The sequence below is a fragment of the Pseudopodoces humilis genome, chromosome 6 (assembly GCF_049639895.1).
Source record: "Pseudopodoces humilis isolate 2021_Gansu_Grassland_sample_001 chromosome 6, ASM4963989v1, whole genome shotgun sequence".
NCBI classification, from domain to species: domain Eukaryota; kingdom Metazoa; phylum Chordata; class Aves; order Passeriformes; family Paridae; genus Pseudopodoces; species Pseudopodoces humilis.
In genome coordinates, this window is record NC_142205.1 from 65,492,062 (window position 1) to 65,553,076 (window position 61,015).

The 61,015-nt window shown below is 41.5% G+C and overlaps 2 protein-coding genes across 4 annotated transcripts; one reads left to right on the forward strand and one right to left on the reverse strand.

The window, feature by feature from the left end:
• The first annotated feature begins 14,700 nt into the window (after positions 1–14,700).
• On the forward strand, positions 14,701–27,170 carry PGRMC2 (progesterone receptor membrane component 2). Its single transcript, XM_005525542.3, has 3 exons — positions 14,701–15,031; positions 24,758–24,913; positions 25,954–27,170. Exons 1-3 carry the CDS (start codon positions 14,704–14,706, stop codon positions 26,049–26,051), a joined length of 582 nt encoding a protein of 193 aa, XP_005525599.1. The 5' UTR covers positions 14,701–14,703; the 3' UTR covers positions 26,052–27,170.
• Positions 27,171–31,166: 3,996 nt separating this feature from the next.
• On the reverse strand, positions 31,167–58,048 carry LARP1B (La ribonucleoprotein 1B). Of its 3 annotated transcripts, none has more exons than XM_088056242.1 (19): positions 57,826–58,048; positions 50,573–50,634; positions 49,773–49,832; positions 47,812–47,980; positions 46,276–46,419; positions 43,609–43,752; positions 43,334–43,502; positions 39,364–39,508; positions 38,966–39,140; positions 37,992–38,164; positions 37,452–37,823; positions 36,471–36,591; positions 35,752–35,957; positions 35,257–35,363; positions 34,616–34,770; positions 34,161–34,305; positions 33,579–33,688; positions 33,241–33,368; positions 31,167–33,036 (listed from the first exon to the last, which is right to left on the reverse strand). In XM_088056242.1, the coding sequence occupies exons 1-19, from the start codon at positions 58,046–58,048 to the stop codon at positions 32,815–32,817; spliced, it is 3,030 nt and encodes a 1,009-aa protein (XP_087912368.1). In that variant the 3' UTR covers positions 31,167–32,814. The 3 variants fall into 3 exon arrangements, with proteins under 3 accessions (XP_087912368.1, XP_014110285.2, XP_087912369.1); XM_014254810.2 differs by having other exon boundaries at positions 34,616–34,773; XM_088056243.1 differs by lacking the exons at positions 43,334–43,502; positions 43,609–43,752; positions 46,276–46,419; ... (2 more) ...; positions 50,573–50,634; positions 57,826–58,048 and adding an exon at positions 42,315–42,558 and having other exon boundaries at positions 34,616–34,773.
• Between the last annotated feature and the right edge of the window lie 2,967 nt (positions 58,049–61,015).

The following is a 61,015-nucleotide window of genomic DNA, read 5'->3' on the forward strand; positions in this document are numbered from 1 at the left end:
TTCCCCTTCCCCATCCCATTTTGTACAGAGGGAGAAACAGATCATAGGTACCCCACGATGGTGTATCTCCAGCTGGGCTTCTTTAAATTCAAACTACATCTCATAGCACAATCAGAACTCCTGATTTTTCATTGGCAAGAATAATTTTGAAATGTTCCTGCACTGAACAATGCTTTTACAAAAAAATATAATTTTTTTTTAATTAAATCAAAGAAGATTATGAAAGGCTGCCATAATGAAGCATTTAATCTAAGAACTCTAGTTGTGCTTCATTTTCCAAGATTAATTATCAAAATCTTCTAGGATCCCACTAGAAGAAACAGAACTTTTTTTTTTTTCTAATACTAGATCAATTTTTCTTTCTTAATAACTATTTTCCTTTAAAGAAGAGTGTTTTTTTCTCTTTTTCTCATATGTGCAGCCTTTAATTAGTCTGTTAGACAAAAGCAGTATTAGCTAGATTCTGTCACAATTACCCACATTTGGTAGCTAATTACTCCTTGAATAGTCTTAAGGCTACCAGCAATTTTAGTACAATTGGCAGCCTGGGGCCCCCAGGAGCTGTTCCAGCAGCCAAGAATAGCTGGAACAAGGGGGCGGGCCAGCCGTGACCCTTTCTCCTCAGCCACAACCTAACATATCTACTGTGCCAAAGGCAAGAGTAACACAGAAATGAAAATATTCCCAAGTGGATAAATGTGCTCTCTTCATAGCCTTTTTAAACTAATGGAGTGGCATAAAGGGACTACGGGGAAATAGAAAATAGGACCTTTTAAATGCTAAAGCATTGGCAGGACTACTAATGATTTTTCAATTTTGCAATGTTCCATTAAAACAACAGTACTAAACACTTATATGGGATCAAATTCTGACACCAGACTTTTATTCTAGTGCAATTTTATTCACTGATGCCTCATATTGCAACAATTTACATCACTGCAATATGGGTGTCAAGACAATAAAAAATGCTGACTTGATTTAGTAACATTTCATATGCATTTTCCACAGGTAGAAATTACTTCACAAGGGACACAGCAATGTCTGTGATTTCAGTAAAATTATTCCTGCTGTACACTTGTGTGACATCAGTGGAAGACTAAAATTAACATAAAAATTTAAATGAAGACCTCAGTTTTAAATACACTGTTAATTCAGATTCTATTCCACAACTGTGAAGAGCATTGCTCTGCAGATTCAGCAGCACTGTGCTTGTAAAGAGACAGGAATTCCTTTTTAAAACACTTCACAAATTCATGAGGCATCCCTTTCCACTACATTCTTCAAATTTAACCTTTAGCTTACCACTGTTGATGAGCAAATTGTTATGAGTAGATGGATGTGGCAGCATTGCAGAGGCTGACTGTAAGATGGACACAACAGCAATAGCTCAGCTGAGCTGTCAGCATCAAAATCATAAAGCTGTAGGTTTGGAGAGACATTGCCTTTGGCAGCAGGATTGACTTAAGGTACTTCCAACAAATTCTCCTTCCTTGCTGCCTGTCCTGTTTTCTCAAGGGCCATATGACTTTTAGCAGTACAACTGTCTGTAAGGCCACCCTGCGAATCAGGCCCAGGGAATTTCACAGGTATTAGAGAAAAATTCTAATAAAAAAAGCATTTTAACCTGAATCAGTCTCATGATTCAGTTCCCAAACATGAGCACATACAGCTGTGTTGGCACAGCTGAAAGGGTTTCAGGAATAAGCAGCTGGCAGTTGAGGTGGATCCTGGCAATGCCTGGAAAAGGGCTGCTGCTGGCAAAAGTGTTCATGGAACAATACATCCACTGTTGTCCATCTTGGCACCGCTTACCTGCATGTGCACTGGCTGGTTACAGGGCTACGGTCCATAACTTTAAGTACTGTCAATAATCTGAGGCAGCAGTAATCCTTTACCAGTGCTTGTGAGGGACTTTGCCTGCCTTTCAGGGACCAGAGCAGGGGTTGGAGAAGCAGCAGTGCTCTTAGTACCTGACTATAAATCATCAGCCTAAGGCAAAACAAAAGTAAGACATATCAAATTCAGGTTCCACCAAAGTGCAAATCTTGACCCTCCTGAATACCCTTAGCAAAAGGTGCTCCTCAGCTCAGCTGCTCAGTTGGAGTTATACTAAGACCTTGTCCAAATCACTGCACAAAATCCTCTCTGTTTTAAAACCCAGAAGGATTCTCCAGCAAATCCTATTGTGTCCTGACTGGAGATTTCCTGCCAGTTGTGTTCCATGAACATCAAAGTCCAAGACCAGAAGAACAGACAAGTGCAGCAGATTCTGAAGAGATAAAATTACTTCCTGAAATGGTCTTATTCATAGATTGGATAGTAGGACAGATGGATTGTAGGACAGACAGAACAGCTACTGTGGAAAAAAAGTATCAAAATAAAGACAGTCCAAAACTGGAAGAGGTTGTCCAAAGGTGTCTTTTGACTCTCCATCCTTCAGAACTCTGCAGGACAAAGCACCAATTAATCTGTCTCAAATGGCCCTGCTCTGGTCTGAGATTGACCAAGTGACCTCCAGAATCCCTTCAAATTAAATTATTCTGCAATTCTGTCACCAAGGAGTGCCATATGAATGACTGATGAGGCTCTAAGGACTTTCGCTCAGGAACAATCCCAAAAAGCAGTCAAAAAAAGCAAAACCTCAGTCTATCCTTTTTATCATTTATCCATTTCCTCAAGCTCTTAAGGTCACCAAAAAAAAACCAACTTATCTTTAATTCCCCGCTAAACTATGACAGCTAAGCACTTGATAACACAGGTGATTTGGAGAAGCTCAGTGTTTAGAAGCAATACCAGAAAGGTTAAGAGTTCTGTTCAATTTCAGTTTTAGTAGTAGCAAAGGTTTTGATCTTGGGTCTTGAGCCTCTTTCCTGGTAGTGGAGATGACATGTCTTTTCCCACCTCTTTGTCCTGGGGTGACTTTATGATACTGGTATCCCCAATCGTCTGGTTTATGTTATATATTAAGTTCTGCACCTTTAAGACTGGCTTTGAGAGCAAGAGAGGGGGAAGAAGAAGCGCGCAGTTTGTGTTAAAGGAAAACATCACTCCCACACATCCCGCTCCTGGACTGTGGTGTCTGCAGCATGGACAGACAGAGGGACAAAGCTTCTCTCTGGCTTTTAGTTAGTTTTAGCTAGCTGAGGCAGAGGAGTTCCCTGGACCTTTGTTTTTTCCCTTTTTTCCTGGATCTGTACAAATCTGCTCTGGACTGAACACCCAGCCAAACCCCGGGAGCTCACGCCTGTGGCCCACCGGGGCCTGGGCCTCGGCACTTTCCAGTGCCGAAAGGACTGATAAGAACCTGAGCGAGCCGAGCTCCACCGCATGAAAAGGACTTTTCTTCCTAGATTTGCCATCCCATCGAACAGCAAGAGGTTTTATTATTTAATATTACTCAATTTCTGTTAAATAAACAGCTTTTTCCACTTGTCTCCAAGGAATTTTTTTTTCCTTTCCCGAACCAGTTGAGGGGGGGGAGAGGTCATTTGAATTTTTTTTTCCTTCCCTGGGGAAACCCCCATTTGGAGTTTTTCTCCCAAATTTGCCCTAAACTAGGACACTCTTATTTCAAATGCTTTGGAAATTAAGGGAATGCCCATAGCTCTGACACTGTTAGTAGTTGCATCAGGGCAGTGAGGGAAATATCAGCTTTTTTGTAGCACAGGAAATGTTCTCACTCTTTCTTAGTATCTAAGAGTACAGAGCTTATGGGGAGCCTTGACATCAGGGAAACTTAAGTGCAATTCAAGAAACACTGAGAAGGATAAGGATAGGTAAAAGGCCTTAACTTGTCTTTCCAAAACAAAAAATAAGTAAAATCGATACTTATTTATAATAACAATATTATTATTATTTTTTGTAAAGCTAGAAGACCTTAAGAGACCCACCCAGGAAATCAGAATGTGGTTTTGCCTTGCATTACAGCCTTTCCAAGCACTTTTCATTTGGGAGAATTTCTTTTCTATCATCTGAGAGCAAAGCCTAAGTTTGGTGTGTCATTATCGTTGCTGTGAAATGAGATCTAAGCACACTGGGAGTTTACAGCACAGCAATTATAATAATAGTATTTAATTATAAATTGTGTAAAATGCTTCTGTGCATTTTACTTCACTAGTGCAATGTGAGAGCTATGGGGTTTTTAGTGATTTGTAGCTAAAAAAAGGCTAATTAGACCTATACAAAACCTGTCCACATGACATATTAAGAGCACCAAACAAAGCAGGAATTAAAATAAATAAATACTATGTGTACACAACATCATATTTACACCACTATCTTACAATGGTAAGAGAAATGGCCCTTAATAAATTCTTCTACAATGCAGTTTACAGCCAGAGTGTTTCTTTGACAGAAGACCAGACAGCAACAGAGATGTTGGGAGGAAGGGAAACAGGAAGGTGGAGGAGCACAGGGTTACATCCATTCCTGAGAAATCAAGTTTCTGCATACCAAAAATCCCTTGGTATACTCCTCAGTCACATGCATCACTAACTATTCTCTCCCATATTGTCCATGTCCAAAATCGAAGACTAAACTGTCAGTGTCTTTTTAAAATATCCTGTATATTTTGAATTCTGATAAAGGTGTGAGTTTTCCTTTTGGATACCTTCACATCTTTTGGTCTAATGCAATTTTGCCCCAGGGCTTGTGACCAAGCTCAATGCACAAATGGCCTCAAAAAGTTTGAATTCTTGTCCTCCCTGTGCTTTTGCCTTTTCTATGCAAAGAGCAAGAAGACTTAGGAGTTCAGCATAGCATTTATGGGAAGGGCACAGAAGAGGCAGAGGAAAATTCTGACTCCTAGAGTGTGATGTTACACAAATTTGCCATTATTTTACAAGAAAATGCACCAGGAGAAATCACATGCATGGGTTTTGGTTTTTTTTCATGACTCTGAGTCCCACCTGGTTTACCCCAAATTAACAGGCCCTATCATTCAAGGAGATTGGATCCTCTTGGATTATCTGGGTGAGCCATACTCAATAATCTTCAGCAGTTCCTTTATTTTAGGATTTGTGGTGAGTCCTGAGACTGAGCATCCACAGCAACCTGTCTGTGTGCCTCTATAAGGCCTGCTGCTCAGCAGCTGGATCCATTCCATCCCAAGTGCACTGGAATCACAAACAGCACAGCAGGTGTTTCTCTTGCAGGTAGAAGTCAAATATATAAATCACTTTTTGGGTTAAGTATTCTCATATGCAGCAAACTGCTTTGTATCATCAGACCTTAATTTGGTGTATTTCATCAACTATCACCTGGAAGTGTTTTCTGTTGATGAGCTTTTTGTAAAATTCAACCCCAAAGGGTATTTTAAGTTCTTGTATATCTTTAGTACTTGCATATAATGTACAGTAATTGCAGGTAAAAGAGCACTGTTGGTGTAGATTACCTTGGAATGGTCTGGAGTCCAAGCCTGTGTCTGGAGTGAGTGATGTGAGCACTTTGTAGGAGTTAAATAGCAGTGCACTGCCAGGAGCCCAGGTTATTCCTCCACAGGAAACTGGGTTAAAAGTACCAATCTCCCAGTACAACCTGGTCCCATTTGGAGAATAAACACAAGAGGTAATAGCAATAGAAGTAGTAGTAATAGAAGAATGCTGAAGATGCTTCAGTTGCGCCAAGACTGATTTTGGAAAGTTCACCAAAATCTGTGCAGGGAGGTAAAATGGCTCTTCAACTTCTAAAAGGTAACTTCTGCACTCTCCCACAGTGCTATCTTAGTAGAACAACAACTCTACAAACTCAGACCTGCATAATAGGAATTCTTGTTTAATTGGCATGTGCAATGTTTGCATTAGATGGGTTTGATTACTGATTCAAATTTTTAGGGGTCTTGTACCTGTAAAAGTTTTATTAGCATCACTCTTTCAGTTAGGAAGGTATTTTTATTAACAGTTATACCAGCACCATTGGTATAGATGTGGTCATACCAGAAGAAATCTGACGTCCAGCCCCCAGTGCATGATTTCCAAGTGTTCTTGTGTGCAAGATGAGCACATCTACTTCAGGTAATCTTTTCCTACGGGGATGTACAGGTATTCTCTTACCTCAAGTTTGTCAGGGATAATACTCCTTTCAGTTTATTCCAAGCTGCCATCATATCCTTTTGCCAGGTCTGCTCCAAGTTCCCAGATCCATTTGTTTTAATAGACTGTGTAGTTTGGAGGAAAAAAAAAAAAAATCAGTGACAGTGCCAGCTGTGATAATCCCTGCTATTCTTCCGTTAAACCAGTTCCATAGGCTGGTCTAGCAAGCACCCAAAAAACTGCTGTTCCAGCCCAGTAAAAGCTGCAGTACAGATGCAGGCAGAAATAGGCAGCCAAGGGAGCCTGAACAGTGCTAAGCAGAGCTGTCATTTAATGTTGCATTGCAGTCAGTCACCATCCCTGACCAAAGACTGACACTGGTGCAGTGATAAAAGTAAGTTAATAACGGCTTAAGTAAATTAGTTAATAATCTAATGACATTTAAATGAAAATTAACAAAATGCCTACAAAAGTCTAACAGGACCTCAGTCAATTTTATATCCAAATTGGTAAAATCTGCATACACTTACTGATGGATTTGGCCCTCCAGCTTAGGAGATCTCAAAAATCATTGGGTTGACACTGTATGTTCTGGTTTACTATCTTCACTTCCCACAACTATTGTCATGACAGTTCTGCTTAAGGATGAAATGCCAAGGATCCATAATATGACACAGCAGCTACATATTTAAAAGACCAAACATGGTGAGACACACAAAATCAAATCCCTTTTCTTTGACAATATGGATCCAAACTCAACCAAATAATTTCCAGAATTATGTTTCTATCACTATGACTCTTTTTTTCCCACCCCATTATTTACATTTACACATGAGTACACTCAGGATTTCTATACAAATCATATTCTGGAACGTTTCTGTACTTGCCTAAGGTGTAAAATATCATGTGAATTTGTGATTTTCCCCTTCTTTCCCTCTGAGGAAAAAATCGTCAGTCTATTTACAGCTAATCAGGTATAGACATGCTTTGACTTGAAACAGATTTTTCTAAAGTCTGTGCAGTATTTACAGCATATTAGGGTGGTAGGCTATCATTCTGTGTTATTCTAAATAGTTTGAAGAAATAATTTTGTCCCAGGAGAGGTCCTATCAGATGAGATACTGTCTGTTTGTACCATTCTAACTTTGTGCTGGATCAGGCATAATTTATCTAGCTCAATTGACAGAAAGCTGGCATAAACACTGAATAAACAATGTAACATATGCTGGGGCTCATTTGGTAAAAATGCAGTCGTGTGCTCACACCAATACAGATCAAATTTCAATTGCCAGGAAATCCCACATTCACAAATTTTATATGGCTTACTGCAGAACCACAGCATTACATTGCATCATTTTATTCTATGTATTAATTGAGTTTTAATTACTTTATGATGGGCACAAACAAAGAATACAGATATTTGAAAAGATATTTGAACTCTCCCTGAAAAATACTTTGTGGAATGAGTCTACTATAGCATAATGATCCTTCAAGTAGGGAAAAACGATCTCCAGAGAGTGCCAATGTCCCTCTCATGGTGTACATTATTTTGTACCTTTATGGTCTGTAAAGAAATAACCTCACACAAGGCAAAGCAGGCTGTAACATCCCTCTGCAATGAAGAAGTTGGACTAGGAGTATATTTGCACCACTGGAGACAAACTCGTGTACTTTTGGGCTATGTTTCACCTCTCTGCAGCCATTAACAGCACTGGAATAGAGGAAACAGGTTACTCTGACTTCCAACAGCTCATAGTCCTTCACAGGCTTTATGCTGTCTGAGCTCTCCTATGCACCTCTGCAAACCTGAATCCCTTTTCAGCACAAATCACTACAAGTACCTGGTTGCTGCTACCACTACAGGAAAAGTTTAGGCTCTGAGATTACTTCTTCAAGTCTGCATCAAACACAGAATTTAACAGCAAAGTTCCCAAATCGTTACCTGTGTTAAAGACAACCTCTCTGACTCTCTCTAGGCTGTTTCTGGCTAATGTCCATCCAGCTTTCAAATCTAACAATCTGATTGTTAAATTATAATACTGCATTGCTTCTTTGGAACATGGATTTCTCACTCAGTTTCAGCATAGTCCTGGTCATTACTCAAAATCAAAAGGAAGACATAAGGGGTACAGGGATAACAGAAGGATATACACACACTAAGCCTGATTTTCCAAGGTCTTGTGTTTTATTTAGTCACCCACAGACCTGCTAGGTGAGTGCAGAACACAGGACAAGGCCTCCTATTTTAATTTCTTAGTATTATTTACTTACTTGCAAAAAGGTTTTAATAACCAATTATTTGCAAGGTCTCTAGTGTGCCTCAGTTGTGAATTAGAAACTCTGAATCTAGCCTCAGATATTCGCAGACTGATGCGTACAGTCAAGAAAATATAACAAAACACAAAAATTATGTTCTTCTTTCCAGTTGTCCTTCAAATCTTAAAATACTTAATGTATTCATTATATGCACAATAATTACACTCCTCTCATCACAGGACCTAGATAACTCCCAAAAGGATATGGTTGTCTCTTCTCAAATAAGGCTTGTCTACATCAACTACCATAGGGAGTACTCCCCGCTAGAAAGAGTTGGGCCTAACTTTTCCTCCCAAAAGTTTTAATACCAGAAGAAATGTAAGTCCCGTTCTGAATGCCTTGAGGAATTTGGTCACACCAATGTCAAAACCACTATTTTCCAGTGTCAAGCACTGAAAGGACAAACTGGAACCTTGTTCAGAACCAGTGGCATTGCTTGCAGTAGATTAGCAGTTGTTAACATACTTGGGTCAACCTCATCTGCTTTCTCCTGACATTATTTTAGAAGCAAGTCCCAGACAATGTGGGACCTGCAGAGAAAAATCAGCTATTGTTCTCAGCCACTGCTGAAACAGAACACGGGTTTGGCAGGCAGGACAACACTTCCTTTTATGCTATCAACAGTTTACACTCGTTTGTAGCCTGCTTCATTTTCCACCCTCATTGAGAAACTGAAAGTGAGGACTCTGGCAAGGTCTGGATCCTGAAAACTTTTTGCTAGGAGTAGGTTTGAGCTGACTCACATTTTGGGAAACATCCATGCTTTTGAAAATAAATCAGGAAGACTAAAATTAGAAAGACTATGTCTATTCAGATGAGGCCATTTTAGGGAGCAGTTTATTGCTGATAGATAGGGTGGTTTGGTGCTAGCAAACTGGTTTGGAACCACCATGCCTGTATGTTATGAGGCTTTTTAGAGGCCTGTGGTGGTCATTCTTTAACAAGCTTTAGGTTAGGCCATAAATTTCAGCTTTATAGTGCCAGAATCATTGTAAGGTTTCCATAGGGTTGATTGCTTTTTTAGATGACATGTCAAATTAAACATAAATCTTGGTGTGTGCTTTTCTGTGAGCACAGGATGCTTTTATAGCTGATCTTACAGGCTGGTTGCTTTACTCATCTTCAAAAATTCTGAAAATGGCATAATGGCCATTTCTTTATGATTAAGTGAACAAAAAATATCTAAAAAACTTCATTAATATTAAAAACATATAAAAGGACATGTTTAAGAGCAAGGCCATCAAGCCTTCTGTCAGCTAAAAACCCCCTGGTTTTAACTACCTCGTAGAGTTTGGCAGACCAAAGCTAAAGTGAAATCTGTGAAAATAAACTCTATAAATGCACTGTCATAACTTTTATGTTCTACACTATACAAGTTACTGCTCAGGGACCTTGTAATTAGTATTTACAGAATTTGTATCTGCACATAAACTTTAGATGCTAGAAACTCTTTGTTGCCCTTCTAGCAAGTGCCTTCTTCCCTCATTTTTCATCATGCCATTGTCAGTTTCTTTTCCTTTGTTCCTGTTGTACCTGCTGCAAGTTTGGATTTTGGTGTTCCTCTTGTGCATCTCCACAGCAATGTCACCAGGAATGAGATGCAGTTCCTTGCTACCTGTAGCAGTGGCTTAGCTCAGCCTCCTTACTGGCCCTTCCATTCTCTGAGTACCTTCAAAATTGAAGAAAAAGGATTGTTGATGTGAGATTACAAAGAAAAATGTTGTCAGGCTTCTCTCTGATAAAGGCCTCTGTTTTCAAACTGTAACACAAAGGCTGTGCAAAAAAATGAAAAGGTGTTGTGTTCCAGTACAGGAATGTCTTCAGCCAGTGAAAAGGTTCTGTTGACTCTGGTGACAGTATCATGTATCAGAGAATGTGAGTCTTAAAAACAGAAATTACCCAGCAAAATTCACCTTATTAATCGAACCAATCAAAATTCTGGCTGTGCAGTAAGTTCATAGGTAACATTTATTAGAAAGTGGCAAAGGTTACTGACGTGAATGATCCTACCTGATAAACAAAATCTGACTGTTATTCCTCAACTTCCTCCCTGTTCCTCATCAAAAATAGAAAAATACAAAGGGCAAACTCTGAAATAAACACGGACTTTGCCACAGAGGACTTCAGCAATTTACTCCTTGCTATGACTGGTTGCCAAAGAACAGGAGCTGCACGTGTGCAGTTTTCACACATACCTCTCCCCAAAAGGAGAAGGGAAAAAAAAAATTACTTACGAGGACAGGCTGACTTTTGGTGACTTTGAACCCTGACACCTTTGTCTAATTATCGTGACAACTCTATCTCAATCTGTTAGCCATTTTGTGTGAATGATGCAGTTCTAGACTATGACACCACACGAAAGAAAAGGCACCTCATTGTATGAATGGTGCCTATTTAAAGTATATAGGTCACTAGTATGACACATTTACACTTGGCTGTGTAATTACCATTCTCTCTTATCCAGGGGAACTTTGGGATGGAAGAGAGGCCATAAACTGTGTAAGCTGCTTAAACGGCTTTTGCCCTTTACGGAAGCCAATCTCTCCGGGAAAAACCAACACTGTAACACATAGGGCTAAAGAAAATGCTTGTTGGCTTGAGACACGGGCTCCTTCACTTTGATCCTACAAAACAGTAGGACATAAACACAATGGAATTTTACAAGGATTATCCCAAGAGAGCGTTAAAATTAAAAACACCATTTATAAAGACTAAGAAAAAGCAGTTGATTTTTTTACCCATGAAAAATTGAGCCCCAGACCAAAAAGTCTGAAGAATATTAGCTCTCTCCTAGCCTAAACCAGGACAGTGGGCCAATACAAATTTTGTTACGTGACTGCTTTTACTGCATTTTCAAAATTTTTAATGAAATTCCTGAATAATTCAGCAGTCCATCATTATAAGACATGATAGTAAACAATTTTTCATAGGTCTACATGTAGAACTTACTATGAAATAAATATGTGCAAAGAAATTCAGGCAGGTACTATTTTGAAATAAGACATCAAGCATTGCATTGACCTCATAAGTGTTTCCAAGCTGTATCAGCTTAAAACAAAATTGTCAGCGCATCCCATACATTAAGCCAGGTTTAAAAATACCCCAGATCAATGGAGCTGATTGATTGTTCTGTGACTCCAAATTTACTCAGAAATCCCTACATTCCTTCACACACAGCCCACCTCCTAATCTATCCTGAATGTAGCCTGTCCTTGCGTGATAAGAGATGTCTCCTCAGCTTCAAAATCAATTGAAAATAGGCCTCAGCCGTAAGAGTGGTTGGTGTCAGCGTTCAATTTCTGTTCGGAAAGCTGTGCTCTCCTTGTGCTTTTCCCTAGTTCTGTTCTTTCCAGAGGCTGTAATAAGCAGTGTTTGAAACTAAAAAGTGAACAGCATCGCTCTGAGTCAAGACATTCACCTCCGAATGGATAAGTTATCCAGAAGTTGAGGAAGCAGAACAAGGTGAGACTGCGTGTGAATAAAGCAATGAGTTATTCACTTTCTAGGTGTTCTTTCAATTTTCTCAGGGAAAAAAAAAACAACAAATCTATAAAATTAAGTAAATACTCAACAACAACCAAAGCTATAACACCTGTAATTAGAAACTTCTTTTATACATTTGTTCAGGGCTTTCTAAGCACTTTATGGGAATCTGTCATATGTATATATTATTACTATTTTGTTTGCTCTTCAGATCAAATCCACGTGATTGATCAAGCTGTGCACAGATTTCAGAATTTGAAACATTATGAGGGCTTTTTTCCCCACAGATAAGCCACAGTGCCCAACTTTCCTCTCACTCCTTTAATCATACTGCTGCAATTACTGCCCTGACACCTGCAATTATATACATTAACTGTACCTGGGCTTCCCAATCACAGATCACGATCTATGACAGCTGGTTGTCAATTAGATTGAAATAAGATTTGTTCACACCTAAATAACCACTGAGAAGCACAGGTAAAGAACAGCAGAAGCAGCACAGTAATGCTGAGAGACTTTTGGAGACCATTTATCAGTTGTGTAAGTCTTACACTGCGGAGAGACAGACTTTTTGTCTTGCCAAACCAGTCAGGCAAGCGAGAAATGCTGGAAAAAAATAGTGGAGAAACTGTGTTTTCTGGCATTTCTTTGGCAGGTGAAACTAATAGCACTGTAACAAAATTTGACATGTTTGGAAATGGTCCAGATTTATTTAGTATTTGTCTATTTTGTAGTGTTTAAATTCTTTCAACTACAAGTCTCCTAAACGTGGTCTTTTAAATTATTTCATGTCCTTAGGGTGGGTTCCTGAAACTCCTCTTGGTTTCCAGCTCTTATCTGGGGATCAAAATAGCCACCATGCCTCACAGAACTAAGCCAAGGTGCCCCAGCCAAGCCCAGGTAGCAATATAATCTCTTAAGAAGGAATCCAGAACAGAAGAAATTAAAAGGAACGGTTGGAGTCGCCACACCAATTTCTTAAAGTATTCCTGACAGGAATTTACCACACCACCACATTCATGCAGTGGGAAACCACAGGTTTTTCAAAAAAATATGTAGAATGATTTAGCCACTCTGGATGAACTTAGAGGCAGGACTTTTCTAGAAGGATGGGTAAAAGTACTTCATATCTCTTATCACTTATTTTTGTTTTCTGAACCCATCTTTTAAATACATAGATTCAAGATGATGTGGAAAAATCTGTATTAAACTTAAGAGGGATGGAAATCCAGAGATAAGACCGTGACTGTCTTTTTCTGATCTGCACCATAGCTGTGCCCAGACAATTTAAACATATTATAATTCTGTAATAAAAACTGTTGTTAACCACAATCAAGCTGTGACTTGTTCAGATAAAAGGACTTTCTTAATAGTGTTTACTTAGACATATATTAAATACAGACTGCTGGGTTAAGGAGAATAGTGATAAGTATTTAAATTGCAGGTCTTTAACTAGCAAGAACTTTATCCTGTTTCCTCACAGAGGTAGTCATTACTGAACCGGCTCAGAGGGCAGAAGATTAAACACCTAATCATTACATAGGGTGTTGAAAACTCAGGGCTTCATGAAAATGCCAAGTATCCTCAACGTTACTTCCCACTGGGTTTAGTCCCTCGCACTGTCCTCCCAGCTTTGTGAAAACATTTGAGTTTTCCAAGCGAGTTACATGGTTGTGAATTACTCCTCAAGCTGCCATTAGGCAGGGATGCTTCAGCATCGCGGAGTTACGTGGAGTAACAGGGTTTCTCAAGCCCGAAGTACTCCCTGTATCACATTCCAGCCGCAGGGAGAGTTGCTGAGCCAGGCTTACATTCCCTGAGCCCTGTTACACATTCATGGAGTGCCTCTTCTGTGTTACCCGATGAGATGGTCAGTGCTGCTTGGCAACACGTTCACAAAGTGAGAGATGCAGAAGGCCTTAATTCTGCTTCCAGGTCTTTGTCTTCTCTGCTCCTGCTGATACTATCCACACGCACCATCTCCCCCCTTGGAAACAATAAAACCTTTAAGTCTTTCTCCCCACGTAACTGAGCGAACTCACTCCGGAGGAGCACAGGTAGTACGTAACGAGGTATACGAGAGCCATCTACATGCTGCCAGTACATTTCACAGCAGCGGGGATGATCCTAGTGCATCAGCCCTTTTGTTAGCAAGCACCCCATTTTCTGACAGCCAGAAATGGAAGCGCGGGTCCACCCTAAGCAGCGAGGTGCACCAAGCAACCCCCTGAACCGCCTCCGCCTCACAGACCGGCCCTGGGTCACCCGAACGGGCAGCGCCGCCGCCTCAGAGCCCTGCGCAGGCAGACGTGTCGCTCACTCAGCAGCTGCCGAGCGGGCGCTGCACGACGTGGCCGCACCGCGGTGGCCGAAAGCCGCCGGCCTTCGACCCCCACCCCGGTGGCGGGGACGGGTCGCTCCTGCGGCCACTCCCCCCCTCCGCCGCCCCGCGGGTCTAACGCGGCGCCCTTAGACCCTCCCGCTGCTTCCCGCCCTCCGCCGTGAGGCGGCGGCGCGAGCGACCCCGCACGGCACGGCCCCGGCGCCGCCCCCCGCCCGCGCGCCGCCCCCGCCGCTCCCGCCAACGCCACCTGGGCGCGCGGGGGGAGTGGGGGGTGGGGGGAGGTGAGACAGGGGGGGGGGGGGGGCGCGCGCACGCGCGCTGGGGGCCGAGGCCCCTCCCGCGCGAGCGGCGCGCGCGCGCCGTTGGGCTCGGCGCGGGGCGTGCCCGCGTCCCGATTCGCCGGCGGGGCGCGAGCCGGGAGGGGGCGGGGCCGGCTCGGGCCGGCGGCCAATGGGAAGCGGGAGGGGCGGTGGGAGGGGGCGTGGCCGTGGCCGGGCGTGTCCCGGGCGGGCGCGCGCTGTCCGGGCAGCGATGGCGGACGATGGGCAGGGGCGGCTCAGGACTGAGGGCGGCCGGGCGAGCGGCGCGGTCGTGGCGGGCGGCGAGATGCTGCTGGGCGTGGGGCTGCTGGCCCTGGCGCTGCTGGCGGCCTACCGGCTGTACTTGCGCTGGGGAACGCGGAGCGGGCCGGGGGGCGCGGCCCGGCAGGGCGAGGCCGCCGCGCTGCCGCGCATGAAGCGCCGGGATTTCTCCCTGGAGCAGCTGCGCGAGTTCGACGGCGCTCGCAACCCTCGCATCCTCCTGGCTGTCAACGGCAAAGTCTTCGACGTGACCAAAGGCAGCAAGTTCTACGGGCCCGGTGAGACGGCGGGGGGATGGGGGGAGTCCCGGCCTGGGACCCACCGGCGGTGTTAGATTGGTGATGCTCAGCGTGTCTGGGTTCTCCTCAGGCAGCCGTCATTTTCCCAGATGCCTTGATTTGGATGTGCCATGGTTAATTCTATTTTTTTTTCCCTTCTGTCTCTTCTAGTAGGTTTCTCAAGTGCAGCTGAGCAGTGCTTTCTTCGTTCTAGCGCTTACGGCTCAGGAGAGGAAGCCAACCAGCTGGTTATTTATTTAGGTGTAAATGCAGTATTGAGTGTGACTTTTAGCCAGGATAGAGATAGGCAAGGAGAGCTCTGGGACTGGTATGTTGCTGCTGTTGGGAAGAGTGCAGAAATCGAGCCAATCTCGTAAGCAGACAGACAGCACTCCTCTTTGGAGAGGAAATGTGTATTTCAAAGGTTCAGAAAAGCGAGCTTCAAAGAAATGTTCTGGTTTTTTGTTCACCTTGTACACTGTGAAACTGCAGAATATTTTCTCATGATAAACAGCATTCCTAATAATGAAGTGGGTAAACTCACTGGTGAGCACTGTGTTCACGACTGATGCCAAAGGAAATGAGGTTTACGACTGCTGATAATTTTCTTCTTTAAACAATGGTGGTTTGGAAAACTTGCTGTAATCAAACTATGCAGGGGTTTTCATAGTAGGCATGGCAGTCTTCCTTGTGAAAGGGGTGGAGGGGAGAGAGGATACTTCCCGCTCCCCCAGGAAACAATTCAAGTGAAGTAATCATTTATTATTATTTAATAATTGAAGTTACAAAAAGAAAAATACAAAGCTGGCCTGTTACAAGACTTTGTTTCTTGGCAGGGAAAGGACAAGCAGTTCTATGGTTGAACTGGGCTAGAATTTTGTGACTACTTTACGCTCAAAGTTTGTGATACCAGTTGCAGAAAGTGAAACTGCTGTAATTGAATTGAAATGCTTTTTTGGCTGGGTGCTGTAAAAGTTCTCAGTGGAATCCAAAGTACCTTGCCATGCTTTATGTTGTTTATTAACCAGTAAAGCTGAGAAAATGCAGTCTGGTGAGCTGCAGCTTTCATGACACTTAATCAGGCTAGTTCTTTTGTCTCTTATTTAGGAGTTTTTAAACTGAGACCTGTGTGCTGACATAAAATACAGGTAATACACATGCTGCATGAAACTTTTAAAACACCAGTAAGCTGACAGAGTGCTCTGTGAAATAATACTGAACCATGATCTAAATACTCACTTTCTCCCTTTTGTGTATCAAACTTCAGTTGAGTGTTAGGCTCTCCTCTCCAGATACCATCAGTGGTTCACACTGTCAACCTTTGGAGGCCTATTATTGTTAGGAAGCTAAAACTTAATGTTCTAGGACATCAATCTGCTTTTTGATAACTGGTAGCAGCTAGTTTCCTTAAAAGCAGTGGTTCAAGCTTTTCATAGAGAGGGACAAAAGCTTTTTTATTTTTTTGTCCCTGTAGTGAAAGATTGCCTTTTTCTAACAAAAGTGACATCGTTTTCGTCTGTCAGGCCTGTTACTTGGGATGTTGCATGTAAAGCTCAACCAGTACATCATCACTGTGTGTTCTCTGCCAAACATGATGATTTTTGAATCGTGCTGACGTGGTTTCCCTTTTTGGATACATATCAGGGAATTTTTTTCTTGCAACTGTTTTGTGGCCGAAAAGAAAAATACTAGTAGGTAGTTTACAGGCCTTTAAAACCAAAGAATTCAGGTGGAAAAGTCTCCTACAGCTGGTAGAGATCTTTTCAGTAAGACTTCAGCCAGAGTAGCCAGATGTCCACAGCAGTTCCCATGGAAATTTTATGTCTCATAGCTGGAGCATGGCAAGGGAAGTGCAAAACATACCAACAAAGCGTGGCCAAATTTTAACAGAAGAAAGAGCTGAGGACATTGGCTTTGCTGATATTTCAGGCTCTGACTGTGAGCCTTTAGTAGCTGGTTGAGGTACTGATGTGAAGAGAGAGTGCTTTAGTTTTGAAGGCAGTGGGAAGCAGGGGCTGAGGGCTCACTGTCGGTTTTCAGCAAGTCTGGAGGGCTGGGTTAATGTTTAATGACGTGGCTGCCTCTGGTGGATTCTCATGTCTTCATAGTATGGTCTATTTTTTCTCTTTCAGTGTAGTTTGGATGCCAAGGTGTTAATTTTTTTTTCTTCTTACGGCAGAAAGTTTAAAATGCACAAAATTGTCATCTAGTCCAGATTTTTGTCCAACAATTGAGATGCTTTTAAAGTTTCCACCAAACTTCTGATTTTATTCAAAGTTCTCCTGGTTTTAAGTTTCTGTCCAGCAAATCCTGTTACACTTTTGTCCATTTCATTGAAGAGCCCTTTACAAACAAGCAGTTAAGGTATTTTTAAATAATGATAGAGTGTTGAAACCATCCTTTCAAACAGCCATGACTGAAAACTTCATTTTCTTGAACATTTAATCCAAATGTTTCTTTTTTTTTTTTTTTTTTTTTGTGTGTGTGTGTGTGTGTGTTTGTTTCTCATGTTGTCTTCTTTAAGCCTTCCACAGTTTACCTCATTGGTATCCTGTTAGTGTTCAGTATTTCTTAATGTATTTTAGCTAGGAGTAAAGAAAGGCTACAGTGCACATGTAACAGTCTGTGCCTCAAAAAACCACTTTGCTTACATTGAACTCTTAATTTAAAACTTTACTTGCCAAGTTCTTTTCCAAAATGCTGCCTTGTCCTGCAAATACACTGTTTCAAGACTTTATTTAGGTGTATTAAATTCCACTTCTGCTTGTGCCCAGGTGAGTAAGTGACCTAGAATGCTTTGACTGATTATTAACTCTAATTAATTGCCTTTCCCTTTAGCATCCACAAACTCCAAAAGAAATAAAGTAAATAATTAGTGGTTCACTATTAAAAATATCACATAACCAGACTGTTAGAGAACCTCTATTGGGACGATTTCCCATCTGTAATCACATCTCATAACTTAGGGTCTAGTCATTTATACCTTCTGTGTGTGCTGTGTTGGTTTTAGATCTTACAATGAGACACAGTTTGCTACTTCTCATTTATTGTAACATTGAACTTTGTGTGTTTGTTTGGATCAAGATTTCTGGTTGTATATTTGTCAGTAGAAGAGCATTGTAAGAGTTAGTGTACTTTATGTCAGCAAATCTTAATATTTAGAAGTTAAGTTTGCATGCCAAGGTAATGCTGTAAATAGGTTTTGATTAACATAGTAAATACTTTGTGTATTTATGAAAAATACGCGTCTTTGAGCATGACAAAGCAAGATTATGTGCAACCCTGAGTTTGCAACTGTTCACGTCACTTCTTGGTTCTTAATGTTTCATGATCTTAAAAAAATCAATTTCCTGACTTTCCTTCACTGCAGTATGTTGTTGCTGTCAACTCATTTCTCATCCCACCTGTCTTACACAATGTCATGAAGATTTCTGATTTTCCAAGTTTGCCAAGAAGAATAGATTAGATAGTAGTAGTTCCACAAAAATATTCCATCATAATACAGTTTCCATGGGGGGAAAACTGCCTCTATTTTGTTGTCATGAACAGCTGTCATTTTTTCCAATAATTTTATAAAAATAATTTCATGCTGTTAGACTTCCTTTGGAATTGAGGGCCATAGATTGAACTTTGTCCCTTGACCACATGGCAATGGTGCTTTTCCATACATCCTTTCCAAGGGTATGGTTAGAGTGAAATGTTGCAGGAGGGACTCTACATACGTTGTGTTTGGAGAATACTGTTAAGGGTGGCCTTATCTTAAGAACACAACAGTCTGAGGGGTTACAGATAAGTACAGAGGATGAGACTGGGGGAAAGAAATGTTTTCTGTAAAGTGTGAAAGGTCTTCTCAGTGGTTCTGATGTTTGTCAGCTCTTTTTGATTGTCTATGTAGTGGAAGTGTCTCTCGCCCTGGGATGCAGCTTTTCAGAGAAATAGAATTTCTGGTTAAAGAAGTGGAGTTCCAGCCAGAAGCAGTAAAACCAAAAGGTGTATACACACATATTGGTGAGGGATTGTTTCCATACTTCTGGTTAAAGGGAGTAGTGCCTTTGCTACCAGGGTAGAGGTTGTTCTGAGCCTCCAGGCCATGTTCATGGAGAGCAGTAAAGTGCTTTTGTGCAGGAAGATCAGCACTCTGTCTCCTCCTCTGCTTCTGCTCTGTGTCCGTCATCTCTTTCTTGTTTTTTAAATTTCTTTCCCCCTTCTTCACAACCTCATTATATTCCTTAAAACTTGAACAACTGTATGTTTCATAATAGGTCTGTGTAAATTCCTAGTTCTTGTTTAAACCAATCATGTTCCAGTCACAGAATTGATTAGGCTGGAAAACACCTCTGAGTTCATTGAGTCATCTACATTTGAGGGGCCTAATAAAGCAGGTGTGCTCAAAGCAGGATACATGAAATGTGATAGTGACATCATTGTTAGTGACATGCAGATGTTAAGTCCAGTACACAGCAGCATCATTCTCACTGAACCCAGCCAGCATTGTTTGTCTGATTAGGAAATAAACTGGTGGTCAGAGCATTTCACGCTAAACCAAGATGTGGAATCCAGGCCCTTCTCAAGAATGCAGCTATCTTCCAGAAAGCTCCTGACTGCTGGCCTACAGGCTCTCTTACCAGTGCTTGTCATGTGCCCCTTAAGTTGAAATTGGGTCATTGATTCTTGCACTTTTTTCTTTTTTTTTTTTTCCCCACAGAGTTAAAAAGCAAGTAATCAAAAGAGAGAGTGAGACTCCCTGGCTTTGTGCCTGTGGAGTCAGGTTTAGACTCCTGTTTCTGGGCAGTTCCCATCTTAGCATGTAGAGTTCACATCTGTAGAGTTCGTTCCCATTTAGCATGTGGATTGGTTTCCTAAGAAGACATAATTTCCATGCAAGTTGTAAGTTAAAATTGACCCATATCTTCCTTGTCATGTAAATCTGGAGCACTAAAGTTAAAATTATGTGACCTTGAATTCCCAGTGATAAATGTTATTAGAAACCTTCTGCTTTCAAGTTACATCTCCAAATGGCTTAGTCAAACTTCCAGCTTTTTCATTCTGTCATGAAAGATACAACACTGAACAAACATGTATCAGGATTCAGATTATAAAATTTGAAACTGCCAGTGAAGGTTTCACTTCAGTTTGGAGTGGAAAAAGTAGGCAAAGCAATTGAATTATACAGTTAATAATTTTGTAGCCTGTCTCCCTTTACCTTAACTTACATGAAAGGGAGATTAGTCCTTCCTCTTGTCTGCAGATTAACAAGTGTTGTCCATGAGTATCTAAATTTCAGACAAAACTGGGTGTATGGAGCCCACAGATGCATATCTGGTGATTGCTTTGAAGAAACCAAAGCTGCTGGTTTAAAACTGAATGTTGTGGTTAACCTCTGCAGCTTCTTTAGAGAAATCACATGGACCTTGATCTTGTGAAAATGAATACGATTTTTAGCTCACCTATCACTTCATTAGCTATAAAGTCCACATGTGGCTATCTGTGGACTGTGCTGCCCCTTGGAGCAATCCAAAGTTCAGTGTGCAACATTCACCTTTGTTACTGGTGTTGGAGTAATGGTCTGGGATGTTCCACAAAGCTGCTACCAAACTGAAACAGTAGGGAGCCTCTTTGGCAACCAGGGATATACTCTGAAGTTGGATACTGGCATAGGTTTTGCTGAGGGAACTATTGACCAACCTGGCTGAAAATTGAAACATGTGCTGTTCCAAGATCCAGTTCACCCTGTTTTGGAGGAAGTGACTAGAAGCAGTGCTTCCAAATAAAAACTTCATGGTTCAGAATTTTTAATGTGTTGCTTTAGGTTGAGTAGATTTTTCTTTGTCTGAAAAGAGAAATTAAATCTTCATTAGAGAACCAAAACAGTGCTAGGAGATGCAGAAACTTTGAATGTATTTTTATGGTCCGAAGAGACTTCAACTTGACCGGTTCTCAAGATACCCAGTTTATTGTGAATAAAGACAATTGTCAGGCTGAACAGGATGTCAGATTCATCAAGGCTACTAAATTCTTACCAAGATTCTGAAAGGAAGTGAAGCTCTGTAGGTGGTGGGTAGCAACGTTTTGCTTGTGTTGTAGCTTAGAGAAGGGTGTAGTTCATACAAGGTGGAGTTGTCAGGTAGATGAGGACTTTATACAGGGGAAATGCAGTGTATGAACATGGCACAGATGTGGAGAGAGGCAGGCAAATATGTGGGCTTGATAACTAGTCTCAGGGCTAAAATAAACAAAGGCTCTGAAACAGAGTTGTTTAAATGTGAAAACCATAATGGGAAGAAAAGCATTCTTCAAGGAACAGCTTTCCTTTATGGAAGAGTCATACCTCCATCTAACCAAGTAACGTGTAGCAGACGTGCTTCAATTGGTTTTGACATTTCTCTGACTCTTGTTGTTGTACTATACCAAGTAGAAGTGGGAGGAGAATTTTTTAAAGACATATTTGACTGTGAAATGCCTAATTTGGGGATACAGCAAAAAAAACACCACTGAAATTTTGTGATACTGTCTCAGAAACTTGTTTTGGTTTACATACCTGTGCTACAAGCTGCTCTTCCTGCCCTCTCTTCAGCGTGTCTGTCATGTCAGGCTGCAATCAATTATTTACAGCAGGAGCCAGGCTAAATAGGTGGGCAGACAAAAGGAAAGGAAAGAAGGACTGTGGGTAGGGCTTGCAGAGTAAATTGCATCAGGCCATGAAAGAGCTCCCTGGGAGTGTGTCTGGGATTGCACTGATGTCTCTGCCTCAATCACGTTCCTGAAGGATATTTTCTCCCTGGGATTTTTTGTTCTGGCACCTTCCTGGACACTTCTCCAAGTGCAGTGAAATCTGATATGCAAAATAGCCTTTTCAGACTGTTGCACCAGTTTTTTATATAAAAGTGACTAATAAACTAGGACCTAGAGCAGAGCCCCAGATCTGTATGTTTTGTATTAATATAAAATACTGTAGTTAACCTCTGTGTAAAAGCACCTGAATGGAAGCTTTAAATCTTGAAGTAGATTGCTCATACTGAGATCTCTGAACTTCTGCTTTAGCAACCAAGGTGAAGCCAAGCTTGCCCCATTTACTAATAATCACAATTCAATATTTACCTTTTAGTATAGGATTAAGAATAGAACACATTTCTAAGTTACATTTGCAGAGCTGAAATTTCAGATGCTGTCTGCTGAGTCCAAAGGTTGGTTTTAACAAGTAAGCATTCCACTGAGTGCTTGGACCTGACTTGGTGATTCCTATGTGACTTCTGAATACTTCTGTAATAAACATTCTGGAATGTTGAAGTTCAAATTCAGTTTTAGGAAAGAAAAAAGATATTGGTGTAATAGCATCTGAGATTACAAGATACTTGCAGCTATTTTGCATCAATTAATCTTAATGCAAGCTGATGTATTCTAAAAGTTTTGATGCTTTCAATTGTGTTATTGAGATTTAAGAATGTTCAGTGTTTGATACAGATAAATTAATATCATTCTCTTTTTAATATAAATAATTGGAATCAAGTTGGTGGACTAAGAGGTAGCATCTAGGCAGGTGCTGAGAAACTCTGAAAACCACTAAATGCAGGGTAGAAGGGAAGGGGAGCAGGGTGCTACTCTCTGATTAGCCAGAGTTACACCTTGTGCAAATCGTAGGATTTATAGACACATTAGCTTGAAACACTTCAGAGAAAGGAAAAACTGGGGACAGAATAATACTGTTGGTGGGTCACTAAGCAACAATTTATAATTGCTTTTAAGGATTTACTAATTTGTAAGAGCTGTTTATAAGAGCTGTTGATAGCTCCCATGTTCTTCATTGAGAACATCAAAAGCGAGATCACTTGAATGATTGCTGTTTTGCTTGAAGCAGGATTTTTTGCTTGAAGAAACTCTGTGTTGTGTCGCAGATGATGGTCATTGCTGCCTCTTGGCCTGTACTGTGGAAGTGACTGAGCATGTCGAGTGCATTGGTATAGGATTGATTTCAGTCTCTAAATCCTGCTTTTCAAATAAATACCTAATTCAGAATGCAAATAGGAAAGGATAGCCCTCTTGACTTGGTTTCCCTAGAGAACTGTACCTTGTAGTCCCTGATCCCCGAGGTAGTTCTCATGAATGCTGTTCTTGGAGCTGAATACCTGAAGGGATGAGCACAGAGTTCATCATTATGGTCAGACTGATACAGTGCAAACTTCCAGCTGATAGTTCATGCTCTAATATCTACTTCTCGTGAAATTGTGCTTTGAAATCAGTTGGTTTATTTCCAGAGAGACGAGGGAATTGTCTTTGGCACACAGGACAACCTTCTGTTCTCAGGTTTGACTGTAAGCAGCTTACAATGCCAAGCACTCTGGGGTGGAGAGACGACACCAGTTCTGGTGAGGACGTAGTTTCTTCTAATCCATATGGTACTCGGGTTCCCCGCTTCAGGAATTCTCCCTGCTGCATTCAGCCTGTGTCTCAGCCCTGGAGTCAATGCCCGGCAGGAGCAGATAGGTGTGGTGGCTGGAGCGAGCGGCCTGGGAGGAACCAGCCTTTCGGAATGATTCCCCATGGCTCATCCTGGTGCAGAAGAGGTCTGAGGTGCTCCAGCAGGCAATAGAGGGGGTGAAGGACAGTGTGTTGCCACTTGCTTGTGTTCATTCTTGCCCATGGGTGCTGCCTTTTCTTCAGGCTGACGGCCACTGTTGAGAGGTAAGCCAGAGAAGGGTTCTGGCCTGTTTACCGCCAAGCAGGGACCACTCTGTAGCAAGGCTTGGATATCTCCGTGGTGCTAGGCTGCTGCAGTTAGTGCAGAAAATTTTAAAGTGTGTTTTTTTGGGGTGTATTTTTTTTGGTTGGTTGGTTTTTTGTTTTGTTTGGGTTTTTGGTTTTTTTTGTATTGGTTTGGGTTTTTTAATTGATCTCAATTTAAGGTGTTTGGTTTTAGATCAAAAAAATCTAAGATAACAATATGTTTAAAGTTCTTTCAGTTAATTAAAATTTGGGAAAGCCAGTTACCAACCTTACCCTGCAAATTGTTGGTTTACAAATCGTCCATTTCTCTTGGTAATAATACTTATTTCACAGTCATTGCTCAAAATTTTATTGGGATGTTTGTACTGCTTTTCATTGGTCAAAAAGTACAGAGGAAGCAGTTGCTGCACATTCCTAATGTGACAATTTGTGTTGTTTTCAAGAGCGTTACAGGCTAAGGGTCTAGGGGATCTGCTGCCCAAAATAAGTGAGATGATTTACTCAGAAGTAAGAAATGTCACAAAAGGTGCAGAAAGTTCTTGTGATTCTGCAAGTGAAGTGAAATCATTAATTAGCTCTCTTAAGTTCTATTTATTTATAATAATGGATTTCTAATTAAGATGTCTATGCAGTTTGCTCCTGTTCATACCCAACTTGTAAATATTCAGTGTGTTGCTTAATAGAAGTATATTTCTTTTGAATTCCAGCCTCTGGTCCCTTTGGAATTTGCCTCAACTGGCTTGCATCAACTGACAGGGATTTTTCCAGATACCCCTTCAAAGCTATTTTTGTGGTTCTGCTTCTCTCAGCAGACTTTATCTCCTAGTGATATTAAAGATTGAATTGCAGTGCTGTTGAATGTCAAGCAGCCATGGCATTGAAACTGCTGCTGTTCCCATCAGTGCAGAAATTTAATGTATGGCTTTGGCAGACTACGTAAAGAACTGAGATTTGATCGCTATAAGCAAAGACGTGAAGGTATCAATTTTGTCTTTTTGTTTTCAGAGGGTCCATATGGAATATTTGCTGGCAGAGATGCCTCCAGGGGACTAGCAACTTTCTGTCTAGATAAAGATGCACTCAGAGATGAATATGATGACCTATCGGACTTAAATGCTGTACAGATGGAAAGTGTAAGAGAGTGGGAAATGCAATTTAAAGGTAAATTCTCAAATTATCAGCTTAAGGAAATAATTGTAATAAAAATTACTGATTTGGGCTTGGGGAAGGTTTTAAAGATGTTGACAGTAATATTATCAGAGAATATGCTGGTTTAGAAGGGACCCCAAAGGATCATCAATTTCAACTCCTAGTCCAACACAGGACCATCCCCAAAAATCCCACCCTGTGCCTGAGAGCATTGTCCAAACACTGCTTGAACTCTGTCAGGCTGGTGCTGGTACCCTGGGGAGCCTGTGCCAATGCCCAGCCATCCTCTGGATGAAGAGCCTTTCTCTAACAGCCAGTCTAGCCCTCCCCTGATACAGCCTGGGGGTTGTGTCACTAGTCACCACAGTGAAGTGTCTGCCCCTCCTTGTCCCCCTCATAAGGGAGGTGCAGACTGCAGCAAGGTCCCCTCTCATGTGGGTGCAGTGTAACTTTGTTAAGACCAGACCAGGGATTTCAGGCCTTTCTTCCACAGAGGCTTTCCCTATATGTCACTAAAGCTTTTTTAACCTTTTAATTCCATACAAGAAAACTGTTCTCTTAGCTTTTCAGCACAGAATTTCACTCCCAAATCTCATCAGCCTAGCTGGTGGAACTCCCGCTCAAGGTTGTTGGCTTTGGATGCCATGGAATTATCATTAGGACTAAGAGTTGTTTTAACTTAAAGGGTTGAACGAGTTTATCTTGAAATAATTTCTGACAAATATGGAAGTATGGCTCTGGAGGGAGGGGGAATCATTTTCACACAAACTTAAAACAGGCTGAAGCATTGAAGAGCAGTGGTTTTTAGCCCTTGGGTGATAAATCTTGCCTGATCAGCTAGAGGAGAATGGAAACTAAGTACTCACAGTTAGAGAAAGTAATGGTAGAAAGATTGCTTTAGAAGGCTGAGCTTGCTGCTAAATTACCATCAATTTCAGTGATTGAGATTTAGAACTGTAGTGTGTAGGAGAAAAAGTGAATTTGCAGTAGTATGGGCTAGCAAGCAAATGCAGCTGTATTTAATTGTTAATGGAATCATAAATCTCTTTCAGAAAAATATGACTACGTAGGTAGACTCCTAAAACCAGGGGAAGAACCATCAGAATACACAGATGAGGAAGATACCAAGGATCACACTAAACAGGAATGAACTTTGTAAACAACCAAAGTCAGGGGCCTTCGGAACTGCAACCTCTTATTCCCCATCACAGAATGTCCTGCATCTTTGGGTACAGTTCATCTGCTGCGAAAAAACATTCAACAGGTTTTGTACAAGGAAAATAATATACTCACAAATGAAGATTTGAATACTAGACATTCTTTGTGCTGCCAAATTTTTTGTTGCAGTTTATTTGTAATGTCTGGTTAGGCTTCGTTAGTGAAGAGGGGCCAGGGATTTAAAGGCAAAAATGCTATTCCTTTTTATCAGTAAGCTGAAGCCTTCAACTAGTGTACCTTACAAGCTCTCTAAAAGACGTGAGTCTTCAAGCTCAGAGGAAGGTTTGAATCTTGTTTTGTGTGTGTCTTCTCCTTCAGCATTAAAAGAAAGATATACTCATACACATCAGCATCAGTAGATTAGACTACTGCAGCCGGTGTTAAAAATGTGAATTTCCAGTTTTGTTTTGTATGTGGGCGTTAGTAGCCCAGCAGAGTACTTCAGTTCTCTAAGAGAAGTCCACATAGATTAGGATGGGGATAAAATTCATCCTTTTCTCAAAAGGATTGGGTAAAAAAGTTTCTTCTACAACAACTGTTATCTGAAGCCTGCCTCCCCACCTTTTTTCCATCCTCTAAATCAAATCAAATATTAATTGTGCCTTATTTCGCTTACATAAACTTGAATTGTTTTAAGGGACAGCCCCCAAATTGCGGTTTCATAGTCACTACAAGCAGCAGTGAGACTGAATTGGAATGTTCTGTTGACTGGAAAACCTTGATGTCATTCTGTGTATAGAATGTAAAAGAGGAGTACTCAGTGTTACTGCCATATGTTAATACTACATATACTTAAATTAGCATTGTGATGGCCAAATGCATACTCCCATGCTTCTTTTTAATGAAATACAAACACACAAAAAGTCTCCCTTCCTCCTCTTCCAGAAGCTGCCTAACTCTTGGGAGCATAGCCTTCACACCCCCGTAGAGTGAAGGGGCGTTGCGCGCGTGTGTCTGTGTGTGTGTCTGTCTGAATGCAAGACTTGGGAGGGATTGTTTCTGCAGATATTGTAAATACGAGTACCATTTTAATAAAGCATGTACAATACCACATGTGCTGTCAGACTTTGTCTAGAAGCTGTTAAGCAGAGCTGGAATATGATGCAATAAAAAGGGGGAAAAATCTTGGATAGATGAAGCAGCCACTGCTATTAATACTGCTCTTTGTCCTGGTGGAGTTATTTTCCCTTTCAAGTCCCAGCTGTTGAGGAATCTTGAAGACTTACTCAGGTAAGCTGTGTTTAAGAGACTAATCCTATGCCAGTGAATTTATGGTGGTGCAGGGGAAAGTGATGTAAAGAACGCATTTTAGTAACTGAGTGTAATATAGAGTATAAGGAATATGTCACATGGCATTAACAGGACAAGAACAGCAGCCTTGTGGCTCATGTTTGTACCTCTGGTTGCAGATTTCACCTGTGTTAAGTCTACAGTTACAATTTGTAACAAAATTGAGCTAGATCTACTTCTGTTTTACATGCTGTTGAACTGTAAACTCTGAAATTCCAGGGATGACTACTTTTTTTATTCATATTTGACTGAAAGAGATTCATTTTGATGTAAATGAAACAAATAAACAAAAACTCCTCTGTGGAATCGTGTGTAACTCACGTGTCCTAGAAGGCAGAATGAACTCCCTTTCTTTCATCTCCAGCCTTGAAATAGAATTGTTTTGGCATGGAAGAAGTAATAGAAATGGAGCTGTTTCTCCATAGAAGTTGTGCTTGCAGGCTCCTGTAGAGGTTTGACACTCCTGGGAGGTGCGAAATCAGTAAGCACTGGCTTCTGCTTGAGTCACGAGCTGAGCAACAGTGCAGTGTCCAGGCTTGGATTGAGTGTCTGCTAATCATCTAACTGCTGAAATGCTGGGCATGCTGCTGTAACTAACCACAGAAATACGTGGTTTAGATGGAGCAGTGGGAACCAACAGGATAAATAAAAGCTTCCTTGCATAGGACAGGGGCTGGGAGTAATTAAACACCAGTTCTGTATCTGGATGCTTCACTAGGGAATTTTTTTTCTTCTAGGTAAGTTTCACTATAAAAGGTTTTATACTGCATTTACAGTACGCCTTTCACTTTTAGCTATTGCACAGCTGTTGCACCTCGTCATGGCACCCAGCTTGTCTGGCTGTGGAACAAGAAAAGGCAGCTTGCCCAACTATCCCTTAGGATCCTCAGTCGGATTAGGTTGTTAGTCTCCAGGCTTCCACATGAAAATGTTTGTGTTACAGCTTCTGCTATAAAGTCATAGCTGGAAGCTCTTGACACTTGCTGTTTCTCTGCTCTTCACTCAGTACAGCTGTTGGTTTTGCTACACCACGCACAGCTGTAGCATTAGCTGCTCCTCCTCCATTAGTGCTTGTATGTGCTTGATGGACTAACTTCCTAGCGGTGAAAGAAAGGTAACTTGAAGGAAGAGTAGTTTGGTATCTGCTGTGACTTACTACCCCAAGTGCAGCCTTTTCTTTCCCTTGCTATCAAAAAGACAGTGAAGCTTAATCACAGTGAAGTTATGTGTAGTTCTGTTGCTGGGGTTTTAAAATTGCTTTAGGACAATGCTTAAAATTTAACTTTCAGGATTAACTGAACAACAAGATGGGTAAAGAGTGAGTTTTGCTTTAAAGTACCTTAATGGTAACTATGAAGAATACAAAACTTGTCCTATGGCAGCAGAACATTCTATAAACTTAATGTTTAGTGGATTTAAATTAACTTCATCCATCCTACGTACAAAGTCACTAGTGATCTAAAACTGACAATCTAAAAAAAGTGCTTTAAAGCACACTGTAGCTTTCATATCTGTAAGAAGTTGACACAAAGCATAATTTAGCATAACATCCAGTGCAATTATTATAAAAATTTGATGGAGGTGTTCAATCTTGGAACATTTGTGTCAATCACTCGGTCAAAAATCACTGTTAGGTAAAATGACAGGCACATTGATACTGCGGTAAATTTTGTTTAAGCAACATGAGGGTCTTGATGGAAGAATGTCTCATCTTCAGAAACAAAATACATTTCTAGTGTAATATATTACTTGTTTTCCTAGGCTAGACTTGGTGTTAAATTAGTTTTAGTCATCATTTATTTTGACACTTCTGCCTTATCTTGTACACCACTTCCCAAAAATGCTTCATTTTGGCAGGCGATATATTTTCAAACCTCCTTGGAAAAGTACCATGCTGTTTCTTGATCTGAACATTTTGAATTTCCAGTAAGGACTGCAGAATTATCTCACATGCTTTTTTACTTGTTTGTATCTTTTTATTGAGCTAGATCTACTTTTCCTTGATGAAGGCATAAATTTTCTATCGTTCAGAGTTGGACACAGCACATAAAATCATTTTGGCACTCTGCTGTTTCACTTTAAATATCTCAGTTCTGAGCTATTTTCTAAATTTTTCTTTTTTTGCTGTAAAGTAAGTTTGATTTTACTGTCTTTACTGTAAAGGGCAGGGAGCAGTTAAACCTTTCCTAGGCTTTGTTTGAGTCTCTGGCAATATTCTGTTTGACAATACAGTAAGAGTTTGTGGGGTTTTATTTCCTCTAGGAAGAGGTACTATTCCTCTGTATGAAATAATACATGAAAAAGATTTGGCTATTTATTCCTTTCCCCTTTAATGTGAGTAATAATGTAACTCTGGCTTGCAGACTTGCTTGCAGATGGAAAGCAAATCCTTCTCCTTGCTTGTAATTTATAGTTAAAGGTGAATGTTTCTTAACAGGTGCTCACAGATGGGGTTTAAACTTGCTTTGACAGAACCTGTGTGCCAGGGTTGGCTGAAATGCAGGTGAAGGGTTGTTTACCTCAAATCCCAAAAGCACAGAGGCTGAAGACAGCAGAGAAGAAAATAACTTGAGATGACAGATGAAGCCTGGTGTAGCCCTGGGATTTGTCAGGAAGAGATCCTCAACTAATCCTAAGTGTCCTCTCAGCCTGGAGCTGAGGGAGTGTCGTTTGTCACCTCAGCAGTGCCTGAAGCAAAGGCTGCAGCGTGGAGGCTGCCATGAATACAAACTGTTTTCCACGAATTCTAATGCTTTATCTCCCACAACAATCCAAATTCCTGTTAAAACACAGACAGGCTACTGCTGCTCAGTGCAGGAAAACATTATCTGGTTTCCAACAGGAACAAGAGCCAGTCTGAATCTTCTGGTTTAGAAAGCTGTTAGAATCCAGTATTTTGAGCATGACAAAAATCTGGTTTTAGGTAGGGCAATGTTTTGAAGTGTTTGTACAGTTATTCATCAACAGGACAAATAAAGACAAACCTAGAAATTCTTCAGCAAGCACACAGGAGAATTTTTAGACAAGATCTAACTTGCAAAGTGGTCAATCCTAGACCACTGTTAGAACACAACCAGTCTTAAGACATAGGTTAAGGTTGGAATAAATGGACCTAAAAGGCATGGGAAGGGATGCTGCATACACAGCTATGCGTGTTCAGAGTTCTGGCCCTGCACCAAGGTCCATCAATTACTCAGAGATGATGAGCCACTTGAAGCCAGACAGCGAAACCATGAGCAATGCAAGGATTGTTTCTTCCACTATCTGCAAGGGAAGAGAGGGAAGATTGAATCCCTTGGGAAGTGGAAGGGGCATTCCTGAGAGGGAGCCAGTGTTGTGGCTGGACTTGGGCGGTGTCTTTGTCCAGCTCACTCAAGGGGCACTGAGCAGCTCTAGAGGCCAGGTGAAGTATTCACTCTCCTTGCCTTGCCCCATGTTTGTCATTCATCTGTCATATTCTTGACAAATACTCAATCATATGACAAATTTAAATTAACATTTTTCTTTTGATTCTTCTTCTGAAGAAAGCTGGCTTGGATTCCAAGAAGCACTTCTACATTCACCAGGCTGGGTTTCCCCAACACAGTGCAGCAGAAATTCTCATGCAAATCTACAGCCTTACACTCTTTAAAGTTGTTTTTCTTCAAACTTTTGGGGGGGGTGGAAAGACTTGATATACAACACTGTTAGGGTTTTTTGTTGTTTTTATAAAATTTTTCAAGTTATCACAAAAATTACACACACCAAAAGCTTAATCTGCACATTTTCCAATTAAAAATTGAAATATCTTAAGTTTATTACTTTTATATACAATTTCAGTCCAAATTTACATTCGCATCATTTTCATGGGTAGCAAAAGGCATGGATCAAACACAGGATTGAGATGTGTCACTTCAGCATATTTATAGGATATTTACTTCAAATCTTGGTATGTGTTCATTCAAATTTATTTAGAACAGGCCACTGACAAAAGGCTGGATTTTGTGCTGAAATGGTATAAACTGTGGGGAGAGTCACTGCTACCATCCACTGCTTTCAATGCAAACATCCATCATTTCTTTCAGTGAGATTCACAGGACAATGACTGAAAAATTAACAGATTCATTATAACCTCTGAGAGCTGTTAGTTTAAAGCTCCATCCATGGCTGGGCAGTCAGTTTAAGGCATCTGTGCTAGACATCACAACTTTAAAAGTTAACTGAAAGAATTATGCAGTTAACTAACAAAAGCTGGAATTCCTCTCACCTACCCCTGGAAGAGAAGTTATTCACTTGGTTCTTCTTGAGTCTTTAAAAACAAAGTAATGAAGTTAGTAAGACATGACAGGTTATAAACATCCCCCTCTTTCAGCTACAAAAATGGGTTTCTATTCGAATAACTTACATTCAGTGAAATTGTCTTTAGACCTGTTTGAAATCATTTAGGCTTAGCGAGCACAATTTAAGCAGAACTTCATTCAGATATTGCAAAACAAAGCAAACAAAAATTAAAATTTACAAGGAATACTTTGTTTCCCTCCAAATTAATTATTACTTGAAATACAGAGAAAAAAAATTCAAAATTATGCCTCTCCTGCGAGACTTCATAAGAGAATTCAAATGAAGACACCTCTCAAGCCCGGAGTATGAACAGTTGGCTATTTTAACAATCTGCACAAACTGAGTTACTGAATGTTAAGACACTATGAAATCAAAAGCTCAATTTTCCACTGTAGTTTTCTGTTGCTTGAGTTATTAAAGAACCAGCACTGAAGGAAATACCTGCACAACTATCCCAGTTATGTCCACTCAAACTCCATACTTTATAAAATACTAACTATGGAGACCCTGAAAGAAAAAGAAACTATATCTTTAAACAGAATCCAGAAATGCAGTTTCATATACAGCTGCATGTTCTCAAGTGTGCTTTTGCAGAAAAACATACTTTTTGATAGTTAAACCTTGAAAGCAAACCAGTCACATAGATCCTTCCTTTCCATTTAATATTCTACATATAATGTAATCTTTTTTGCTTTGGTAAAATACAAGTAATGGGGAAATATGGGTAAGGAAAGCACAGTAGATAACATGGGTATATATCATACCTTTTTTTAAGAAATCTGAGCTGAAATGTAAGGCATCCCTCGAAGTATTTTTTGCATATGCAAGGAATGCAGTTCTTTGTAAACAAAAGCTTGAGGAAAGCAATACTGAAGCCAAAGAATCGTCCCTAGCATCCTTCCAATGATCCCATAACCAAGAGCAACTCTCCTAGGGCAAGTGTTTTGGAACTATATCCTGTGAAAAAGAGAATCCCATCCTTTGTCTTTTCTAATCACATAGTAGAGATTGCCTCGCCTTGAAGATCTCCAGATTAGGGGAGTGATGCCAAAGTTGATTCTAGAGGGCACGAGCTCATCCAAAGTCTATTTTTCTGGTACATCACCTTCTATAGATTTTGTGGCAGCATTGCTATGGCCCACAGAGGCTTGCACGGTATTCCCACAGGAAACACTTCCCAGCACCCTGGACTGACAGGCAGCAGCAGGTTTGGTGGTGGAAAGCGTTTTAGAGGAGTTGGACTGATGTCTGCGATGACCTGAATCCTCACCTGGTCTCCTCCTGCCAGATTCTTCACCAATAGGAGGCTGAAAATAAACATGGGCAACCTGTTAGGTGTTTTGCCATAAAGCCAGGTATTTCTGCCTCTCCACAGACTTGTAGGACTGAAAGGATTAGACCCTTAGAATTTATCAGGTTGCCTTTTCATGAAATCAAGTACTGCTCTCAGATTACCTTGCAGTGATTTATTAGTAGTCCAAACATTATTTAAAATAGGCATTGAAACTTACATCCACCCTGAAGTCCTCCAGTCTCTTAAATTTACTCAGGTATTCTTGCAGTTTGGGGTCAACAGCTGGAGTCTTGTGCTGAGAGTATTTTAGGTAAGCCCAAAATTTTTCGAGTCCATACAGCTGACCTAGTAACAGAAAAAGATAATTTTACCACTTTACAAAGGTCAAATTCAATTATAAACTTCACTGTAACTATATTTTTAAGAGAACTGAAGATGAAAAGAACATGAATAAAAGCTGTTCTTGGTTAGTTAACAAGTCAGTGCCAAGGAATTGGGATTATCTTCAACTAATGTTACCACAAGTGTGAGCAGCGACAGGCCTGAGATAATTACCAGCTTCATAGTCCCTCTTTGTTTCTTGTTGGAAATCCTCAAATATTTCTTTCCTGAATTTCTTTTCCAGGCCATAGCTGTAAAATCTGAACAAGCATTCCAAGCCGTACCTGGAACAGAACAGAGAGGTACAAAAATCCACCTTGTCTCTTCGGCTCAGAAATAGAGATGGGGGAACTGGGTGGAAAGAAATTAATTCTATCCAAGAACTGCAGGGCAGCAACAATTTCCTTTGTGGTCATTTTTCTGGTATTTTTGTAAGGCAGGAACCAGTTTGAAGAAGTAAAATGAGGTTAAGAATGTCTTCACCTACAGTAGGAAGAATCTGAGGAGTGTTAGTACAGAGCTCACTCGACATGGTCAACAAGTTAATGTAGAATTCAGAACTCATTACAGGTCAGGAAACGCTGCACAGTCAGCTGTTCATCTGCAAAGCACAACTATATACTGTTTTTTTCCTATTAAAATAACTTACACACACTGCTATTTTAAAGATTCACAAAAAGTCAAAGGCAGTACTAAAAATGTTCACTGCAGATGTATGTAAACTTCACAGTCCTTAAAAGGAATGGGAAAAAATACCTGTAGTGTTCTTTTGCATCCTCTAGAGCAAGCTGTTTGAATTCTTCATACATTTTCTTATTGAAGTGATCTCTCAGAAAAAAGGACCAGAAACGAAAAAGTGTGTTCATTTCTTGGGACTGGCCAATTCCCAACCGTTTCCTCTCTGGAAGGAAAAAAAGAAAGGGAAGAACAAAACCACTATTTTAATTTTTCACCAGAATATTTTAAAGTGCATTGCCTTTAGAGAAAAACACGCCAGGATCTTCTGGTAACTTCAGTTCAAATTTGAGGGTGATTTTTTTGTCAGGGAATGTAAAGTTAAATGGAAAGTAAGGTTCCTAAAACAGGCACCAAATAAATTTTGCTTGCCTTTCCCAAGAAAAAGTAAGGATGAGGAACAATGGGAAGAAAACTGGTATCAGACAACACCTGGAAGCTTCTAAAAATTTTAGGAAATGCATGGAGCAGCTTACCTGTTAAACACCTCCGCCGGTATTTGTGGTACACCTGCTGAGTAAAGCCATTTTCCTTTAACAGTTCGTGAGATGGGTGCTGGAATTTGGGAAGAGAATTTGGAGTACAGCCGTAACCTGCCAGTGGAGCTCCTTCTGAAGGTGAGGCATTGGAACTGCTGGAGAAAAAATCCAACATATTTCTGCCCTGTAAAAAGAGCTTTTCTGCTTTTCTGCCACCCTGACCTATGCAAGAGCTGAAGTACGGTCACTTGGGAACTGCTGCAGTGCATCTGGGTTTGGGTGCACCTCAAGAAAATCAGATTTTGTGCTAATATGTTGAAAATAAAACAGTTTTGGATAACAATAATTAAACATTGATGTCCTGCTTGTCTTTAAATGACCACTGAAGTGAACATCAGTGCCTCGAGTAACATTACTGCTGCTGTGTCACGGATCAAACAACACTGTGAACACCAATCTGCCTAGCTTGTTTCCAGACAGCTCTGTGTTCCATATTTTTGTCTTCCTTGATTATTCTTTTCTTGCTTCTATTGTATTTATAAATTTATAAATTGCCTTTTATAGCTAGCTTCTCCATTAGTAGTGAGAACTATCTCACTATTTTATGCAAATAAATTTTGAATAACAGCAACAATTACCTCACAGAGGAAGTTCTTGGCCTGTGGTCTCTGGAATCCATCACCCAACCAACATGGCATTCTAAGGGAGGATTTGTACTGTGGCGCGTTTTTCTTTTTCTTGGAGTCTAAGAAAGTAAATGAAGGATTTATTTCCCTAATTTGACTTCACTCATTCTCTCCCTTTTAAAACAGAGATCTAAAAGTTTTCCATTCTGTTATCTAACAAGCTGTAAAGTCACAATACCACAGTTTCATAACCTGAAGATTAGTCTTATGTAACTAATAAAAAATCTTAAGCACTACACTTCTTTTAGAAATTACTTTCAAGGAAGAAGACTCAAAAAGTGTTCAATAGAAATAAAAAAGGGAATATGGTAAATATTTTGGAATTAAGCAATAGGAATACAAGCATTTAATTTTTTGCCTTTTAATTCTTATTAAACTATGCACAAACATGAGTTTCACAGGCTTTTGCTGTTTTGGGGTTTTTTTTAAACATGTTTTTCCATTTACCTTTACATCAAAGGATCGTGTTTCTTTAACAACAGGGTAGAACCTGGGTGTTTTGTTGGGATCCTGGAGCCTGGGGGTGCGAGGTGTTCGTGGGACGAAGCCAGGGTGGAAACGGGGGGAATCTGGGACTGCTGTTGGCAGTGATCGAGCCATTCCTGCTGTTGGAGGTACTTCAGTACTTAGGAAATTACAGGTCAGCTCCTCTGCTAAATATAGAGGCAGGAAGGAGAAAGTGAGGTGGTTTTACTGAGCTGCTTTAGAGATGCTATTAGCATGCGACCCAGTAATTGTTAGTAGTACTGTATCAGAAATACCACAAGAGATAAGATATGGATGTTGTGACTGCTCAGTAATGGTATGGTACAAGTAGTAAATTCTTCTAATCTCATTTCCTTCCATCCCTGTATCCCATAAAAAATGCTGGTTTCTATAAAACGTTTCGGTTCAACTTTACACATTATAAATTCCAAGTCACACAAAGAGCACCTGGTGCTGGTGGAGAGTGACAACAAAGCAGAACAAGCGCCAGCTTCTTGTCATTCAGCTGAAACCACGCTACCCATGAACAGCTGACAATTTGAAAAATTAGCAAAGAAAAAGCCCCCTCAGACTGCTGACTGAACCAAAATTAAAATACTGCACAGGCAGAAAGAATCAGAACACCTACAGAGTTGTTCTTTATCACAGAGATTCTAAAAAACAAATACTTTCATACTTACCTTTCTGTAACCCTGGAGGTCTTGGAGGAACTTCTTGGGTTGGATCAGCAGTTTCTGGTGCAAGACTAACAAATTCATCCCTATTAATGAGGTTGAGCTTCTTGAAGTTCTCAATCTCTTGCTGGATTAGAGAAAGCAAATTGTAAATGCAAAGCAGGGTAATAGATACCATCTTGAGAAACAGATGCATTTCATGAAGAGAAAATAAGCCAGAATTGACACACAAGTGACACATGCCTTCTCAGGTGGGACATGTGCATACTGTGTGTGAAAAATACCGTCAAATCATTATGAAGTCTAACATTTTGTTGTAACAGCAACAAAAAAGGAAATATTCTCTCTTGCAGTTTGCTATTTCTCACTACCCTCTTCCTGTTTGCTGTTATTCTTGGTCCATTCTAATCCGTATTCTAAATGCTACCTCAATCTCTTGCTCTTATTCTCAACAACCATTTCCACCTTTGTCATCTTGGTTTTGTACAAACATGCTCCATTTGTCCATGAAGCCAATTCCCCCTTTTTGTGCACAGAAGCAGCCCCTTTCCCTCACCACTCAGTGTTTAGGTAACATCATTCTAATTATTGTTCTAACAAACTACAAGGCAAACAGAACCTTAATATAAAACTACTTTAAAATCACCGTATTACCTCCCTCTCATCATCTCATGTCTGACACGTACCCCCTTCCCCTCTGGGCAGGGGTTTGCATCTGTTATGAAACAAACTACTCATAGAACAAGAAAACACTGGAAAGCTTGAACCATCTCCAAAACCTTACAAAAAATATTCATTCACTGTTTTTGGTCAAGTCTGTGGCATGAAAAGCTTGGGTTTGCTTTCAGCTGTAAAGACAATTCAGCAGGCCTGCAAATTACTGTCACTTTTCTGTAGCATTTTACAACTACATAGCAGAAGGCTGAAATTAATTTGGGAACTGTTTAGACAGGCATGGTTTTCAAGTCAAAAATTAAAGAGAATTACCTTCATCATGGCATCATTTTCACTCTGATCCATCCACAAATCCTGTTCGTAGTAGTATAAGCCATCATTAATGACTTTAGCAAGTTCTGATGTCATTTTTGCACGGCACACACGGTTGCCAGCGCGGTCTCCACAAGGATGTTTTTTCACATATGGTGGTGTCTGTGTTACAATTAAAATCTTGTTTACATCCTGATCATCAATTTCATAATCAGAATCACTGTCTGACCAATCAGTAAATTTATTCTTCCGACACTGATTTTGTTCCATCTCTTCATCAAACAGAAATTCAAGTTCTTCCTGTTCTTGTTCCTCTGGAGGTGGGGGTGACTGGTGTTGATCTGGTGTTTGATCAGGTATAGGAACAGTCTCCTAAGTTGGAAAAGATTTTATATTTGAATTGGATAATGATTTTCCAAACTTCATTGCATTCTCAAACACCACATATGTTAATATGTTTAAACCTTGGTTTACAGTGTAACCTCAAAGTTGTTTCTGCATTTGTTTATTTAAATGTAACATAAAGGTTTTTGGTTTTACCTTTAGCTTGACAGTGGATGCACGGTGCCTCTTCTTCACTTCTATCCAAGGCTCAGAGTCCAAATCAGGCAAACTTGTAGACAGTCCTTTAGACATTGTCTGAAAATTACTTGATTCAGCATTTTCCTTTGGACTCAGTGGGCTTCCCACTCTTGGAGAACTTGGTGCAGACTCTAGCAGTAGAAAACAGTAGTTCAGCTCCTGTTGTGGATTGCTTAGGTCCTATTTTGCTTGTTTTGCAATTGTTTTCACTGCCCTTTCTTTTAACCATAGCTACTATTTTTCTACCTCTCTGGACAAGCATGACACTGATCAAAAAATTTTTCATTTTTAAGAGACAGCTTTTCACAGTTCACTCAACATTTCAGAATAAAATCAATTCTAAGAATTTATTTCCATGGAAAGTTTCTTCATAGCCACAGTGAGACATTACATGTTGTTGAGGAGAAAAAAAAGAGCAGCATCATTAGGACTGTGTTTTCTCCGTGTCATTCTCTAGCTCTGTGGATGGGTGCCTAACTCCCTCTTCATTCTTCCCATTTAATTCCAGCCAACATTTTACAAAAAGACTCCCTTGCCAAGGGTTGTCAGCAAACAAATGCATCTCCCTATTAAAAATGGGAATGAGTTTCCCATCCAAAACAAGGGTGCCCCAAATAAAGAGCAAACTTTCAGCTGCCTCAAAAATGAAGCAGATTTTAGGATTTGTTTAAGATTACTATTATTACTTCCACAGGACTGTAGTCCACCATTCTATATTCTGGAGAATGGTCACAGCCATAACACACAAGAGACATTTTTATCTACTTCACATCAGCTATGTGACTTGGCAAGTGCAAGGCTGGCAGGCAGAGCAGCTGAACAAACCATTACCAAAAGTGCAAATTCTGTTATGAAATCAGTATCAGGAGGCAAACTTCCTAAGCTAGACAGACAGCCCTAAACTTATGTCTCTGTAAAAATAAATTCTTTACCAGTATGTGAGCCAAAAGTTTGGCCTGGTATGAATTCTGGACAATTGATGAGCTGAGAAAAGTCAGTTGGAGGCAGGTTGCATGGAGGAGGACCTGGAATTGGCCACTTTTCTGGATCAACCCTTTTTCTTAGTTTCTGATCCACAGTTTCAACTTCTGTACTGTCCTTTAGGGCCTGTGTGACAAGCATATTATAACATTAAAAACTATCAAAAAAAGAAAAAAGAAAACAAAAACAAAAAAAAACCAAAAAAACCCACCAACTTGGCCACTTATAGCCTCTTTATAGAATCCCGGTTATTACAAACATAAATTTCATAACTCTGAGGGTATGAAGCTATGGCAGCACAGAATTAACCAAGCAACTTTTCAAATACATCCTTCTTGAATGATTGTACCTCCAAAATGAGTGCAGCATTCGTAGTCAGAGCTTGCATCCGACGGAAACTGGCGATCAGTGACACAGGCAAAAATCCTTGTTGGTCCATCTTTCTCCTTAGAAAGAAGTCTCTCTCTAAATTTTCTGTGCTGAAATAATACTCACTGCAGAATGAAACATACAAACCTGAGCTTATTCTACAGTTAAAGGAAGTCCTAAAGCAGCAACCCAGATTCCTTGTTAAAGTCTTCCATTAAAAAAACCAAATATTTTGACATCAACAAAACCATTCTTCAGAAGACCCAGAGAGCAGCAAGCATGCTCGACAGGTTAAGACAGACTTATGACTCAGTACAGCACAGAGGGGTAAAAATCAAAGCCTTGGTACATTTGCACAGGCAAAATCTACTCTCCAGTTTTCCTTCACCCACCCCCTCCCTCATTACTTACATGGACAGAAGGGAACCACATTGTCTTGGCCTCCATAGAGGTGAAGGACAAGCACTGCTTACAGTCAGAGCATAAGTTATATCCCACACAGCAGTACCAGTTCATCCTGAACTGCATCTTTTATTGTCCCAGTTTCCAGTGCACTGGAAGGCTTAAGTATCCTATCTGAGTGTTGAGGCACAGATATATTTACCCTGAATCATCAAGCATGCTTGTGGGAAGATGAGAAAACAAAACCAGAAATGTTGTATTTGGCATGAAACTGTACCACAAAGGCACAACAGCTCATGGAGGAAAAAAGTCTGAGAGAATAGATGGTGTTGAAGGACATTTCAGGAATCTGGTAATACCACAGAGACGAGGGACAAACAGCAGAAAGACAAAGTCTCAACAATGAAGCTGCTCTAGGAAACAATCCAGGTGTCAAGAGGTTTTATACTTAGTGAAGACAAAAAATAAGGAATTCAAATCATGATCTGTCACACAGAACAAGGGAATGAGAAAGCGTCCTATGAACAAGAATGGAAAACCCCCTCGATTTACATGATGGCTGAAATCTAGGCCTTTCATACAGCTTACACATCATACCATGATTTTACACAGCACATCCAAGGAATACTAACTGCTCATCACATTCAGAAAAACGCAGGTAGGGAAAGACTTAATGGAAAGCAGTTAAAATTCTGTGACAAAAATAGAGGTAGCGCAAAAAGAAAATGAGAGGGTATTAAAATGCTGAGGAAAAAAGCTGCACATGCAAATGTAAAATAAAGATCATTCTACTTTCAACAAAGAATAAAACAACAAAGCTTCTCTCCACTGAAGCTGGGATCAAGGCCAAAGTCTCCAAGAGCAGGCCACTCTGATGCCATCGCTGACTCAAGCAGCACCTTGATGCCATTTCTTTCTCTAATTTTTTTGTAGCTGAAGAAATTTGAAGCAAAAGCTCACTCTATGAAACATATGGAATCACACAGAGAATATTCTGAGCTGGAAGGGAGCCACAAGGATCCTGAAGTCCAACTCCCACATGAATGGCCCATGCAACCTCTCAACCCTGAGACCTTGACAGTATCAGCACTGTGCTGTGACCAACACTCAGCTCCAAGACAGAATGAATTTAAAGTCTCAATGCTGGACAAGACAGGACAAATGGAAACACTGCTATTAAATCAAAGCAAACAGAGAAGAGAACAAGGCTTTTGGAGAATTAAGCTCTTACTCAGAGCCAAGTATAATCAGTGAAGCAACTGGGCACAAAGAGATAGTTTCTTTCAAGAATACCCTGTCTACTGTTCTGAGCTGCTACGTTCCTTTTCCCCTCCCAGTCTAGAAGATTGGCAACCACAAATGCCATAAACCAACATTTTACTAGTGTTACCTTTACAATCATACAGTAAAGGTAAAATCCTGTAATGATTCACCTAGTTAAAAATTCCACAAGCAGAAAGGGACAATGACTGAGCTTGACTCAAACTGCCTCACTTGATGTCCATCACTCTAGAAAAAGGAATGTGAAAGACCATTAATGATAAATGAAGACAATGCACAAGTTTGCTCCAAGTAGAGGGACAAACCTAAACACACAAACTCCCTCCAGCTTTACTCTTCTTCCTTTTCATAGTCCATTTCCTTATTATTGAGTTGATAGTTGAACATTTATTTGTGTATTTTCTAAAGCAAAAGGACTTTTTAAACAGTTCTGCTGCATGTTACAGAATGAAGAGCTGCTAAGCACTGAAGCTTTTCAGGCTGACAACTTCAGCTTGTGGTTAAAAACATAGAAGATATTTTTATATGCAACACAAATATTACTCTGTTGTACATCAAGCTGGTTCTTGGAACAAGCATAAATCGCTTGATAGTAATGTGTTTCTTCCTGTAATTACACATCAACTCAGTAGAGATTTTTTTCTATTAAGCAGGTAAACTTTTAAAATTTATTCATCCACTAGGATTCAGTCTCACTTCTTTAATAAATCCTGATTTATCTTGGACTCCAACAGGAACTCTGAGACATAACAATTTTGTGTACCTTTATTCTCTATACACTTCTTTCTTTGGCATAGTCACTTTAATATTTTATAGCTAAATTATGAAAGGCAGACAAAGTCACACCAATTTAGGGCCTAATAATAGGTAACTGATGAATAAAGTCTGTTTCCCATCATTATTAGCATGATTAAAGAAGGGAATAAACAAAAAAACACCCTTTCTTTTTTTCTTTTTTTTTTTTTCTTTTTTTTTTTGCATCTAGAGAGAATAAAACTAGTGAAGTTCTGTTCTTAATCTGCTCAGGAATCTCCCTCTCATGGAAAGCAAACTCCATAACCAAATGCCTTAGGAGTTCACACCAGGTAAGCAACCAATGGCTGCGGTTATCCAGCCACGCCAAGTCTTCTACCAACACCTGCCAACCTCTCGGTGCCAAAAGGGAATACAAATATACCCAGAAGTCAGATGTGACCAGTGCTGTAACTGACATTTTTCTCAGCAGAGGGGGACATCGTCATGTCCTACCTTAGGAGGTCTGGATTCTACACTGCATGCCCAGAAATCTGGCCAACAGTGGAGTGGCTGTGCTCCTCCCCCACTTGTCTGAGGACAGTGAAGGCCGATTATCCTGACATGGGGGTACATGTCCACTGTCAGGTCTCATAGGGGCCTGGCAGCAAGAGCAAAAAAAGACTGCAATAGAAGTTTTGAAGTTGATAGCCACATGTCAGATACTTTCTGCCCTTTAAAGAGGCTTTTCTCTTCCTTTTTGCGTCAACTGTAACAAAAGAAGCGAGAATAAAATAAGCAAGTTGCTGTACGGAACATGAGGGCAATCAAAAACCACCACAGAGGCATTGCAGAGAAACGCAAGTACAGAGGATGAAATATCTGCCAGTGGTGGAAACTGTCTCTTTAAAATGAACTAGTGCTTTCCAGGCCCTTTTTGACTTGTCTCCTGGTGATAATCAGTCTTCCAGATGGTTTCTCATTGCCTAATGGTATACACAAGAAAGTAAACATTTCAGATTACTGAAAAATCAAGTATCATTGCAAAACTACCCTCTCTCTCTCTCTGTTACATGTTTCAGGTGAAACACACTGAAAACATCAAACTAACGAGACTTCTCGAAGTGAAATTGAGAGCAAATAGGGGGAACATCACCCAAGAAGAGCTTTACAGGCAAACAGACCAACAGTACTCAAAAGCACAAGCTCAGAGACATCCATATCTCAATTACATGACAACATAAAGAGGGCTGTGTACCATAAATAAAGCAGTTATACGAGTTAGAGCCAGACTACAGCACAAGATGCAGAAACAGCTTCCTGAAAACTCCTCCCCATTACTCAAGTTTTTCCATCCCACCAGTGAATAAATTCGAGCTGACACTAGAATCGGTCAAAGTTAACTCAAAAATTTAAGCTGAAATGCCTTAATCTCCAACTTGACATGGATAACAAGGATTCAACACTGTTTGAAATGAGTTATTTTGTCTGAACTAGATCTCTGAAAATATTTATACATTAAGCAATCTACTTACATTTGGTGTTTTATATATTCCTTGAGAAGTGCTTCATCCACAGAATACATCTGCACTCCTGTTCCGTCACCATAGTAATAAATCACACCAGGGTTAAGTTCAGGCTGAAATACTTGGTCAACTCCTTCACCATACAGTTCTTGATAACCAACTGAATAGTCAAAGCTCACTTCAACATAAAAGAGAACATAAAGTAACGACATTAGAAAATACAAACAACAACATTATAACCACAGTTTGAAAGTTTTTTGCCACGTATCCATTTCTTTGCATACTGCTGGGGTTTCCTCTGCCTCGTCCTCTTCCTCTGCTTCTCCCCCTTCCTCTGCCTCTGGAGAACCCTCGGACGCTGCCACCCTCACTCCTCACGCTGCACACCTCGTCATGGTCGTCCCTCTTTTCTCTATCACGACGCCAATCTTGAAGAGAAAAAAAAACAAACCACAAGACAGCTGCAATCACAATGAAACATCCCGGTTCCTCTTATGCCACCAGAGTTCCCAGCCTGAGCCCAGGCAACCCACAGCCATGCCGAGGTGGCCAGAGCCAAAGCTGCAGGAGAGGAACAGGAAAGGTCTGCCAGCCCTGCCAGAGCCTGAGGGGACCCCTCAGGCAGGAGGGGTCAGCAGCAAGGAGGCAATCGATGGACTGGCAGTCAATCCCAAATGCTTCTGAAGCAGCTGGACACCCTGGTGCCAGCTCAGAGGTCACAGTACCTGTGGTCAGCTCAGGGCAGGAAGGAATGATCAGGACAGTTCAGTCTCCTCCTCTGGACAACTCCCAACACTACAGGAGTGAGATGGGAATCGCAGAACTGCAGAATGGCTTGGGTTGGACGGATTCTTAAAGATCATCTGGTTCCAACCCCCCCTGCCATGGGCAGGGACACTTTCCACTAGACCAGGTTGCTCAGAGCTTCATCCAACCTGGCCTTGAACACTTCCAAGGATGGGGCATCCACAGCTTCTCTGGGCACCCTGTGCCAGTGCCTCACCACCCTCACAGTATTTTTTTTTTCCCTAATATCTAATCTAAACCTACTTGCTTTCATTTTAAAACCATTCCCCCTTGTTCTGTCATTCCATGCCCTTTTAAGTAGTCTCTCTCCACCTTGCAGGCTCCCTTCAGGTACTGAAGGCCACCATTAGGTCACCCCAAAGCCTTTGTTTTTTCAGGCAGAACAAACCCAGTTCTCCCAGCCTTTCCTCACAGAAGATGTTCTCCATCCCTCTGATCATTTTGCTGGTCTCCTCTGGACTCATTCTAGCAGCTCCATGTCCATCCTGTGCTGGGACCCCAGAGCTGATGCAGTGCTCCAGGTGGGCTCTCACCAGAGCAGAAGGGCAGAATCCCCTCCCTCCCCTGCTGCCCACGGAGCTCTGGATGAGCCCAGGACACATTTGGCTCTCTGGGCTGTGAGTGCCATGGCTGGGGCACGTCCAGCCTCTCACCCACCAGCAACCCAAGTGCTTCTGGGCTGGGGTGCTCTCCATCTGCTCATCCCCAGCCTGGATTGATACCAGGGATTGCTCTCACCCAGGCGCAGCTCCAGCACTCAGTCTTGTTAAACCTCATGAGATTCCCATGGGCCAATGCCCAAGCTTGCCCAGGTCCCTCGGGGTGGGATCCTGTCCTTCAGGCATGTCCACTGCAGCACTCAGCTCGGGGTCATCTGCAGATGGGCTGAGGGTGCTCTCAAGCCCAGCTCTTGATGACAGGATCCAGCAGCAGGGCCTCTCTGAAAACTCCTTTTGTCCCTGGCAGCAGCTGCCAACCACTCCCCTGACTCTGCCCATTAAACAGCAACTGTGCAAACCAGACCCAGGGACCTGGGCTCCATCCACCCCAAAACTTAGGGACAGGTGAAATTCCCTCTTCACTTTTGAGAGGAATTGTGTGAGAGGAGGTTTCATTTTCTTTCTCTTTTCCTAACACTCGCAGAGACTTCTTTGCTGAAAGTCACCTTTGCTGAAAGTTTCCCCAGGTTGTAAGTGGATAGTCTTTCAGATGCCAGGGAGACCACTTTGCCACAGGAAGGCCTGGGGATACAGCCCCTACTGCATCAAAGCTAAATTTAACAAAGGACTGACTAAAGATATGTACTAAAAACTGTATTAAAAATCCTGGTTTAGCAACCATTTTTAGTGAACCCTACAACCACAGGTGTATGCTCATAAACTCAAGTCCTGTCACATAAGACTGAATTTACAGAGAATACGATCTGTATGTGTGTGGTTTTCAGTCATTTGACCATCCTAAAAAAAATCTGCCGAAGGAAGTGATAGCTGGTAAAAATCCTCCTCCCACCCCTACCCATCCTTCAGACATCCAGATCAAACTCTTACATCCACGTTCCTAAAACGACTTCATAAATTCCATGTCAGTAGCACCCAGTACTTATTATAATGAGCAAACATTCAAAGTGTGCAATTTTAAAACCTAAACCAACCAACTTTCACTCGGCCTAAGATTTCTGCCGCCTAACCAGCTGTGTTCACAACACCCAAGGACCAGAAGCAGCACCAGTTGTGGTGTCAGCAGAGCTTTTTGCATAGCTGTGCTGAGAAATAGGTCAGGGATCTGAGGGACTCGGTCCAGCTTGAAGGAAAAACCAACATCAGTAGAAGTGCCAAAGCAGAGTTCAAAGTGTAGCTCCACAAGCAGCTGCTCTGGTAGCAACAAGCTGTGGGAACAGCAGCAGAGCAGGACTGAGCAGACACCTTCTGAGGCTTTTTCCAAACCTTCTGTACTGTAAAATTGTGGGACAGGATTGTGTAGGGTGCCACGAAGAGGAATACACATGCAGCTGGTCACTGGCAAATATAAACACCAGGTTTTACCTACTGCAGGCAGAGCTAAGTTTCGGCATGAACTGCCAGCTCATGTGATAGCACACTTTATTTGCCACCAACAGCAAGAGCCAGAGACTGAGAACTACTTACTTCTTGCCTCATTCCTTCTGTTGTTATGAGGTATTAACTTGTTTGATTCCAGCACAAATCTGGAGCTCGTTCGGGAGCCTGCTCTGTCTTGACTGTCTGACCTCACATCGTCCAAGTGAAGCGGCACCCATTTCTGCTTGTTACCTTGAAAAATTAATATATTACTCTTAATTATACTAACACTTGAAGTTTCAGCTCCTGAAAAGACTCTACAGAATTTTCCTTGTAAAACAGCAACAGTTAATTTCAAATTTTAAAAAGCGGGAGAAGCTTAACATTGAAATTTTAAGGTATTACAAGTTACTAAATAATAAATGCATTAAACAAGAATTTCTGAAACTCAACTGCAACCTCACCTAAGATTCGAATATAAGTAATAAAGGCAAACATTTGATGGCTTTTTAGATGCTCCATGATCAAGAATTTACAGCTATGTCAATGTTAAATACAGACAGCAAATTCCTTGCTATATAATTTTACAACTTGTATATGAAACTTTGAGGTAAAAAATAACATATAAAATTAACTACCACAATAAAGATTTCAATCACAAATCATAGAAATTTTCCTGATAATTTAGCTGTGGTACTGTACTTTCATCTCAAGATATTCAAAGTTCATTCACATGCATCAAAAATTACTAGCAAAGCTTTATTTCGTTTTATTTGGAGGCTGGCCTAAAGTATCCACTAGCAATTTATTTAGCTAGAATATATTGATTGGTATTGTGGGCTTTATCCTTCCTGGCTAAGAAATAGAAGTACATAAGATGTCTTCTCTGCACTGGTGGTGGGGGGAAAAGAAAAAACATGTTTTATCCGTGGAATGCTTTGCTTTAGATTTCCACTCAGACTGAAAAAATTAAAAGCATATATACATATATGTATATAACAAGATTAATAAAGCTGAACAGCAAAGATCTTTAGGATCTGGAAAAAACACCAGCAGGGAAGCAAGACAAAAAAGCAGCTGATCTTGAAACTCCTGCTGCTGCTTCTCCAGCCTATTCCAATCTCCTGACCAAATGAGATAGAGGTTTGCTTCCCATTTTTAGTGTAACAGATTGGATCAAAAAGAAGGAAATAACCTGGTTTAGTCTTCAAATGATCACTTCAATGTGCAAGCTAATAGTAGACATGAAAACTGAAGTGCTGGTGTATATGCAGTAACACACACACACCCATATATGTATATTAAGTTAAATTAACATAGTGCTACCTATCCAGGGAAGCAAAGATTCCAGAGACAGTAATGTCTCCAGAAATGTAAAATCTTCCAGAAATTGTCAGAGCTCCAAGGACCATCAATAGGGCACAAGCTACAAGCTGCTTTTCCCCCAGAATTCTCACTTGACTGAACAGAATGCTCCAAACCCTGAGGGAGGCAGCCTGGCTGAGGCTTCCATGCAGACAGCAATATATTCTGTATTCATCCAGCACAGGCAAAGCAGGAGAAGTTTTATCGAGTCATTCAACTGGAATCTATGCAGCTGTATCAACAGTGCATTGCTGCATTATACACAGTGCCTAAACTCACCTTTTTTCCTTTGGTTATTAGTCTGAGCTTCATCTTCACTAGTGTTATCTGCTGGACCATCTGGCTTTGCCTCCGGGTTGTCCTTGATTCCATTATTGCTTTTTTGATCGGATTTCTCCTCCTTTTCTCTTCTATTTGTTGGCTTCTTACTATGACTTACAGTCTTACACTGTAAGAGACACAGGTAATTATTTCTGACAGTACAGCTGCTGATAGCAGGAGGTGCACATTTCCTTTAGATATTAAAATTCCTTTTTTATTACCTGTTTTCAGCCTCTTCAGCAAGCTGAACTTTAAGAATTGACTTGTTTTGTCAAGACTCTTTTAAAATACTTTTATTTTCTGCTAACATAGCAAGAGCACAAAATGAGGTTCTAGATTAAGAAAGTTTTTGGTTTTTAAGAGAAGATGTAAAATGGCAGCGTGCATCATGAGTTCAGACATGAAAATGTACTTTATAGAAAAGAAAGAAATACTCTCACTAGTATCTACTGTTCAGACTTACTATCTTTAAAAAGCTGGGCTCACAGAATACTGGGAGGGAGGGAGGGGATTCTGCCTCTCTTCCCCACCCTGGTGGGACCCCACCTGCAGTGCTGCCTCCAGCTCTGGGGCCCCCAACATGAAAACATGGATCTGCTGGAGAGAGCCCAGGGGAGGCCAAGGATGATGAGAGAGCTGAAGCCCCTCTCCAGGGAAGACAAGCTGAGAGCTGGGATTGTTCAGCCTGGAAAAAAGAAGGCCTCAGGGAGACATCATCATGCTTTTTCAATGCTTAAAAGGGGATTATGAAAGGGGGACAGACTTTCTAGCAGGCCCCGTAGCAATAGGACAAGGGAGAATGGCCTTAAAATAAAAGAGTTTCAGACAAGGTATAGGAGGAAATTTGTCATGATGAGAGAGCTGAAACAGTGGCACAGGCTGCCCAGAGAGGTGGTTGGATGTCACTGGGACATCCTGGGAAACATTCAAGGCCATCCTGGATGAAGCTCACTTGATCAAGTGGAAGATGTCCCTTCCACTTGGGTCAGGGGGACTGGACTAGAAGACCTTCAAAGGTCCCTTCCAACCCAAATCATTCAATCGTCAGATATAATTTTTACCTGCAAAATGGGAAGTTTTGCAGACATTTCTGCGGAAGAGAAAGAATTTTCCTATATTGTGGAGACAGCTTTGAAAGTAGATACTGCAATACTGTGCTATAATTAATGTGAACACAAAGCCCTCCCCTAGACAAACAAACTGTACAAACCAAATGTTATTTTGTTTTACAGTCACTGCATAAATTTGGACACTTTCAGTCACAAAATGCATGCTGTTGAACCCAAATGTTGTGGTTTCCCTGACCAAGAACACAGTAAAAGCACCACAGGGATGCTGCTGCAGAGCTACAGCACATGAAATGGCACCTCACCATTTGCAATCATCTGTGCTCTCTTCCAGTTTTAAATAGCATCAGAGAGGTCTAAAACACATTATGCACTTATCACTTGAGATAAAGAGAAAGGAAGATAATTTGACAGAATAGATGTTAACTTAAAACCCAGAAGGGGAAAAATACATCAGAGGAATAAGATAACTAAGAATAACTAAACTGTGTTCAGGCAACGGGCACAAAGCGCTCTGAGCCGCAAGAAAGGACAGCATGTTCACAACTCCAAAGGCCTTCTCATCTGTGCATAAACAGATGAAAACAGCAGAAAAGGTAAATGAAACTTTTTAAACAGTGGAGTTCAAAAGTAAGGCACTATTTAATATGTACATCTCCGTGGCACGCCACTAACAAATTCCAGTACCAGTGCAGTCAGTTAAGCACACATCAGTATCCTGAATTATTGACAAAACTTCTACTGAAACCCTACAACACCCAAAGCACATTCTGGGGGGAACAGTATTGAACAGATAAGCCAACATGGTTTAAAAAAAGAGAAAAAATCCTGAGGATGACAAAGGACACTTACTTCATTGTTTGCTATTTCGCTCGGGGTCGGCCAGCTTGTGATATCGCCCAAATCATCAGCCTGCAAAGGTGACAAACAGTTTATGTTCCTTCCTTGATTGATTTAGCCCTTATTAACACAGGGAAGATGTCAGTCATGGCTCAGAGAGCCAGAGTACCCCCAGGAGCAGAGCTGTTAAAAGTAGCAATTCTTAAAAAAAACCAAGAAATACAACAGAAAACAAACACACAACTTTTGAAAGATATTTGAGCTCACAACAAACAATTGTCAGATTGAATGTTGTCTTACACATATGTGATTTAAAGCTATCTACTGCTCAAGGCTTGTACTTTTTAGAAAACTTTGGCAGCTATTAACCAACCTAAAAAGTGGTGGATGTACAAAATTTTAGGAAGTTAATGTTTCAATAAAAGGACTCTGTGTCTCCTGTTGTCATAGTGGTAATTTTATGCACATAAAGGACGCTCATCACATAAGGTGCAAGGAGGATTTCCAAAACCAATCTAACATCACTTGTGCTCAAAGTGATGCTGTTTCTTTGCAGCCCCTTCACATTTTTATGCAATCCCACTGATTTTTTAAAGAAAATGCCTTTCTTTATCCCTTGTGCATATACCAATTTAGCAACTCTCATAATTTTAATTTCCTTTTTTTTTTTAATTTGTCTCTGTGTTCAAAATTGTCTATTGCCAAGGCATAACATAACACTTGTGGTTGGAACTCCAAAATACCTTCCATCTTTCTATTAGAGCAGTATCACCTATTTATAATGCTGAATATTTACAGGCAAAAATACAAACCTTGCTGCTTTTTCTTGTCCTGGGTTTCCCTGCTTTTATCACTTTAGTGGAATTTTGTAGTTCTGAAAAGGAAGAAAAACATTTTCAGGTGAAGAATTAGGCTGCACTTTAAATGAGTAAGGCAGGTGTGTGTTAACAACTCTGCCATGCTCTATCACACTACACCAAAGTGTTCCTGAGGGCTTGATATCAAAGTCAATGAACTTTCTTTTAGTGAATAAAGTCACTAATAGTACATGACACTGAAAACTCACGTTCATAACAAGTGCAAATCTTCTTTCAAACCAGGTGAACAAGATGCTGCCTTGCTCTATTTGAGTGTTTCTTTCAACTAAGAAGGTCAAGGCTATGTCAAAATGCTGGTATTTTAACCTAACAAGTGGCAAAGAAAACCCCTGATACACATTCAATAAGTTCTCCTATTAAAAGCTATACTTATAAGGCAGAATGTATGAAATCTATAATTATGCAAGTAAGGAAAAAAAATAAACATAGAAACAATTACATATTCCCAAATTCCTAGTAATTTTCTTTTATAAGTAATTACTCAGATGCCAAATAGAGTTTAGCTATATAGCTCAAAATCAAACCAAAGTAAAAAAACAAAAACAAAACAAAACAAACAAAGGAAGATATGAAAACTACTACTTAGTCAAAGCCTAAACATTATAATAATGATCCCATCTGATCTCCTGTGCAAGAGGAAACCATCTCTTAATTTCTTCTGTGAAGCCCTGGCTCTCCCAGTGCATGCCTTCCCATACAGATGGGAGTCACAGCCATTCCTTGAAACTTCTTATTCGGTGTTTTATTGCAAGACAAGCTTGAAACACCGAACGTGTCTGAAATCACAAGTGGATTATTTTATACGGGGATAACATCACCTCCTCAGCCCTTATCTCTTTCACATCCAGTGACTAATCTCCCTTATCACGGCTCCACACTGGGAACCCCACCCTTGTGCCCCAGTGACTCTGGAAAGCCTCTCTGTCTGCTTCCTGGAATACACAGCAAACGTTACAAGCACAAAGTAAGGCTTACTCCACATTCCAGCCTAAATTTTAATATCACTTATAGCCACATAAATTACGAATTTCATGTGTGTGCTTTGCACAACTTGGACATCTCAACAGACACGAATCCAGTGAATCCTGACCACCATTTGCCAGCAGGTTTTTGCCTCTCCTACAGATCTGCTTTTTAAAACAAAGACAAAACACACATCTCAATTAACTTCAGACTGAGAGCTTTAAGAAACACACAGTGACCGTGTAACCCTAATTCTCACTTGCCACTCACTAGTAAACTAATTGCCCTTTTACAAAACAAGACAAACGACTGCAGGGGTGGAGCAGCAAACAAATTTGTAATTCTCTCCAGGAGAAGTGCCAATTACCCGTGCAGGTAAACCGAGCGGCCACGGCGTGGCTGTAAACACACGTCTGTGCCCAATTACCTGACTGAAGCCCTTTTTCCATCTCACAGCACTTTTACTTAAATTGCTGCTGAAGGACTGTTCTGCCAGAACTTCTGCTCTGTGTGTCAGCAGGGCGTAGCGAGGCGCTCAGAAGCGCAAGGCTCGTTGTTGCTGCCCTTAGTCATGGGATATAATTTATTCTAGGCGGCAGGAGAGGCTATCTGAATTGAGCAGAATGAGACCCAACTCGTTTTAAGGAATCCCTCTTATCTGAATGGAGTAATCCAAGACTTGGAAGATGCATTTGCAAGCTAAACAAAAAGAGAATATTAGGCAATGCACCTCCTGGTGGATGATGCCCTTTTGGAACTCAAAGGGCTCGAGACCTCATCTCATCTCGCTCTCTACTTCCCTACCTGACAACACCTCCACAAAGTTCCTTCTCCTCCCAAAAGAGCCATGCTCAAAACCAAATTTAACAGGTCCTTCCTGGCCTGTTAAAATTTAACTGGTCCCCCTGGCTTTCTGGGGCTTATCACGTGGGAGCTGGACTTCAGTGTGAAGCATGAAAGGGAAGATAAAGGGGAAGGAAAAACAACAAGGAGGGTGGGTGAGTAAAAGAACATAACATGAGATGACTGAAAGGTTTTACCCAGGTCACACCTGCTCTGTTGCCATGAACAGGCCTAGAGACACCATTCAGGCAAAAACACGTGTTCAGATAAAAGCTCTCTGCTTAACATCACTCTGGGGTTTGGTTTAACATCCCATAACAGTGTTGGGTACCCCAAAATGGCATCTTTCATTTCAGCAGAACCCAACAAGGCCTTCCAAATAAACTATTCCACTTGTTAGTTCCAACACAACTGCATTAAAATGGTTTATTCTGTGACATGCTACAAGGAACCTGTTCATTAGTGGCATGCTGTGTCGATAAAAGAACTCACTGATCTTCAATGATTTTACTCGCTGGGTTTTGGAGTCTTGAGGGTGTGGGAGAAATAAATAAATGTATGAATTGTAACCGCCTCAAGGATGAGGCAGTTTGATTGCCAATGATCATCTTTAAATCACCAAACTCCATGCAGTCGAGGTGGCATTCACAGGAAAACATTTTTATTATGGTTCTTCCAAGTCTCCTGACAGATCACATCCTAGCAGGAGGCACTTCCTGCACAAACACAAGGCTGCACAAACATGCCACGTGCAGCATGTCAAGATAAACGGAACAGCACGTCTGGAAAGTGAAAGATGGATTTTGGAACCACCAAAACTGCAGCAATCCTCTGGGACAATGGCAACAGAGAAAGAAAAGCAGACTGGATGGCTGAGGAGCAAAGTTTGTACATAAGAGCTCTCACCAAGATACCCCTGGTCACAATGACAACAGGATTACAAGACAACAGGATCACAAGTAATAGGACTTCAGAAAGGATGGTCTGAAGCTCTGCAAATAAATAGTCAGCAAGTAATTTTTTCTGATGGAAAGGGGCGGATGATATTGCCAATTTCTTCTGAAAGCAAAATCTCTAAATATAGGTGGAATGCAGTCTGATTTTTGATACAAACACTGTTAATGCTGTGAGGGTCTCTAGACAATATTCAGGTTTTATTTTTACTTGGACTGCACGTGTGTTCCCTTTTGTGAAAGAACAGCATCACATAAATACCAGAAGTGCTTCAGGGAGCAGATAAAATCACCCAGCTCTTCAAAACTTAACTGGAGCCTGCGTGTTGAACTTGTACAGTATTTTCCTTTCAATGCTCAGTTGGAGACCTGACAGTATATTCCATTTTTAAAGAAGGCAAGCTATGCTTAAATCTATTTTTTTAACAGATGAAGTATTGCAAATGCAACAAAAATTATCCCTTGAAGAATATCAGTAATTTAAATCCAGAGCATGAACTTAGAGCAGAGATTCTGCAAAACAATAAAAAAATAAATCCTAATCACTATCCTAACATTCTGCCCTACAAGAGTTATAGCATTTTATAGCAAAAACTACGTTAGATTGTCAATCTCGACACTATTTGAACAATTAACCAAGGCAATTAACCAACTTATGACACCTGCATCCTTCCACCTATTTATGCTCAAAACCCATCAATTTTGCAATACAGCAAGCATTAGGGGGAGGGGGAATCCACAACAGATTACTGATTCACCATTATGCTATTTATTTTCCTTATATTTAATTTCCCAGTTCATGCTTTTCTTAGCTTCTTCATAGAAAACTGCAACGTGTGACTCAATTTCCACCAAAGTTTTCATGGTTAAATGTAGCATATGCCATAGCACGGAGAGGTGAGTTTCAGTTTCATAACAGGTCTCCAGTTTAGAAGCAAAAACCCCAGACAAAATTACACATGCTGTTATGTACAGCTAAAATACAGGCAGCAGCTTTATAAGGATAACATTTTTAATCCCTTTAGGGTTGGGGAAGTTGTCAATGCTGAAACTTCTGATAATGCTTTGAATAATTTTTAGATGCTGCTATTAAAACACTCCATAAATTCCTAAGAACTAATGAGAACACCTGCCTTAAATACACCCTGATAAAAAAACCTGACAATCAGATAATTTATGAATTGACTCATCTAAGGTTTGCTATTCCTAGCAACATAGTGTATCATCACTAAACTGTACCTTTACAACCTGTTTGCTGTCAGACTAAAGCAAATTGACTTATACAATAGCACTACAGTGAAATGGTTCTGCTACCAAAATACCAAACAGATAAAATGTATTCTTTGATGCCCAGAAATAAACACAATAAGCACAAAATAAAAGAATTAAGTGTGCACTTAATTAGCTACATCATTCAAGCACATGCTAGTAGGCAAACTCACTTCAACCACTTCAGCAGCACAAATATTTTGCTTCACTGAATATTTTCATTAATTTCATGAACAATTTTTGAATCATCATCTAATAAGTCATTGGAGACCCACATCAGCTATACAAATCACACAAAGATTTGAGAACTTGTCATTCAGATTCCCTTTTTGCAGCCTCACAAAAAGGGCAGTACCAAAGGCTTCATACAAAGAGGTGGGAGAAGTTTTGAAATAAAGTTATTTTAACCACTCAATTCTTGGCAAATTATTTATGTGGAGGATGGGTAACTCACAGTTTGAACCTAAAGAAGTGAGGACTTACTGCAATACATTGGCTTGGCACTAACAAGGGGAGGGAGGCACACCACTGCCCCCTTCATCACCTGGCAGCCTCCACTAAAGTTCACTCCCCCTGGCCACCATCACCAGGATTAGACCTAAGGAATCATTAAGGTTAGAAAAGACCTCCAAGATCATCAAGACCAACCTTTGAACAAACACCACCTTGTCAACTAAAACCTGGCACCGAGTGATTTCTTGAACCTCCCCAGGGACTGACACTCCACCGGGCAGCGTGTTCCAAAGCTTAACCACTTCTCTCAGGGAAACAATTCTTCCTGAACTAGAGAGAAGCCTATTAATTTCACTAGCAATTTTATACCTGAAACGAGTCTTTCCCCACAACTTAAAAGCAGATGAGGATGTAGAAGTAGCCTCTGAAGTAATTCTGAAGTTATTCAGCTTAGAAGCTAAGTTTAGTGAAAGGCTTGGTCAGAAACACTGAACTGCGGTAACAAACACAACCATGAAAAGTTCAGATATGTTTGCATTGGGTGTTAGGCGTAGTGAGATGACTAAAAACTACTAAGGTACCTGAGACAAAAATATAATCAGTTGTAGTAACAACGCTTGGACCCAATTCTTCTGCCAAATTTTTACGCTTTCCTGGTAGTATCAGGCAACATTAACAGTTTGTTTCAGTAACAAGAGACAGGTTTGCCTCTATCACAAACCAATCCCATGATAAATTGAAAGTCCAAAGATGACAGGCTGGAACCAATTTTCTCAAGTCTGTAACTATCACTGAACACACCATAGGTGCACGTCTCAGGAAACTTTTAACAAATTACGCCAGGATCAACAAGTCTAACAGGATCCAGTCACTGCTTTGATGTGAGATACTTTTACACTTTATTATCCTCTTTACGGATAGTTCTACATTCCATCCCAGTAGTATTTCTGCTCATCCACTTATTATTTCACATGACTAATTTCCATACTACAACATTCATAAGGGCCTAGTGTGACAGATTTCATCCTGCCAACGTGCAATTAGTTTCTTCAAAATGCATCCCTTGTTGCGGGTGGAGGCACATGGCAATTTCTTCCTCCAAAGAGCCAGGAAGGATCAGCTGCTTTGCCTTTTACAAGGGTAAGAATGGTGGCTTCCTCACGGTGCTTCTGGTGGTGGCCAAACCAAAACACACACCCTGCTGTGTGTTCTTCACCAGTGCCACTGCCAGCAACACTGACTCCCTTATTTGCTCAGTTATACACCTGCCCATGAAAAATTATGCTCTAGTACAACTCCTCAGTTTAATTATTAATTCCATGAATGGTAAGCACAACTTCTTGCAGGAGAAAAACAATATAAGGCTCTCCAAAATCACGAAATGAAGCAGACAATGCGCACAGTGTGTGAACGCACTGCCTTCCTGCCTCCTCCTCCTTCCTTCAACAATTATTTGCGTGCTTTATCTTTGCTGGAAAAGCAAACTTTGCAGAGGTGAAGCACACAAGGTGCTAACGCGACAAAAGCAGCTTTCCCACTGCTTCTGATGCAGCACTGCTGTTATTCCTGCCACAGCAAGGCAAACAAGTGACAAGTGCCCTTCATGCATGAAGCGGGCCACGAGCTGCTGCCCAGCCACACGCATTTTGGAAGCCCGGCACAAACAGGTACTTAGGAGCGCGTCAGTACACGTAAACAAAACAGTCCAGATAATAAAGACGGGGATGCACGTTGCCAAAAGTTCTGCTCTTCAGCAAAGTAGAAATTTTGCGGTCTGGAATGTGGTCTCCGTTTGTATGACCTGTATGCTTGAAACTGTAAATTATATATTTCTCTTTGTCAAGGAAGTACATGTTTAATTCAAGGATAAAAGTGGCTGTGAGATCACAAAAAAGGTTTGCCAGGTGCCCTCGGGAGCGAGTGCTGAGATTGAAATTCTCTGGAAGCACTGGCTGAAGTATTCATTTTGAGGTCAGCAGTTTACTTGCAGCCAAGAACAATACTCCAAGAAGCTGCAAACTTCTAGGAACACTTTGCTAGCCTAAGCATAAAGCCTGGCAATTTTAAGTTAGGTCCTTGACGACCAGCTTTGTAAAGCCATATGCGCGTTCAGTCGGTCTGGTGCCTATAAACCAGCTTTATCTTACGTGTAGTGATTTAAGGCCAGGAAATTATCCCGTGGCTACTCTCCCTGTGTAAGCACACCAAATCCCAACAGCGAGCGAATCGCCTGCTCCTGCCATGCTCAGAGCCTCGGCAACCCCATTCCGGGAACCAAACCCAAGTAACGGATCCTTCCGAAGGCCTTGCTACATAATTAGCCAAAAAAGAGCTGCGGCAAAGCGGCGCTTCTAAAGGAGGCTAAGCGAGACGAGTGGGCGAACAGCCCTCTCTGCCAGCGCCAGGGGCCGGCCGGAGGTCACCGCCGGGCCCAGGTGGCCACTCGCAAGCCCCGGGACCTGCGGCCAGCCCGGCGCTGCTGTCCGCGGCCGCGTCCCCCTCCCGGAGCGCTGCCTCCTGTGCCCATGTATGTCAAACCCGGCGCGCCCGGCCCGGCGCTGCGCACGGGCCCGGCTCCGCGGCCGCCGACAAACACGCGCTTTTCCTTCCTTCCTAAAAAAGAAAAAAAAAAAAAAAACAAAAAAAACAAAACCAAAACCACCCCGATGCCATCGAGGCGCCGCGCACACGCTCCCGGCCCCGCACCTGGCTCCTGCGGTCCGAGCCGCCCGTCCGGCCCCGCGGGCGGGGAAGGGCTGTCCCGCCGGGCTCTGCGCCGCGTCCACGCGTTCTCCTTGGGCGCCGGGGCTTCCCTGCTCCGGCCGCCCTCCTCCGCCGCCTCCTCCCCGCGGGGCGAGCCGGGCTCGGGCTGCCGGGGCTCCTGGGCCGCCCCCCAGCCCCGCCGCTCCGACACCTGCGCCGCGGACATGCCCGGCCGTGCGCCCGCCGGAGGGGCCGCAGCCGGGGCGGCCGAGGCGAGGAGCCCGCGGCGGGGGAAGGGGAACCCGCCTCCTCTCCTCGCCGCCCCGCCCCGCAGCCGCTGCCAGTGCCCCCCGGCCGGGCCGGGCCGAGCGCTGCCGGCTCCCTGCTGCCCTGCGGCCGCTCGGAGGGACGGCGGAGCGCCGAGCCAGCGACAGCGACCGCGACCCGCCGGGGCCGCCGCCGCCGCCTGCGGAGGGACGGGCGGCGCTCCGGGCGCGCTGCCCCGGCCCCGCCCGCGCGGGGGAGGGACCCGGGGCTCTCCCGTGCGCCGTGACCTCACGCGGCCGGGAGGCTTTCCAGGGCCTTTCGGACATTTCGGCTCTGCAGGCCTCGTCCGCACCTGCACGGCGCGGGGAGGGGCTGGCTATGGTGAGCAGGAGGGTGAGCGCGTCTCGTTGGTGAGAAGGGGACTCCCCGGGCCGCAGCCTCGAGAACGTGCTCGACAGGCGCAGGAGGGCATCCTTGAGGTCCCAGCAGCGAGGGAATCCCGTATCTTTTAAGCCTTCCAACAGCCAGGTACCTCTGCCATCACAACCTCCGCCTTTCTACTTTCTGCCAAAAATCCCCCAGAAAATCGTCTCTCAGTAGCACGTGTGCTCATTCCACGCTCACTGGTTATACCCGCACTCCTGCCGCCGCGTTATCCCACAAGCGCTCCGGTCACAGGATGAGGAAAGCCACGGCAGCGCGACATTATTTGCTCTTTTCCCTGTTTCCCAGCTCCTAGTGCTCCCACAATTCTCCTTGATTACACCTTAAGACACCCGCTCCTCTCCCATTTCTTTCATTCATCCCTCAGCCACGTCTTACTCCCTTTCTTACAGAAGGTGTTCCAAAAAAATAATGCCAACACTTCTTTAATGAACTCAGCAAATTCCCAAATAGGCCTCTGTAAAGCTGGTCAAATAGTTTTGAAGTAGTGTCACAAATAAACAAATTTCCTGGGTTTTGCAGCAGTAAAATATGTTCTGTTCAGGGTAATGTTGTTCTCCGCTCTAATGAGATCGTGTGGAGTTTCACCTCTTCATCAGGAAAAAAATCCACCACAGATCAACCAAAAACTCAACAAATTCCCACGGCAGCTGAAACTTCAGACACTGAAACATTTTGAGGATTATTCTGGAACTGTGTGTCCAGTAGTAGCAGATCAGATCACCTGGTGGAAGTGTGGGCTTACCTCAAAGCAAACCCCAGGAGCCTGCTGCTTTGTTCAAGATCTTTGGAAATTAATGACCTGCTGTGGTGAAGGCTTGGAATTAAAACATCTGCTACAATTGTTACGTGGCAAGGAGCAAACCACATATACGTGTTAATGCGCATTCCTGTAATTGCAGATTTCAGTTCCAAACATTAGAGGAATTTTCATAGATAGAGGAAAACGTAATTTCTGCTTCTAAGCACCTTTTGTACCGAAAGTGACATGCATTTTCTTTTAAAATTTGTATCAATAAAGACCAAAAAAAGGGTAGAATGATTAAAATTACAGCAAATCTTCAAACCCTTAGAGGCATTTTTCTTTGATACCAAGAATTTGATTTTTTTTTTTTTGGATGCCATAGATTTACTAATCAAGGAGGTGCTGACTGCATACATTCCTGAAAAAAGGAGAGTTAGTCATACTAAAACAGTTTCCATTTTCTTTTATTTGGTCTCCCGAGCTCTGAAGTTAAGCAGAAGTTAAGAGTGATATGAAAGTAAAGAGGCCCTACCTAAGTCACAGGTAAGAATAGGATTAAACTCTTGTTTCCTCTTTTTCCCATACAAGATTTAGAAGATAAGGAAGCAGAGGAGTAGGCCAGCTGGGTTTTCAGGAATACTACAGCGCAGGAACCTGAACAGAGCAGGAAAAAAGCAGGAAAATAATTAAAGGCGAATTACGCGGGGGGCAGAAAAGCACTAAAGTTGGTCAGTTACGTGGCACCTGAGAAGTGTTTGTCCATACTTGCTTTGCTAACTCTGCAGGGGGGAGCTTCCTGCAGATTTTGTTGGATGGACTGGGGCTGAAGAGGATACTAAAAGCTTTTACAGTTGCTAGGATCATCCTTCACATGTTGTCCACTTGTATCATCCTCCTTGTTACTTTCTAGCAGTGCGAGTCAGGCTCCTCAGGCAAAACTCTCCTTCCTTCGGGAACACAGTACTTAAAATGCTCATGTTTGGAAAAGCATCTTATTTACACCAAATGAAACCAAGAGAAGAACAATTCTTATTTCTGTTTTAATGCTCATGTTTTATCTGGTGTAGAAGCAACCAAGCCTACCAAGGAACACTGCAAATTCCAGGACTGCATGGAATAGCAGCATTTTACTCCTATAGGGTAAAAATTCAGGAGGAATTACATGGCTACAAAAAGCTCCTTTCCATACTGTGTAACTTATCACTACTGCCATGCTGGCAGGGAACCTGACGGTCTGAGATAAAGAAACTCCCCTGCCCAACCAATTGCAATTCAGAGTAACATTTAAAAAAAAAAATCCAAAAAAACCCACAAGACAGAAACAATTAAGATAAAACAAGCAAAAAAAAAAAACAAAACACACCAAACCAAAAAAAAAAAAACAAACCAGAAACAAACCTGCCTCAAAGTGTTAGCAGCTATCAAGCAAAAGCAGTATTCTGAGGATCCAAGGATTTTCACTTTTCTACTGTTCACAGAGTATCTCCATTACAGGCATTTGACATTCCAGAGGTAAGAAAGAATTCAAGAAGCAAATGTAAATAATAAAATATTCAAGAAGTAAGAAAAAGCAGCAAGACTCCATTCCTTCATATAGTGTTTCCTTTCTGCAGACTTTTTGGAGTAATAAAACACAAGTGATCTATCCTTGCTGAAGAAAAAAAAAATATATATATATATATTCCTGAGTGGCTCCTTTTGAGTTATTTGGGGAGTTTTATTGGCCTTGGAGAAAGA

What these genes read in the sequence shown, in the direction of transcription:
- PGRMC2 (XM_005525542.3), top strand. Translation starts at nt 14,704, where the DNA reads ATGGCGGACGATGGGCAGGGGCGGCTCAGGACTGAGGGCGGCCGGGCG. An exon ending in CAGCAAGTTCTACGGGCCCG is followed by an intron (nt 15,032 to 24,757) that starts GTGAGACGGCGG and finishes TTTTGTTTTCAG; the next exon opens with AGGGTCCATATGGAATATTT. An exon ending in GTGGGAAATGCAATTTAAAG is followed by an intron (nt 24,914 to 25,953) that starts GTAAATTCTCAA and finishes AATCTCTTTCAG; the next exon opens with AAAAATATGACTACGTAGGT.
- LARP1B (XM_014254810.2), bottom strand. Translation starts at nt 58,048, where the DNA reads ATGTCCGCGGCGCAGGTGTCGGAGCGGCGGGGCTGGGGGGCGGCCCAG. An exon ending in AGGCAGAGGAAACCCCAGCA is followed by an intron (nt 43,503 to 43,608) that starts GTATGCAAAGAA and finishes TTTATGTTGAAG; the next exon opens with TGAGCTTTGACTATTCAGTT. An exon ending in AAAGAGGGACTATGAAGCTG is followed by an intron (nt 33,369 to 33,578) that starts GTAATTATCTCA and finishes TTCTGTTACTAG; the next exon opens with GTCAGCTGTATGGACTCGAA.